The sequence below is a fragment of the Hydra viridissima genome, unplaced genomic scaffold (assembly GCF_058129835.1).
Source record: "Hydra viridissima isolate aposymbiotic clone 2 unplaced genomic scaffold, HvirCarnegie_v1 scaffold_10, whole genome shotgun sequence".
Taxonomy (NCBI): Eukaryota; Metazoa; Cnidaria; class Hydrozoa; order Anthoathecata; family Hydridae; genus Hydra; species Hydra viridissima.
The window spans coordinates 7,611,750-7,683,838 of NW_028324309.1; the positions used below are offsets into that span (position 1 = coordinate 7,611,750).

A 72,089-nucleotide genomic window follows, 5' to 3' on the forward strand; every position below is an offset into this window, starting at 1 on the left:
GCCTCTCTGTTGATTGTCTTTGTCATTTTCGTGCTCAGCCTGACAGGATACAAGAAAATAGGGCCTAGGGATCAGAGAGGAGTCGGTGAAAGCCTCGAATTTGGCCACATTTGGCCCAAGTTTCGACGTTTTGTATGGAAATTGAGCGAAAAACGGGGTTTTGTCGCCAAATCCGGTACTTGCCAGCCTCTCTGTTGATTGTCTTTGTCATTTTTGTGCTCAGCCTGATAGGTTACAACAGAATATGTCCAAAGGCTCCAGAAATCTCAGTGAAAGGCTCCAATTTGGCGAAATAATCACAGAATTGACATTACAAGCAAATTCTAAGCATTTCTGTGCATTTGTCACAAAAATCGGTACTTACCACTGAATTGCTTGATGCCCTTGGGCATTTTTTTCCTCAGCCTGACAGGATACAACAGAATATGGCCAAGGGATCCAATGGGAGTCGGTGAAAGCCTCGAATTTGGCCACATTTGGCCCAAATTTCGACGTTTTGTATGGAAATTGAGCCAAAAACGGGGTTTTGTCGCCAAATCCGGTACTTGCCAGCCTCTCTGTTGATTGTCTTTGTCATTTTCGTGCTCAGCCTGACAGGATACAAGAAATTAGGGCCAAGGAATCCAAGAGGAGTCGGTGAAAGCCTCGAATTTGGCCACATTTGGCCCAAATTTCGACGTTTTGAATGGAAATTGAGCCAAAAACGGGGTTTTGTCGCCATGTCCGGTACTTGCCAGCCTCTCTGTTGATTGTCTTTGTCATTTTTGTGCTCAGCCTGACAGGATACAACAGAATATGGCCAAAGGATCCAATGGGAGTCGGTGAAAGCCTCGAATTTGGCCACATTTGGTCCAAATTTCGACGTTTTGTATGGAAATTGAGCCAAAAACGGGGTTTTGTCGCCAAATCCGGTACTTGCCATTCTCTCTGTTGATTGTCTTTGTCATTTTCGTGCTCAGCCTGACAGGATACAAGAAAATAGGGCCAAGGGATCCAAGAGGAGTCGGTGAAAGCCTCGAATTTGGCCACATTTGGCCCAAATTTCGACGTTTTGTATGGAAATTGAGCCAAAAACGGGGTTTTGTCGCCAAATTCGGTACATGCCAGCCTCTCTGTTGATTGTCTTTGTCATTTCCGTGCTCAGCCTGATAGGTTACAACAGAATATGTTCAAAGGCTCCAAGAAATCTCGGTGAAAGGCTCCAATTTGACGAAATAATCACAGAATCGACATTACAAGCAAATTCTAAGCATTTCTGTGCATTTGTCGCAAAAATCGGTACTTACCACTGAATTGCTTGATGCCCTTGGACATTTTTTTGCTCAGTCTGACAGGATACAACAGAATATGGCCAAGGGATCCAATGGGAGTCGGTGAAAGCCTCGAATTTGGCCACATTTCGCCCAAATTTCGACGTTTTGTATGGAAATTGAGCCAAAAACGGGGTTTTGTCGCCAAATCCGGTACTTGCCAGCCTCTCTGTTGATTGTCTTTGTCATTTCCGTGCTCAGCCTGATAGGTTACACAGAATATGTCCAAAGGCTCCAAGAAATCTCGGTGAAAGGCTCCAATTTGACGAAATAATTTGAATTGACATTACAAGCAAATTCTAAGCATTTCTGTGCATTTGTCGCAAAAAACGGTACTTACCACTTAATTGCTTGATGCCCTTGGGCATTTTTTTGCTCAGCTTGACAGGATACAACAGAATTTGGCCAAGGGATCCAATGGGAGTCGGTGAAAGCCTCGAATTTGGCCACATTTGGCCCAAATTTCGACGTTTTGTATGGAAATTGAGCCAAAAACGGGGTTTTGTCGCCAAATCCGGTGCTTGCCAGCCTCTCTGTTGATTGTCTTTGTCATTTTCGTGCTCAGCCTGACAGGATACAAGAAAATAGGGCCAAGGGATCCAAGAGGAGTCGGTGAAAGCTTCGAATTTGGCCACATTTGGCCCAAATTTTGACGTTTTGTTTTGAATTTCTATTTTCGAATTATCGTTTCATTTGTTTTATCTTGAGGAATTAGTTTGTTTTGTTATTTCTATTCTTCGTATTTTGTTTTTGCGACCACATTTTTTTTTTTTGACAGATATATATGATAGACTGTATTTTTGCTTTAAAACTCTCTTTGTAGACCTTTAAAAGTTGAGACTGTTGTTCGGTTTTTTAAAGATGTCTTATGGAGGTCTGTTTTTTCTTCCTTTAAACTTCTCTGTCAATGCTTAAGTTAACCGATTTTCCTTAGGATCTTCTTTTATAACTATGACCAGCTCAATATTAGGGAAAGTAGTTTAATAAGATATTTATTTGTTAACTGTCCTTCAATACTATCAAGCTAATTATAGTACTGTCATTGGATTATATTATACTAACTGTTCGTTTTGATTTTTATAAGATTAAAATATGTAGCTATACTGTCATCTATTTGGGTGATAATAGTAAAACACACATTTATTCGTGTCAAATATATATATATATATATATATATATATATATATATATATATATATATATATAAATAGAAATAGTTTACACCCACAATACATATATTATTGAAAGAGAAATTTTCTATTCTAACTATTCATTATTGGTAGATAATAGGTTTGACACGGAACTGTTTTTACTCTTATATCAGTTAGATTATAGATTATAGAGTTTCATAAATAAAACTGTTAAATAGAAATGCAAAAGCACAAACATCAAACATAGATATTCAAAACATTAAAAAGAAATATTACTTCCATCCTACAAATAGAGTGGACGAAAAATATAAGTATGTATGGCTAAAGTGTTAGGAGTGTCTACTAATTCAAACCACATTCGTATTAAACTCCTCAACGTCATGCGTTCAAATACAGTTCATATTGACACATTCTTTTTGAAGTCGTGTATTCTTTAGCTGAACTGATGCTCGAAATGCAATAACAACTCTTTTGATCATGGAAATCTTTACAGCATCTGCAAAAATACATGAGCACTTTTAGCAAGTAAGAAAAATTCAAACCTATAATAAGAAAAACAAAAAAGCAACAACAACTGTTTAAAAATAATCAATGATTACAACATTGAATAACATAAAAGTATTCTAAAACGCAATAAAAACAACTAATAACAACAACTTTAATACAAAGACTTTATAAAGTGTAAGGAAAGTGTAACAATAAAATATGATAATCAATTACAAAAATGAAATGTGATCAAAGGAATTTAATGATACAACCACATTAACTGTAAAGTATAACAAAGATAATAAACAACAACAATAATTACAAATATTACAAAATATATTAGAAATCTTAACTAACATTAGCAACAACAACAAAAACCCTGCCTGAAAAACAGAATAGAAAGACAACATAGAAACATAGAAAACATAACAAAAAGAAAAAAGAAAAAAGACTTAAAAAAAAACTATTATGTCTAAATGCCGGGGAGGAAGATGGTGAAAGCTCTAGACTTGCAGAAGGCTTCCTTAATTATTACTTTTAAAAATTCTCTTTTATTAAATAGGCTGCACAGCATTACCGAATCATTTTCATAAAGTAAACACAAACACCGTGAGAAAATCGATAAGCCATAAACAACATAAACTTTGTAAAGAAATACTAGCACGTCTAAGGCAGATTTTGTACCCCGGTCATTCAAGCTAGCTAAAGCAACTCTGTAAAACAGCCAAACAAAAACTCAACGAATCAAAATCAAAACTTACTCAGTTTACTCCTGGTATTTGCAGATTTTGAAACTTGTATCACAGAAGCCCTTTTTATGTGTATTTTCAAAGCCTGCTAACGTAGGTGTATTTCCCATAAGTAGCTCATTAGGGCAGACCTATTGGTGGAGAATAGGCATTTGTGGCAGAGGCGAACTTCTAAGCTTATCGTTTGCCTTAACCAATAATACACTAGGAAACGGCCCACGTGAATGTACCAATTTCATTCTATAGACGCTGGATCCGCACAAACCTAGGAATTTTTGACATTCACGTGACCAAAGGGGAGGCGGGTTTTATCATGGAAATATTTAACCACCTCTCTCTACCCCTCTCGCTCCCTCTTACCCCTCTTACTATAGGCCTATTCGTCGTGCAACCGGAATTTTTTGTGCAGGCCTATTTTTTTACGGTTGTAGAGAATTATTTGTTTAGATTTGTTTTTAAAAGAAAATCCAATGTTGTCTATTATATATTGTGAATTATTCTTACATGATGTAATGAAAACAAACTTGCATAATTTAAACGTGGAGTTTTAGAATTCATTTAAAGCAAATAATATATATTTTTTAATTTTAGATTAAGTTTTTATACCGTGCCAAAAAAATGTTGTGTGTATGCTTGTCACAATATTTATCAAAATGAATGTATATATATATATATATATATATATATATATATATATATATATATATATATATATATATATATATATATATATATCGAGTAAAGCTAGTTAAGTATCAGTGCATCAATTTCCAAGTGATAATGTTGAGCGTGAATGATGGATAAAAGCCATTCCAATCTCTAATTTAGTTGTTACCAATAATACTGTTATCTGTGAGTTACACTGGCCTCCATGTTTTGAAACATTTACAGTATGTGAAGGAAAACGTCAATCAAAAAATTGCTCCATTTGTTTGGCTGGGAGTACCCTTGTCTCTAATTCCAACTGCTGTTCAAACTCAAAGAACTACCATAATATCTTTAAGTGGCATTAGAAATACATTATATGATGAGTATATAAAAATCTTAGCTTAGAAACATTTCATAATAGAATTAAGTGTAATGTTTCTATTTTAGCAATCAATCTATTGATAACTGTTGACACCTGGTCTAAGTTTGATAAGATACTTGACTTTTAAGTTAAAAATGGACAATAAAAAAGAAGCAATTTTGCAACATATTTCATTTATGGGACAAAAAAAATAATTGGAGATTAAATTTATACATCAAACATAGTTATATGCTTATTTTGCATATTTTTTATCATCAGGAGATAAAAGGCCAGAAGGATAACTTTAATTTCATTCTATGGACACAAGATCCACAACATTCTGACATTTTTTTAATATTGTCATTATTTTTATATCTTAAAGTTCATTTTAATTTTATTATTTATCACTTACTGTTGTTAATAGTTTTATCAAGCTCTAATTTTTGTTGTTGTTGTTTTTTTTACTTGTTCTTCTGTATTATTTTTTTCATCTGTTTCAGTTGTTAAAATTTGTTAAAGTTCTTTTTTTTTTCATATATACAGTTACTATGCTTTTTTTTGTTGATACAGGGCTTTTGTTGCTGTTGGTGTTAGTTAAGGTTTCTATTTTACTTCGTAATATTTTAAATTATTGTTGTTGTTTATTATCTTTGTTATACTTTTAAGCTAATGTGGTTATGTTATTAAATTCCTCTTATCACTTATCATTTTTGTAATTTATTATTACTTTTCTTGTTTATTGCTTTTGTAAACTTTTTAAATTCTTTGTATTAGTGTTACTGTTATTTGTTTTTTTTATTGCGTTTTAGAATCCTTTTTTGTTATTCAATGTTGTAATTATTAATTATCTTTAAATATAGTTGTTGTTGTTGTTTTGTTTTTTTTTTTGTTTGGATTGTGGTGGATTAAAAATTCCAACAGATATTTCTTGCCAATAGACATTTTAAAGTTATTTTGTGAACATTTTTAAATTGAGCTTGCATTTTTTTGTAAATTTTTTTATTCAAGTTTGAGTGTTTTTCATCATAATTATAACTATCATGATAAAATCTACTTTATTGCTATTGCTTAACATTCTAAAATAATAATATATTATTTTAATAATAGTATGCTATCATTTAACAGTTTAGTTTTATTTTTTAATTTATTGATAATTTATTATGAAAAATTTTTATAACTGTTATGAGTGAATGAGGTATCAGATGGTACGAATTATATGATGCATCATGTGGTCATTTTTTTTTTAAAAAAAAGAAAAGTTTAGCATGTAAATAATATTTATGTTATGACAAAGTTGCTTATAATTATTATCAAATAATATTTGTGTGCACTTTTTTCATCTTATCAAGCAATTCATGTGTATATGTTTGAAAAGGAAATAAGTAAGTGAATTATTTTTTAAAAAAAGGAAATTAAAGTAAACAACATTCTCTTATTAATTTTTAAATTCATTTTAAAAATAATTGCATTTAGCGTTTTGAGGTATCATGGGGCCCAAAAGAATATTTGTGTGTTTTGTGGTGCAGTAAAAAAATATCTAGCATCAAACTTTACATTGCCTTCACAAATATACATAGACTGTAGAAATGGACATATACTGTTTATATTCATTAGCAATGATGAATCACACAACTCAATAAGCTTTAGGGCTTCAAGATTTATAAAAGTCATATTAAACTTCTTGTTAGAGAATCAAAATATGGGCTTGCAATTTTTTAAGAGGTTCTAAACATTTTATTGACTTTTACAATGAGCCTTTCTTGTGTCAAATAACAGTATTGTCAGCAACACATTCATTTCAGTCAACCACAAATTCAAGAAACACTATTTCATCTTTGCCAGTTAACGCATCTCCTAAACATATAAGTGTTTTATCTTTATCTGATTCAAGACCACTATTCAGACTAAGAGCTGACCAGCTGTCTCCTAGAACAAGAGTCGTAAAATGACAGTTTAGTATTTTGGCAAATGATATTACTACCAAAATATGAAAGCATAGAGAGGATGTGAAGGTGTTAAGGGAAAATGTTAAACTAAGGGCAAGATTTAAACATCTCAATGAGGCTATTGCTCACAAAAACAAGATAATTAGAAGTTTGAGAAATAAATAAAAACATTTAAATTTATTCTAACATTTAAAGTTCGTTGTAAAAACACAGTATGCTGACAATTATTTTTCTTAGTTTTATTGTGGTAATGTTTTTGTATTTCCTTGTTATAATAACATTGTTATTTTTATAACTTTTGTTATAATTGTTACTCTTTTTTTATTATTATTGTTACTTTTTTATACATGATATATATTTTGTTTATTATTGTTTTTTGTTATTCTTATTATTATTATTATTATTTTTGTTCTTATTCTTATTTTTGTTAATGTTATTCTTATTCTTATTGTTATATCTATTCTTATTGTTATTATTATTCTGTTTTTCTATTTTTAAAATTTTTCTCATTATTCGTTGTTATTATTAATTTTCTTTTAATTTTATTTTATTACTTATATTTATATTTTCATTTAAACTATTCCTATTATTATAATTATTTTTCTTCTTATCATTTTTGTTAATATTCATGTTTTTACAGTTGTTATTTTTATTATTTTTGTTATTGTATTGTTATTTGTAATACTATTCCTTTTATTATTATTGTTATTTTTATTAATAGTGATTTTATATTGTCTTTATTCTTCATTTTTTTAAAATTGTAATTATAATTAAATTTTCTTTTTGATTTTGTTATTATTGTAATTATAATTATCACTTTTATTTTTGCTTTTTTTTTTCTTCATATTTTTTTTTTAACTAAATTTGCTCTTCATATTGTTATTCTTTTTTATTGTTCTTCTTATTATTATTCTCATTGTTGTTATTATATTTATTATTATTCTTCCTCATTTTTTTGGTCATATTTTGTAACTGTTATATTTTCTTTTTGTTGTTATTATGATTATTATTGTTATGATTATCTTTCTTTTTTGTTACAATTATTTTTAATTTTATTTTGTTTTTATTAAATATGTTCGTACTGTTATTCTTTTTATTTGTCCTTTTGTTTATATTCCTCTTACTGTTAATATACCTATTGTTATTTTTGTTCCTCTTTTTTTTGTTGTATATTTTTTAATTGTTAATTTTCTTTTTATGGTTTTTATAATAATTCTTGTTATAGTTGTTATTTTATATATCATCATTATTTGCGTTATCATTATTCCTGTTATTATTGTTTTTCCTATTTTCATTATTACAATTACTATTTAAATTTTCATCATTATTTTTGTTATTATTCATTTCATTATTTTCTATTTTTTAGTATCATTATTATTCTTATTGTTACTATCCTTGTTATCATTTTTTTTACTCTTTTTGTTATTAATTTTTAATTAATACTCTTTTTGTTATTACTCTTTTTGTTATTTTTTTTTTTTATATTTGTTTTTTATTGTATTATTATTATCATTATTTTTATAATTCTTCTTATCCTTACTACTCCTTTTTTGTTGTTGTTGTTTACATTTACATTTTGTATATTTTTATTGTTGTTTTTGGTAACAGCTAGTTTATCATCTGATCCCTAATTTCAGGTGATTTTTGATGACTTTTTTTTTTTTTTTTTTTTCATAGTCCATTACAATAAGTCTGTTTCATTATGATTTAGTATGCAAGTAGTTTACTCATAAAATATTTCTATTAGATAAAGTAGAAAGGATTTAAATTTTTATTAGAAAAAGTAGAAAGGATTTAAAGTAGAAAATAAGCCATTGCATGGCTTATTAAAATTCCTGTTCCAATATTGGATAATAGCACATGTAATGTAACTCGTAACTCTATACACGGGCATTTTTTAAGACAAGTTAGTTTGTTTTTGCTTGATGAAAAATCCATGAGACCTAAACATGCCTTAAATGCAATTGATAGGTTGTTAAAAGATATTTGCAACAACAACTTTCCGTTCAGAGGAAAAATCGTTCTTTTTGGTGGTGACTTTAGGCAAATTCTTCCTGTTGTGAAAAGAGGACAACCAGCTGAAATAGTAGAATCGTGTATAAAATGTTCTTGGCAATGGGTGCAGAAGTTTGCATTAACTAAAAATGTGGGGGTACAAGATGGGGAAGGTGAATTTTCCCAATGGCTACTAAAACTTGAGAATGAAACAATACCTGTCAAAGAGGAGGATCCTTTTAAAGGATGCATTGAAATAACAAATCAGTGCATTATTAGAGAAAATGAATCGATTGTTGAAAAGATTTTTGGAGATGCTGATCAAAATGATTAAACGCGTGATTTTAACACCAACTAATGTTGATTCATTATCAATCAATGAAGAAGTGCTTGAATGTCTGCCAGGTGAGGTCAAAATTTATTTAAGTGCTGATCAAGTTGATACTGATGACCTTAATGAAAGAAATAACTTTCCTGTTGAGTTCTTGAACAGCTTAACTCCTTCAGGTATGCCACCTCATTGTTTGAAATTGAAAATTGGTTGTGTATTTATGCTACTTAGAAATTTAGATCTCAAAGCTTGGTTATGCAATAGTACTCGAATGAAAGTTTGTGCTCTTCAAAGTAGTTATATTGATACAGAGGTTTTGACAGGTGTTTCTGGTGGTAAACAGGTTTTTGTTTCTCGAATTCAGATGGCTCCATCAGATTCTAATTTACCTTTTGTTCTGAAACGTTGTCAGTTTCCTGTCAATGATTGGCTTATTCAATGACAATTAATAAAAGTCAAGGTCAAGCATTTGATAGAGTTGGGGTATATCTTAAAAAACCGTGTTTCTCTCATGGTCAACTATATGTTGCATGTTCAAGAACTAGAGCAAATTTGATAAACATCTCATTCAAAATTGATAAACATCTCATTCAAGGTATGGTAGGTGAAAAGTGTTACTTAAATAATGTTATATTTTCTAATGTTCTTAATTTATAGTCTTTAGTTTTTCATTTCGAAAACTTACTGTTTGTAGGTTCTGAGCACATTTTGTATGTATAACTTTATTTATTAGTTTAATTTTTTTTTTTCATAGTTTTTGAAAAATATATCTGTCATTTAATATTGTTATAAAATGTGTTTATATATGTGTTTATATAAAACCATATTTTTTTATAGTTGTATATATGTTTAAATTATGTTGTTTCCATGTTTTCAAAGTGGTGTGACTTGGCATTATGTTGAGCAAGATTGATAACCTTGCCAGCCAAGCGATGTACTTGTAGCAGAGGTGTGACTTGGCAGCATTTAGTGCCAGGCAATGTTACTGCTTTAGAGCTAGGTTGTGTTGTCTAGCCTTTTTTAATTATTCTGGAAACACATAATAATGTCTGTTAATGTTTAGCTTAATGTGTATGAGAGTATGCAACCTTGATCTTTAAATCTAGGGTGTTTTAATGTTCTAAATTTGAAGTAATTGAATAACTAATATTGAACATAAAAACAAATATACTTTTATGTATTTATATGTTTAGTAAAAAGATAATCATAGTTAACTTTAAATTGATTTTCTAATTCATATTTTAATTTGGTTTGTTATTTTCGCTGGATTTTAGGATCAAGGGTGTAAATATTCTATTGTTATGTGTTATTGTTGTGATGTTTTGTGTTGATATTCATTTTTAACAATAGACACCTTCACATCGGTGAGTATTTTTAAAAATGAATAATAGGTAGTTTCATTATTAGAACTTACTGCTTTTTCTATTTACTAAAAGCCAAGATAGCATTATGCTAGAAATGCAATTTATATCTGAATTTGTTTTTTTTTGTTTTGTTTTTTTTTTCTTTTTTCTTTTTAGTATTGTTAATCCTTTTGTACTTCGAAATAGATTTTATAGTTACATTTTCGATAAATACTTATATTAACTGCCATGTCAAAATAGGTTACTATAAATAGGTAAATCAATTTTCAGTATTTATGTGGTGTTTTTTGTTGTTGTTGTTGTTGTAGTTATGGTATCATAATTCCGTTTTTTTTTTCTTTAAGAATTATGCATGACGCATTTATACGATTTATAAAATGAAACCTGATTACCTTTCATTGTAAATTTTTGTCAGTTCTTTTTAAATCTTTTTTAACGAGGGTGGTGATTATTGTAGTTTTGCGCATTTGTCAAATATCGAGTTACTTAAATTTTATAAGGTGTTTAACTAATTAATTAGCTTAGTTTGCATTTGCAACACTTTTCAGGAAAGAAAAAATTCTTATATATGTTAAATTCTTATACATATTAAAAAGAAAAAATTATTATACATGTAAATCATTGTTTTATATTTTATTATTCTGGTAAAAGGTCTTCATCAAAAACTTGATTACTCTTAATAAAAATAACTCTATTCTCCTGACCACCATTAAGGCAAAAATGGAGAAGGGAGGTCTTTTATTAGTGTAAAAATATTTAAGAAAATTAAATTTCAAGTAACAAAAGGAATTTTTAGTAAATCGTAGCAAATTACCGTTTACTAAAAACTATTGAAACAAAGAGGCCATATATAAATATGGTCAGATTAGTGCCAGATATAGTAATGGTCAAATGTTCAGTTATTTTTAAGAAATTTTTTTAGTTGTGTGCATTTAACGTTTTAAAGTCAATTTCCTTTTTTAAAGAAACATGTTTAAAAGGGATACCAAAAAATGAATAACTCATGTCCAACTTACGTTCGCTTTATATTAATCTTATTAGTTAAAGTTCATGTTATAAAAAATATAACAAGAATTTAGCTTAACTTTTTCGCCAATTTAAAGCATGATGAAGTGTTATTATTTTGTGTCAGTAACTAAAAACATTGTTTTGAACTTAGTAATGTCGAGGAAAATAGTTCTGCCTTTCACTGATATGACCTATGTCAGTTGTAAATTACTCAAATAATGTTAAATAATTAGTAAAATATTTTACCTCTGCATACTTTTTATTTTAATTTTACAGATGGTTAAATTTTTTCAATATGAAGGTGCTTTTTTAAAATGGTAATAGTTAAGGTTTTGCAACTTTAAATTGTGGAAAACTGCCACTATAAATTAAGTTACAGACTGACCATAACCAGTATTACGGGTTGCTTTTTGCTAGTTTTTATTGTTTTTGTTATTACTATTGTTATTATTACTATTATTATTATTATTATTATTATTATTATTATTATTATTATTATTATTATTATTATTATTATTATTATTATTACCATTATTATTATTACTATTTCTGTTATTATTACTGTTATTATTACTGTTACTTTTGTCATTGTTATTATTAGTAGTACTATTATCATTATTTTAATTTTTAAAACTATTTCTATTATTATAAATATTTACATTTTTCTAATTGTTATCATTATTACTTTTCTTATGATTTCTTTTAATATTAGTGTTATTATTGTTTTTATTGTTTTTATTATTATCGTTATTTTTGTTTTTGTTATTAATTCTTTTAGTATAATTATAATTTTTCTTTTAGATAGTTACTGTTATCATTAGTTCTATTATTATTACTTTTTTGTTTATTGTTATTAATGTTTTTATTAGTAATAATATTATTTATTATGTTAATGTTATCATCATCATTTTAATTACTATTATTATCATTACTATATTAAAATTCTTTTTATTATTATATTTATTGCTGTTATTATTTTTTCTATTATTTTTTTTGTTTCTTTTATTCATATTATCATCATCAATGTTATAAATATTGCTTATATCTCATTATTATTTTTTTAGAATTTTTATTATTATTATTTTAACTTTTATTATAATTATTATTGTTTTTTATTATTTTTTTTTTTGTTATTCCTTTTATTATTGTTAATTTTTTTTTTTTTGTTTTTTATTGTTACTATTATCATTTTTACTTTTTTTATTATTATTAATATTCATATTTTTGTTTTTATTATTTTTGTCATTATTTTTTTTTGTTATATTTAATAGTTATATTGTTTTTTTTTATTTATTTATTGTTCTTGCTAATATTATTATAATTGTGTTTTTCTTTTTTTTGTTGATATCATTTTCTTTACTTTGATTATTCTTATTGTTTTAATTTATGTTTTTGTGTTATTTGCTTTATTTTTGTTACATGTTTCTTCGTCTTTTTTTACTTTTTTTTTTATTTTTATATACTTGTTTTGTTTTAAAATTCTTTTTGTTTTTTTGGTTTGGTCATTATTTTTATAATAATTATCATTCTTTTTATAATAATTATCATTCTTTTTATTATTGTTATATTTGTTCTTGCTATCATTTTTTTTGTTACTAATTTTTTTATTACACTTTTTATTATTAGTTCTTTTCATTGTTTTTTTTTTTTTCGCATAAGATTTATTATTTTGGTTATTTTTATTTATATTGTTAATCTTTTTTTTGTTATTATGAATGTTATTATTTTCCTTTTTGTTTTATCAATATTATATGTTTTATTTAAGTTGAATTATCAAAATATATCTGAAATACATTTTATAAAATGAGTGAATTAAATTTACATTTTAGTTTTCAAATTTTTTCTATAAAGTTTCAAGTTTTAAATAGTTTTGTTGCTCTTGAATGCATTTTTAATATTCCAAGTCATTAAATGCTTAGATAAGTTTCAATAAAGCCACTAATGTGTTTTAGACAGTTTAAGTTAAGCTTTTTAAAATTGTCCCCCACCCTTCCTCTGAAATTGGTCCTGTTGACTTTGTTTAAAGTTTAAGCAAATGAAGGAGTGTATTATGAAAAAGCATATTGTTAATTTTTTTGTATTTCTATTCTCTCTAAAGAAATATATATTTGAGTTAACAATTGTAGAAATGAAATTGTAAAACATAACATTAAAATCTGTTAAGAAAATAATGTGGTAAGCAAATATGAAAGAAAAATATATTCAATAAGAATTTCATGTGGTTATCATTAGCAGCTCTATTGCAAATATTTTGATAGAAAAATTAAAAAGTGTTGCAATCCTTTTGAAATGCAAAAGGAAAAGTAAAAAGACTTCTGTAAAGTTTAATCTAACATTTATTATAGTTATAGCAGATCTCTTATGGGAATAAAATGGAAAATGTTTTGTGAAGATTTATAATAGTTGTTAAGATTTCAGTTGCTTTTAAAACTTATCTAAACTTGCTTTTTTTTTTTAGGGAACTTAAAGAATTCCCTTGACTTTTGCTTTTATAAGAAAAGAATTTAAATATAACCCCGGGTTTGAAAACATGCAGCAAACATTACAAAAGAGCAGTAGAAGCTGATGAAGATTTTACTTGACAGGAAGAGTGGGAGTCACAGTAAGAAATGTTAAAGTTTAATACTTTTATATGAATTACTTTGGATTTCACCAGCAAAACAAAATTGTGAGGATATTATCAGACAGAGTTGCTGAAAAGGTTTTGTTAGCATATAATATTGGAGATGTTTCTTTAACTTCACGAATAAACAGCACCATTTCAAACAGTAACATAAAGATAAAGATCTAAACAGTTTAATGTATGAATTCAAAAAAAATAATTAATTGATTGACTCCTAACACTATAAGGTGCAAATGTTAACACTTGCAACAAATTCTTGGACATATAAAAAGATATCAAATTACTTTGAACTGTCTGATTGTCTTTTTCTAAAGTTAAAAAAGATAAACATGAGCAGAGGATTTTATCATTACCAGGAAAAAATCTAAAAAACCATATTATACCAGAAACAGTCAAATTAGTGATAATTTTTTATCAAAGAAATAAGTTTCTAAGAAGGATGCCAGGGAAAAAAGACTTAGTATTAAAAAAACTCAACACATTCAAAAAATGTTATTACTACTCAATCTTAAAGAATTACATGTTGCACATTTACAAAACACATCTAAAAAAGACTATCCTAATGTCAATGTCAGTTTGTCAAACTTTGCAATCTGAAACCCAAAGTGGTGCATTTCAGCTAATGTCTCAGTTAGTCTCAATATAAGTGCATACAAAAAATCTTTAAAATGCAAAACTTCTCATGGATGCAATTATTTGGAATAAAAGTTAAAAGGATTCTATTTCTGTAATTGTTTGTTCTGTTAAAAATGCTGTATGCTGCACCAATTTGACCAATCCCCAGGTATTCAAGCAGGTGTTTAGTACAAGAGTTTATAGGCAATTAGCTAAGAAAAATTATTCAAAGTATTCAAGCAATGGCAGACCACTGACTATACAACACTAGTGTTGCAAATACTGCCACTCAATAGTTTTAATGTCTTCTTTTGCAGTATCATTGAAACCCTTATCACAAAATCATATATTACAAAAACACAAAGTAATTACTTAAAAAAAACTGCTAAGAAAATCTTCATCAAAAGAAATGAATAATTTTTGAAGATTTTGCTGAAAATTATCATTATATGTAGTCCAGGTTGAGGTTAAAAGTTATAAATGGAGCAAAAGTTATTTGTCACATTTTTTCACTTGCACTTTACTTTATAGAGAAAATAAAAATCTTTTTGTTACTTTTCAGAAAATGTTGATCACAACACAGGGTTTTTTTAAAAAATTTAAGAATATAAAATTAGATATGTAAAAGAAAATTTATCTGATGTATCTTGTGTGAAGTACTTTTCCCATGGCTGTTTGAAAGCAATAAGTTATAAATAACAAGCATTGATGCAATTTCTGAAGTATTCAATTTTATTCTAAAAAAGATAATGGTAAAGAGTTTTTTTTAAACATTAAAAAAGTTCTTAACAATATTGAATAATACACTGTTTTTGAAACTCAAACTTATAATCTTATCATTTAAAATGATTTTTCAATAAAGTTTTCATAATTTTTTTTCTTACAAATTATGAAGATAATCTAGAAAGCATGTTTGTTGTGTTAGCATCTTTTTAAAAAAGATGATCTGCTTTTTTTTAATTATTTTATTTTCTATATCAACATTCTATGTACATTTTGATAATAAAGCTGGAGCTGATCTAACCAAAGAATGATCCAAAACGGTAACCATACTGTAATTAATTATTGAAATTAAGCAAAATAGTTGTGAAGATCTTAACAGTTTTTTTATCTTTCTTATAAATTTTTACTTTAATTTGTTTTTAGGTTTAAGTAGTGAGTATTTGATAAATCTGCATTTAGTTAAATTGTTTAAACAGTTTCTATCAGCTTTAAAAATTTTTTATTTGCATATTAACTTTCTTTAATGCTTTAGCTTTTTTTTTCTTCTTCAGCATATGATATCTAGTAAGATATCTGGAAGACCCTATTTTGATGAGATTCTTCATTCATCTTTTCTTAGTTGTTTGACTTAAGTGAGGGAATAACTGCCAATATTACAGACCACGTACGGGTTCTTAAAAAAGTGACTAACTTGAGATCAATTTTTATTTGCCCAAAAATTCAAAAGCACCTGGAATAAATCATTTTTATTGATCGGTTTTTCGCCTTTCAATTGACGATCGAATTATTCTCAAAGATGCTCTGATGGATTTAAATCTGAGTTTTGAGAAGGCCAGTCCGAAATAAAAAATTTTTTCAAATGGAAAAATTTTTTATAGAATTTCCCAAGTAGCAACGCTTGTATGGGCCAGTGCCAGCTACGCTAGTTCTGGCGATCCATTTACGGGACATTAAAGTTCCATGAATGGCATGCCGGAGCCGATATGAACTATTGTTGTACCGTAAAAGATTCACCAGAGCTGGTTTACCAGATAGCAACTGTCATGTGGTCCTTTTGCGGCATCCCAGTCCTGGATATCCAATAATGGGCCGATTACAGATTGCACGCCAGAGCCAGTTAGCCACAACTGGACCACCGCTTAAAACATAACTGAATAGTATATAGGGCAGTTTTTTTGAAGCCTGTTTTGGACTCTCAAGATGGCGACGGAATAAACGAGCGCTTATATGAAAATTATAAAACTGATTGTAATGAAGTTTTATTTTGAGTTCAAATATTGTTAAATATATAAGTTTCAAATAAAAATCTGTTTTTTTGTTTAACATAACATTTTTTCGCAAAAATATTTACATAAATTTCAAATGTAAATATATATTTTTTGGTTGATAAAATATATTCTTACAATAATTTGTTGTGTTACCTTTTCTATTTTTCGTTTTTTAGAATAAATATGATAAAATAATGTACAAGTTCTCAGTAAGACTGTATAATTTTTATTTTTTTGGTTGGTTTAAATTTATTTTGTAAAATAGTGAAGAAAAAGTATTTAAGTTTTAAATTTAGACCAAAGAAACCTAGTTATTATATAGGTCTAAAATGATAATTGCTAACCAACTTACAACTGTTGGGAGCTGCCAACATAGTAATTTATTAATTGCTTGTGCAGAATTCTCAAATAATAGTAAAAATAACAGTAAGTATAACAGTATAAAATATTAATAAAAAAGTATAGTAGATGATTTAAATGTTTCTTTATTTAAAAATTTATTAAAATACATTATGAAAAAACTTAAGGTCTTCTTACATGCATTTATATCTTAAACTAGAAGGGATTATTCCTAAATTTTAAGGGAAAATTATTAACATTTAAAGATATAAACTTATATGTATTATACATTTTCGGATAACATGCAGAATGTATATTTTGTTCTTAATTTGTTTAGTAACAAGTAATGTGTTGTATTCAACTACGAAGGATGATGTATATTTACAGGAGCATCCGAAAGTGACATCCTAAAAGCAATTGTTCATTATTTGGCAGGAGCTGCTTAGCATAACGGTGGCAGAAAACAAAGAGCCATAAAAAAGTCTGCTGAGATAAATAGCTTTGAACATTTTTAAATACCAATCGTTGGTAGTATGGTTGCTATAATTGCAACCTGGCATAAATTATGTACACGGATTGACTTTACATTTTAGTTCTAAATGTTTCTTAAAGGGATTTTGATGATGACATAATTCATCAATAATAATAATAAAAATTGTAAAATAGGTAGCCCCTTATAAAACATTTCTGAAGAAATTTAAATGTATATAAATCACATCTTTTTGGTATTTTTATATAGTAATTTATATTATATATTATAAATGTGTCATAATTTATATCATATATATTACATTATTAATTAACGTTATATATAATATAATAATTAAGTCAAAATGGTTTGTTTTTATTAACGAATTCTTCTTTATAAGATTTATAAATAGCATTTGTTCGTTGAATGTGGTTTTATTTTGATGAAGGAATTTATATTTATTTTGTTTCAAACTTCCAAATCGAAAAGAGTGATTCAACTTAATGGTATTTTCTCTATTCCATTAATAAGGAACATTTAAATGGCAGGCTTTAATAATTTGATTAAAATAAATTAGAAATCTAAAACTTTGTTTTCATATTTGAGTGATATGTACATGCAGTATGTAAAACTGATGAAGAGGAACGTTATAATATATGGATATATAATGTATAAAAGATGAACGTTATAATATATATAATAACAGTTAATCGCCATTATTATAATATATAATATATTATAATAATGGCGATTAACTGTTATACAGTGGTTTGATGTGATAATTTATATATATATATATATATATATATATATATAATATTATCACATCTTTATAAGGTGTTATATAATGTAACATATATTATGTTACATTGTAAAGATGCTTTATTATGTGATATTAATAATATGAAAATTATCATCTTATATAAAATAAATATAATAATATAACATCTTAGTAAGATGCTATATCATTATGATGCAGTTATATTTTGTAAATATCTATGATTATTGTTAATCCTGACTATAACATATATAATTTACATATGTTAAGATTCCTAATAATACAGTGGTTTTCATAAATTTAGACGCACTCATATTTGAGAATAGAAATTTTTAGTTTTTCAACGATAAAACAATAACGAAAAAGATTTCGGTTTAGTTTTTTTTTTATTTATTAGATAAATACCTACAGAATACAAAATTTTAAAAAAATTTTCAAAAAAAATACAAATACTAAGTAATAATTAGGTACAACTAGATGGTATTAAAAAAATAAGACAAAAAAAATTGTTCATAAGTTTAGACACACGAAACATTAGGAGGCGTAATTTATGAACCAATCAATATTTTGTGTATCTGGCTTTTGCTTTAATACAACTAAGAACACTTCTTGGCATAGACTCAACAAGATTTTTGCACATCGTTTCTGGAACCCTTTACCAGGTCTCCTTAAGGACGTCCTTCAGCTGGTCAAGTGTGGAAATTTGAACCTTTGCCAATTCATGGTCAATCCAAGCCCAAATGTTTTTAATTAGGTTTAAATCAGGTGAGTATGCAGGCCACGGTATTGTCTTGATATTATTATCGTTGAACCACTCCTTAGTAAAGTATGCAGTATGTGCAGTTGCGCCATCTTGTTGAAGTTTCCATGGTTTATCATTGAGCATAAGCAGGTCAAAGGTATTAGATTTTTTTCCATTACTTTTACGTATATTTTGGAGTTGATTCTTCCGGTGTATTTTTGGCACATACCAACACCTTTGTAATTGAAGCATGACCAGATTCCTATTGAGCCTCCTCCACTTTGTACAGTCGGTCTAATGTACCTGGCGTAATATTTTTCGTGAATCATTCTTTTGACCGTTATGTTAGATTTGCGATTGATAAGCTCAAAGTTACTCTCATCACTCCACATAGTGTTTTTCCATTGTTCAATTGTCCAATACCTTCTTCCACGACAATATTTTAGTCTCCTTCGTTTATCATATGAACGCAGGACCGGTTTCTTCAAAGCAGAGTAGACTCCAATCTTGTATTTGATAAATATTCGGCGGACTATGCTTTGAGAAATAGATGTATTTCGCGTTGTATTGAATTCTGTGGTCAATTCTTTGGAACTAATTCTTGGATTAGCTCTGACAGCTCTAAAAAAGCACTATCGTGCTTTCTGGTGGTTGACAAGGGTCTACCTGGCCTCGTTTTCTCGCTGGCACCATCAGTGTGAAGAAAGTTTTGCTTTGTTGTCCGAACGCATTTCTCAGAAACTCCAATTGAACTGGCGATTTCTCTATTACTTTTGTTTCCTTCTTTGATGTAAGCAATAATTTTTCATCTTTCTCCTTGAGTGATACGCCTATTTTTCGCGTCTTTTTAGTGCAAAACTAACTTAACTATTGTTTATTTATTAAATAATGATTAACTAATTCCAGGTATGTCATATTAATATATGGTTCTTTGACAAAATCAATTAATTTAGGCCTATTAATGAGAAATATGGGAAAAAAACTGCTAATTAACTATCAATTAACAAGATAAAAGACTTTTTTGATTGTGCGTCTAAATTTATGAATAAAATAAAATCAAGCTTATCAATTAACTTTTTTGTGTTCATTGGTATAGAATGAGTAATAAACATCTTATAAAAAAAATTAAGGTTCTCTATAATAGAGTTTCACTTCCTCTATTGAATTAGGGGAGCATGGGGTAAGATGACGAATGGGGCAAGATGACGACCTACCATTATCTTCAAAACTCAACTAAATATGAAAGCTGTAGCTAAGACTGTAGCTAAGAGCGATGTAGATTATATCTACTTGATTTATTTATGTTTTCTTTATAAATATTATTTTCGGGATGAAAGATAAGTATAAAATAAGGTTTTTCCGATATTAAGAAAAAAAAAATTATCCACTTGCATTTGATTTTTTTCATCATTACATCACCAGCTTAAGGTAAGCGAGAATTTTTCGTTTAGCTTGTTCAATTTGGAAGCCATACGATTAGTGTTAAGCTATGATAACTTATTTGTGTACAATACTGAATCATTTTTGAAGATTGTGTTGTCTAGGGGCAAGATGAACGGGGTAAGATGACTCGTTCGTCGTTTTGCCGAAGTAAATGTTTTACTAAAAACTGTATAAACGCTGCCGCTTGTTTTGTTTAACTTATAACAATAAACACAATTATAATAAAATAACTTAGAGCAATAGTTAAAGTTACTTTAAAGTTAATTAAATAAAATTATGTTGTGAATATTATTATTTATGCATATTTCAATTTTAGTTATGCATATATCTGTTTGTAAAATAAACATAGCTAATATGATTAGGGTTAGTAACTATACTTTATGGTTATATTTAATCTGTTTTACACACACACACACACACACACACACACACACACACACACACACACACACACACACACACACACACACACACACACACACACACACACGCACACACACACACACACACACACACACACATGTATATATATGTGTATATATATATGTGTATATATATATATGTATATATATATACATATATATATATATATATATATATATATATATATATATATATATATATATATATATATATATATATATATATATATATATATATATATATATATATATATATATATACAGTGGCGTACCTAGGGTAAATAGCGCCTGGGGCAAACACCGATCTCGCGCCCCTCTTCCCCCACATAAAGTGCTTAATTACAATTTTTTAATAAATGATGACACAAACTTTATTTTATATAATATATTTATTTTATATGATATATTATTTCTTAATTTATTTTATATAATTCTCGCTTATTGTATCGCAACCAAGCCTCTTTTGCGCCCCTTTCAGGCTGGCGCCCATGGCACGTGCCCTGCCTGCCCTACCCTAGATACGCCACTGTATATATATATATATATATATATATGTAAAGTATATTTCAAATATGGTACATGTATTTGCATGTCATTTATTTAAATTGGCAGTTCCATTGTAAACTATTGTGTTATTTGCAGTTATTAAAATGGTTCGCAACTATATCAGAACTACGAGTAGAGGTGCCAATGGAAATTGGACAATGCAGAACATGACTCAAGCTATTCAAGCTTTCAATTCCAATGCTTGCAGCAGGAACCAAGCTGCTTTAAATTTTGGAGTTCCAGAAGCAACACTGAGGCGTTACCTTAAAAAATCTTCTGATCAATTTCCAATCAGCAATGGAAGCTTTCGTCCTATATTTTCAATGGAAATGGAAAAATTACTTGCAGAATATTTAATTGAGTTAAGCAAAAGATTTTTTTGTATGACCTCAGTACAGCTCAGAAAATTTGCATTTGAATTTGCAGAACTTAATAATGTTCAACATAATTTTAACAAGGAGTTAAAAATTGCTGGTCTTGACTGGTTAAGTGGATTTTTGAAACGCCACAACAATATTTCATTACGAACTCCTGAAATGACGTCTTTGGGTAGAATTCAAGGTTTTAACTCCCCACAGGTTGCAATATTTTTTGATTTACTTCGAGATCTCTTGAGAACGCATAAATTTTTACCTTCAAGAATCTTCAATGCTGATGAAAGTGGGTTACCCACTGTACCAACAAAAATCCCAAAAGTATTTTCTGTCAAAGGCATTAAAAGAGTGGGCAAAGTTGTTTCTGCTGAAAGAGGAAAAACTGCAACCATAGTTTGTAGCATGAATGCTGTTGGAATTTACATACCTCCAGCTTTTATTTTTCCACGAAAAAGCATGCGGCATGATTTTCTGGACAATTCTCCACCTGATTCAGTTGGCTTAGCCCATAAGTCTGGTTGGATGACGCAGGAAATTTTTGTAGATTATTTAAAGCACTTCGCTTATCACACAAAACCAACTATTTCTGATCCTGTTTTGTTAATTGTGGATAACCATAACTCACACATAAGTTTCTCAGCCATTGAATACAGCAGAAAACATTCAATTGTAATGCTAACATTGCCACCACATGCCATCCATATGATGCAACCTCTGGATGTTACCTTCTTTTCACCATTCAAAACTTACTACAGTCAAGCTTGTGATAACTGGATGGTAAATCACCCAGGTAGACCAATTACTGAAGCACAGATTCCTGCACTTGTAAGACATGCATATGACCGATCAGCAACAACTGGCATTGCAAGAAAAGGATTTGAAGAAACTGGAATCTAGCCCTTCAATCCGCAGATTTTTTCTTTAACTGACTTTGCACCATCATTGACCAGTAATAGCCCAATACCAAAAAATCAGATTATATCAAATAATCAGATTATATCAAATAATCAATCAGGAATAAGTATGTAAATTATATATTATCTAGACAGTTCAGTTTTTTATTTGTTTCTTAAAACTAAAAGTTAAAAAATGTTTGTCTTTTTTTTTTATCTACAAATCTTTACCTGACAATTTATAATTTAAATAAGCTAATAACTTCAGCTTATCTATAATATTGGACAATTATGCTAAATAATAGAATATGAAATAACATAAAATTAACCTAAATAGTTTTATGATGATTTTTATGACATTTCTTATATAATTTTTTTTGTAATATTTGTTCCGGTAGTTGAAGATCACCAGCTACAGTCAACATCAAAGGTGAAACTTAATGCAGTAACATCAGCATTGACCATATCATTTAACAACAACAACTCTTTATCATTGCCAACTGTTAACACTGAATCATAATGCATTCAATCGAATGCAGATGCAAGTGTTGATAGAACCCTAATAGAGTTAAACGATGTGCCTAAAACTGTATCCCTTGAGAACATTCGACCTTATCCTATTGCTTGTAGGGTTACAAATAGTGCTAGCCGTAAAAGAAAATTCAAGCGAGCAGAAGTGGCAACAAGTTCCCCTTTTAAAGCTGCAGTTCAATTAGCTGCACTCGAGAAACAAGAAAAATTGATGAAGCAAAAAATAAAGAAAGCTGTTAGAGAAAAGAAGGACCAGCTTAAAAAAACAGCAGCTGTAACTAATAATAGAAAGAAGAATGACAAATCCAAAAACAGAGCGAAAAAAAAATCCAGAATTCAAATTTCAAAAATAGTTGACAAAACTGAAGAAATTTCATGTTGGTGTTGTGAAATTATCTATGGTGATCCTAATGATCCATTGCTTGATGATGACTGGGATATGTGTAAATCCTGTGAACACTGGTGTCATTTAACTTGTGAGCAATATGTTGAACACAAATTTACTTGTATTGTATGTTACACTTGTGTAGCTTAGCAATTATTAAATTGTTTTATTGCGCATTAAAATATTTTGTTTGACATTTGCTTTATTTTGTTGTGTTGGAATTTAATATGAACTGATTAACAGGTTTTTTTGCATAGCCCTATATAAATATATAACTTAATTTTTTTAAAAAATTACACCACTATTTATATTACTTATTTTATAAACTAGAATTTATGATAGCGTGATATTTAAGGCAGTAATGGTATCATGGAATTAACTTATTTTAAAATCGTCATCTTGCCCCGCATACGGGGCGAGATGACGATTTGAGGTAACATTGGTTAATGAGTTTTTTCCAGACTTTTTTCAATTTTTATAAGGTTTTTTTGATACATCAGTAGCGCATGATTATTTTTAATCACTTCTTGATAAAGTTTTACATATTGGAACACTTATTGACTAAGATATAAGTGCTTTTCAAAACGTTCGTCATCTTGCCCCATATTCCCCTATATATCAAACAAAGCGGTGACACTTATTTTTATTTTAAGTAATTTTTTACATATATGTAAAAAAAAAATAAGTGCGTCTAAATTTATGAAAACATCTATTATTAGGAATCTTAACATATGTAAATTATATATGTTATAGTCAGGATTAACAATAATCATAGATATTTACAAAATATAACTGCATAATAATGATATAGCATCTTATTAAGATGTTATATTATTATATTTATTTTATATAAGATGATAATTTTCATATTATTTATATCACATAATAAAGCATCTTTACAATGTAACATAATATATGTTACATTATAACACCTTATAAAGATGTGATAATATTATATATATATATACATATATATATACATATATATATATATATATATATATATATATATATATATATATATATATATATATATATATATATATATATATAAATATATAATCACATCAAACCACTGTATAACAGTTAATCGCCATTGTTATAATATATTACATATTGTAATAATGGCAATTAACTGTTATTATATATATTATAACGTTCATCTTTTATATATTATATATCCATATATTATAACGTTCCTCTTAATCAGTTTTACATACTGCATGAACATATCACTCAAATATAAAAACAATAATAATAAAAAAAGAGTAACAATTATAACAAAAGTTATAAAAATAACAATGTTATTATAACAAGGAAATACAAAAACATTACCACAATAAAACTAAGAAAAATAATTGTCAGCATACTGTGTTTTTACAACGAACTTTAAATGTTAGAATAAATTTAAATGTTTTTATTTATTTCTCAAACTTCTAATTATCTTGTTTTTGTGAGCAATAGCCTCATTGAGATGTTTAAATCTTGCCCTTAGTTTAACATTTTCCCTTAACACCTTCACATCCTCTCTATGCTTTCATATTTTGGTAGTAATATCATTTGCCAAAATACTAAACTGTCATTTTACGACTCTTGTTCTAGGAGACAGCTGGTCAGCTCTTAGTCTGAATAGTGGTCTTGAATCAGATAAAGATAAAACACTTATATGTTTAGGAGATGCGTTAACTGGCAAAGATGAAATAGTGTTTCTTGAATTTGTGGTTGACTGAAATGAATGTGTTGCTGACAATACTGTTATTTGACACAAGAAAGGCTCATTGTAAAAGTCAATAAAATGTTTAGAACCTCTTAAAAAATTGCAAGCCCATATTTTGATTCTCTAACAAGAAGTTTAATATGACTTTTATAAATCTTGAAGCCCTAAAGCTTATTGAGTTGTGTGATTCATCATTGCTAATGAATATAAACAGTATATGTCCATTTCTACAGTCTATGTATATTTGTGAAGGCAATGTAAAGTTTGATGCTAGATATTTTTTTACTGCACCACAAAACACACAAATATTCTTTTGGGCCCCATGATACCTCAAAACGCTAAATGCAATTATTTTTAAAATGAATTTAAAAATTAATAAGAGAATGTTGTTTACTTTAATTTCCTTTTTTTAAAAAATAATTCACTTACTTATTTCCTTTTCAAACATATACACATGAATTGCTTGATAAGATGAAAAAAGTGCACACAAATATTATTTGATAATAATTATAAGCAACTTTGTCATAACATAAATATTATTTACATGCTAAACTTTTCTTTTTTTTAAAAAAAAAATGACCACATGATGCATCATATAATTCGTACCATCTGATACCTCATTCACTCATAACAGTTATAAAAATTTTTCATAATAAATTATCAATAAATTAAAAAATAAAACTAAACTGTTAAATGATAGCATACTATTATTAAAATAATATATTATTATTTTAGAATGTTAAGCAATAGCAATAAAGTAGATTTTATCATGATAGTTATAATTATGATGAAAAACACTCAAACTTGAATAAAAAAATTTACAAAAAAATGCAAGCTCAATTTAAAAATGTTCACAAAATAACTTTAAAATGTCTATTGGCAAGAAATATCTGTTGGAATTTTTAATCCACCACAATCCAAACAAAAAAAAAAACAAAACAACAACAACAACTATATTTAAAGATAATTAATAATTACAACATTGAATAACAAAAAAGGATTCTAAAACGCAATAAAAAAAACAAATAACAGTAACACTAATACAAAGAATTTAAAAAGTTTACAAAAGCAATAAACAAGAAAAGTAATAATAAATTACAAAAATGATAAGTGATAAGAGGAATTTAATAACATAACCACATTAGCTTAAAAGTATAACAAAGATAATAAACAACAACAATAATTTAAAATATTACGAAGTAAAATAGAAACCTTAACTAACACCAACAGCAACAAAAGCCCTGTATCAACAAAAAAAAGCATAGTAACTGTATATATGAAAAAAAAAAGAACTTTAACAAATTTTAACAACTGAAACAGATGAAAAAAATAATACAGAAGAACAAGTAAAAAAAACAACAACAACAAAAATTAGAGCTTGATAAAACTATTAACAACAGTAAGTGATAAATAATAAAATTAAAATGAACTTTAAGATATAAAAATAATGACAATATTAAAAAAATGTCAGAATGTTGTGGATCTTGTGTCCATAGAATGAAATTAAAGTTATCCTTCTGGCCTTTTATCTCCTGATGATAAAAAATATGCAAAATAAGCATATAACTATGTTTGATGTATAAATTTAATCTCCAATTATTTTTTTTGTCCCATAAATGAAATATGTTGCAAAATTGCTTCTTTTTTATTGTCCATTTTTAACTTAAAAGTCAAGTATCTTATCAAACTTAGACCAGGTGTCAACAGTTATCAATAGATTGATTGCTAAAATAGAAACATTACACTTAATTCTATTATGAAATGTTTCTAAGCTAAGATTTTTATATACTCATCATATAATGTATTTCTAATGCCACTTAAAGATATTATGGTAGTTCTTTGAGTTTGAACAGCAGTTGGAATTAGAGACAAGGGTACTCCCAGCCAAACAAATGGAGCAATTTTTTGATTGACGTTTTCCTTCACATACTGTAAATGTTTCAAAACATGGAGGCCAGTGTAACTCACAGATAACAGTATTATTGGTAACAACTAAATTAGAGATTGGAATGGCTTTTATCCATCATTCACGCTCAACATTATCACTTGGAAATTGATGCACTGATACTTAACTAGCTTTACTCGATATATATATATATATATATATATATATATATATATATATATATATATATATATATATATATATATATACATTCATTTTGATAAATATTGTGACAAGCATACACACAACATTTTTTTGGCACGGTATAAAAACTTAATCTAAAATTAAAAAATATATATTATTTGCTTTAAATGAATTCTAAAACTCCACGTTTAAATTATGCAAGTTTGTTTTCATTACATCATGTAAGAATAATTCACAATATATAATAGACAACATTGGATTTTCTTTTAAAAACAAATCTAAACAAATAATTCTCTACAACCGTAAAAAAATAGGCCTGCACAAAAAATTCCGGTTGCACGACGAATAGGCCTATAGTAAGAGGGGTAAGAGGGAGCGAGAGGGGTAGAGAGAGGTGGTTAAATATTTCCATGATAAAACCCGCCTCCCCTTTGGTCACGTGAATGTCAAAAATTCCTAGGTTTGTGCGGATCCAGCGTCTATAGAATGAAATTGGTACATTCACGTGGGCCGTTTCCTAGTGTATTATTGGTTAAGGCAAACGATAAGCTTAGAAGTTCGCCTCTGCCACAAATGCCTATTCTCCACCAATAGGTCTGCCCTAATGAGCTACTTATGGGAAATACACCTACGTTAGCAGGCTTTGAAAATACACATAAAAAGGGCTTCTGTGATACAAGTTTCAAAATCTGCAAATACCAGGAGTAAACTGAGTAAGTTTTGATTTTGATTCGTTGAGTTTTTGTTTGGCTGTTTTACAGAGTTGCTTTAGCTAGCTTGAATGACCGGGGTACAAAATCTGCCTTAGACGTGCTAGTATTTCTTTACAAAGTTTATGTTGTTTATGGCTTATCGATTTTCTCACGGTGTTTGTGTTTACTTTATGAAAATGATTCGGTAATGCTGTGCAGCCTATTTAATAAAAGAGAATTTTTAAAAGTAATAATTAAGGAAGCCTTCTGCAAGTCTAGAGCTTTCACCATCTTCCTCCCCGGCATTTAGACATAATAGTTTTTTTTTAAGTCTTTTTTCTTTTTTCTTTTTGTTATGTTTTCTATGTTTCTATGTTGTCTTTCTATTCTGTTTTTCAGGCAGGGTTTTTGTTGTTGTTGCTAATGTTAGTTAAGATTTCTAATATATTTTGTAATATTTGTAATTATTGTTGTTGTTTATTATCTTTGTTATACTTTACAGTTAATGTGGTTGTATCATTAAATTCCTTTGATCACATTTCATTTTTGTAATTGATTATCATATTTTATTGTTACACTTTCCTTACACTTTATAAAGTCTTTGTATTAAAGTTGTTGTTATTAGTTGTTTTTATTGCGTTTTAGAATACTTTTATGTTATTCAATGTTGTAATCATTGATTATTTTTAAACAGTTGTTGTTGCTTTTTTGTTTTTCTTATTATAGGTTTGAATTTTTCTTACTTGCTAAAAGTGCTCATGTATTTTTGCAGATGCTGTAAAGATTTCCATGATCAAAAGAGTTGTTATTGCATTTCGAGCATCAGTTCAGCTAAAGAATACACGACTTCAAAAAGAATGTGTCAATATGAACTGTATTTGAACGCATGACGTTGAGGAGTTTAATACGAATGTGGTTTGAATTAGTAGACACTCCTAACACTTTAGCCATACATACTTATATTTTTCGTCCACTCTATTTGTAGGATGGAAGTAATATTTCTTTTTAATGTTTTGAATATCTATGTTTGATGTTTGTGCTTTTGCATTTCTATTTAACAGTTTTATTTATGAAACTCTATAATCTATAATCTAACTGATATAAGAGTAAAAACAGTTCCGTGTCAAACCTATTATCTACCAATAATGAATAGTTAGAATAGAAAATTTCTCTTTCAATAATATATGTATTGTGGGTGTAAACTATTTCTATTTTATATATATATATATATATATATATATATATATATATATATATATATATATATTTGACACGAATAAATGTGTGTTTTACTATTATCACCCAAATAGATGACAGTATAGCTACATATTTTAATCTTATAAAAATCAAAACGAACAGTTAGTATAATATAATCCAATGACAGTACTATAATTAGCTTGATAGTATTGAAGGACAGTTAACAAATAAATATCTTATTAAACTACTTTCCCTAATATTGAGCTGGTCATAGTTATAAAAGAAGATCCTAAGGAAAATCGGTTAACTTAAGCATTGACAGAGAAGTTTAAAGGAAGAAAAAACAGACCTCCATAAGACATCTTTAAAAAACCGAACAACAGTCTCAACTTTTAAAGGTCTACAAAGAGAGTTTTAAAGCAAAAATACAGTCTATCATATATATCTGTCAAAAAAAAAAAATGTGGTCGCAAAAACAAAATACGAAGAATAGAAATAACAAAACAAACTAATTCCTCAAGATAAAACAAATGAAACGATAATTCGAAAATAGAAATTCAAAACAAAACGTCAAAATTTGGGCCAAATGTGGCCAAATTCGAAGCTTTCACCGACTCCTCTTGGATCCCTTGGCCCTATTTTCTTGTATCCTGTCAGGCTGAGCACGAAAATGACAAAGACAATCAACAGAGAGGCTGGCAAGCACCGGATTTGGCGACAAAACCCCGTTTTTGGCTCAATTTCCATACAAAACGTCGAAATTTGGGCCAAATGTGGCCAAATTCGAGGCTTTCACCGACTCCCATTGGATCCCTTGGCCAAATTCTGTTGTATCCTGTCAAGCTGAGCAAAAAAATGCCCAAGGGCATCAAGCAATTAAGTGGTAAGTACCGTTTTTTGCGACAAATGCACAGAAATGCTTAGAATTTGCTTGTAATGTCAATTCAAATTATTTCGTCAAATTGGAGCCTTTCACCGAGATTTCTTGGAGCCTTTGGACATATTCTGTGTAACCTATCAGGCTGAGCACGGAAATGACAAAGACAATCAACAGAGAGGCTGGCAAGTACCGGATTTGGCGACAAAACCCCGTTTTTGGCTCAATTTCCATACAAAACGTCGAAATTTGGGCGAAATGTGGCCAAATTCGAGGCTTTCACCGACTCCCATTGGATCCCTTGGCCATATTCTGTTGTATCCTGTCAGGCTGAGCAAAAAAATGTCCAAGGGCATCAAGCAATTCAGTGGTAAGTACCGATTTTTGCGACAAATGCACAGAAATGCTTAGAATTTGCTTGTAATGTCGATTCTGTGATTATTTCGTCAAATTGGAGCCTTTCACCGAGATTTCTTGGAGCCTTTGAACATATTCTGTTGTAACCTATCAGGCTGAGCACGAAAATGACAAAGACAATCAACAGAGAGACTGGAAAGTACCGGATTTGGCGACAAGACCCCGTTTTTGGCTCAATTTCCATACAAAACGTCGAAACTTGGGCCAAATGTGGCCAAATTCGAGGCTTTCACCGACTCCTCTTGGATCCCTTGACCCTATTTTCTTGTATCCTGTCAGACTGAGCACGAAAAAGACAAAGACAATCAACAGAGAGGCTGGCAAGTACCGGATTTGGCGACAAAACCCCGTTTTTGGCTCAATTTCCATACAAAATGTCGAATTTTGGGCCAAATGTGGCCAAATTCGAGGCTTTCACCGACTCCCATTGGATCCCTTGGCCATATTCTAGTGTATCCTGTCAGGTTGAGCAAAAAAATGATCAAGGGCATCAAGCAATTCAGTGGTAAGTACCGATTTTTGCGACAAATGCACAGAAACGCTTAGAATTTGCTTGTAATGTCAATTCTGTGATTATTTCGTCAAATTGGATCCTTTCACCGAGATGTCTTGGAGCCTTTGGACATATTCTGTTGTAACCTATCAGGCTGAGCACGAAAATGACAAAGACAATCAACAGAGAGGCTGGCAAGTACCGGATTTGGCGACAAAACGCCGTTTTTGGCTCAATTTCCATTCAAAACGTCGAAATTTGGGACAAATGTGGCCAAATTCGAGAATATCACCGACTCCTCTTGGATCTCTTGGCCCTATTTTTTTGTATCCTGTCAGGCTGAGCACGAAAATGACAAAGACAGTCAACAGAGAGGCTGGCAAGTACCGGATTTGGCGACAAAACCCCGTTTTTGGCTCAATTTCCATACAAAACGTCGAAATTTGGGCCAAATGTGGCCAAATTCGACGCTTTCACCGACTCCCATTGGATCCCTTGGCCATATTCTGTTGTATCCTGTCAGGCTGAGCAAAAAAATGATCAAGGGCATCAAGCAATTCAGTGGTAAGTACCGATTTTTGCGACAAATGCACAGAAATGCTTAGAATTTGCTTGTAATGTCAATTCTGTGATTATTTCGTCAAATTGGAGCCTTTCACCGAGATTTCTTGGAGCCTTTGGACATATTCTGTTGTAACCTATCACGCAGAGCACGAAAATGACAAAGACAATCAACAGAGAGGCTGGCAAGTACCGGATTTGGCGACAAAACCCCGTTTTTGGCTCAATTTCCATACAAAACGTCGAAACTTGGGCCAAATGTGGCCAAATTCGACGCTTTCACAGACTCCCATTGGATCCCTTGGCCATATTCTGTTGTATTGCGTCAGGCTGAGCAAAAAAATGCCCAAGGGCATCAAGCAATTCAGTGGTAAGTACCGATTTTTGCGACAAATGCACAGAAATGCTTAGAATTTGCTTGTAATGTCAATTCTGTGATGATTTCGTCAAATTGGAGCCTTTCACCGAGATTTCTTGGAGCCTTTGGACATATTCTGTTGTAACTTATCAGGCTGAGCACGAAAATGACAAAAACAATCAACAGAGAGGCTGGCAAGTACCGGATTTGGCGACAAAACGCCGTTTTTGGCTCAATTTCCATACAAAACGTCGAATTTTGGGCGAAATGTGGCCAAATTCGAGGTTTTCACCGACTCCCATTGGATCCCTTGGCCATATTCTGTTGTATCCTGTCAGGCTGAGCAAAAAAATGCCCAAGGGCATCAAGCAATTCAGTGGTAAGTACCGATTTTTGCGACAAATGCACAGAAATGCTTAGAATTTGCTTGTAATGTCGATTCTGTGATTATTTCGTCAAATTGGAGCCTTTCACCAAGATTTCTTGGAGCCTTTGAACATATTCTGTTGTAACCTATCAGGCTGAGCACGGAAATGACAAAGACAATCAACAGAGAGGCTGGCATGTACCGAATTTGGCGACAAAACCCCGTTTTTGGCTCAATTTCCATACAAAACGTCGAAATTTGGGCCAAATGTGGCCAAATTCGAGGCTTTCACCGACTCCTCTTGGATCCCTTGGCCCTATTTTCTTGTATCCTGTCAGGCTGAGCACGAAAATGACAAAGACAATCAACAGAGAGGCTGGCAAGTACCGGATTTGGCGACAAAACCCCGTTTTTGGCTCAATTTCCATACAAAACATCGAAATTTGGACCAAATGTGGCCAAATTCGAGGCTTTCACCGATTCCCATTGAATCCTTTGGCCATATTCTGTTGTATCCTGTCAGGCTGAGCAAAAAAATGCCCAAGGGAATCAAGCAATTCAGTGGTAAGTACCGATTTTTGCGACAAATGCACAGAAATGCTTAGAATTTGCTTGTAATGTCGATTCTGTGATTATTTCGTCAAATTGGAGCCTTTCACCAAGATTTCTTGGAGCCTTTGAACATATTCTGTTGTAACCTATCAGGCTGAGCACGGAAATGACAAAGACAATCAACAGAGAGGCTGGCATGTACCGAATTTGGCGACAAAACCCCGTTTTTGGCTCAATTTCCATACAAAACGTCGAAATTTGGGCCAAATGTGGCCAAATTCGAGGCTTTCACCGACTCCTCTTGGATCCCTTGGCCCTATTTTCTTGTATCCTGTCAGGCTGAGCACGAAAATGACAAAGACAATCAACAGAGAGGCTGGCAAGTACCGGATTTGGCGACAAAACCCCGTTTTTGGCTCAATTTCCATACAAAACATCGAAATTTGGACCAAATGTGGCCAAATTCGAGGCTTTCACCGACTCCCATTGAATCCTTTGGCCATATTCTGTTGTATCCTGTCAGGCTGAGCAAAAAAATGCCCAAGGGAATCAAGCAATTCAGTGGTAAGTACCGATTTTTGCGACAAATGCACAGAAATGCTTAGAATTTGCTTGTAATGTCAATTCTGTGATTATTTCGTCAAATTGGAGCCTTTCACCGAGATTTCTTGGAGCCTTTGGACATATTCTGTGTAACCTATCAGGCTGAGCACGGAAATGACAAAGACAATCAACAGAGAGGCTGGCAAGTACCGGATTTGGCGACAAAACCCCGTTTTTGGCTCAATTTCCATACAAAACGTCGAAACTTGGGCCAAATGTGGCCAAATTCGTGGCTTTCACCGACTCCTCTTGGATCCCTTGGCCCTATTTTCTTGTATCCTGTCAGGCTCAGCACGAAAATGACAAAGACAATCAACAGAGAGGCTGGCAGGTACCGGATTTGGCGACAAAACCCCGTTTTTAGCTCAATTTCCATACAAAACGTCAAAATATGGGCCAAATGTGGCCAAATTCGAGGCTTTCACCGACTCCTCTTGGATCCCATGGCCCTATTTTCTTGTATCTTGTCAAGCTGAGCACGAAAATGACAAAGACATTCAACAGAGAGGCTGGCAAGTACCGGATTTGGCGACAAAACCCCGTTTTTGGCTCAATTTCCATACAAAACGTCGAAATTCGGGCCAAATGTGGCCAAATTCGTGGCTTTCACCGACTCCTCTTGGATCCCTTGGCCCTATTTTCTTGTATCCTGTCAGGCTGAGCACGAAAATGACAAAGACAGTCAACAGAGAGGCTGGCAAGTACCGGATTTGGCGACAAATACCCGTTTTTGGCTCAATTTCCATACAAAACGTCGAAATTCGGGCCAAATGTGGCCAAAATCAAGGCTTTCACCGACTCCCATTGGATCCCTTGGCCATATTCTGTTGTATCCTGTCAGGCTGAGCAAAAAAATGCCCAAGGGCATCAAGCAATTTAGTGGTAAGTACCGATTTTTGCGACAAATGCACAGAAATGCTTAGAATTTGCTTGTAATGTCACTTCTGTGATTATTTCGTCAAATTGGAGCCTTTCACCGAGATTTCTTGAAGCCTTTGGACATATTCTGTGTAACCTATCAGGCTGAGCACGAAAATGACAAAGACAATTAACAGAGAAGCTGGCAAGTACCGGATTTGGCGACAAAACCCCGTTTTTGGCTCAATTTCCATACAAAACCTCGAAACCTGGGCCAAATGTGGCCAAATTCGTGGCTTTCACCAACTCCTCTTCGATCCCTTGGCCCTATTTTCTTGTATCCTGTCAGGCTGAGCACGAAAATGACAAAGACAGTCAACAGAGAGGCTGGCAAGTACCGGATTTTGCGACAAAACCCCGTTTTTGGCTCAATTTCCTTACAAAACGTCGAAACTTGGGCCAAATGTGGCCAAATTCGACGCTTTCACCAACTCCCATTGGATCCCTTGGCCATATTCTGTTGTATCCTGTCAGGCTGAGCAAAAAAATGCCCATGGGCATCAAGCAATTCAGTGGTAAGTACCGATTTTTGCGACAAATGCACAGAAATGCTTAGAATTTGCTTGTAATGTCAATTCTGTGATTATTTCGTCAAATTGGAGCCTTTCACCGAGATTTCATGGAGCTTTTGGACATATTCTGTTGTAACCTATCAGGCTGAGCACGAAAATGACAAAGACAATCAACAGAGAGGCTGGCAAGTACCGGATTTGGCGACAAAACGCCGTTTTTGGCTCAATTTCCATACAAAACGTCGAATTTTGGGCGAAATGTGGCCAAATTCGAGGCTTTCACCAACTCCCATTGGATCCCTTGGCCATATTCTGTTGTATCCTGTCAGGCTGAGCAAAAAAATGCCCAAGGGCATCAAGCAATTCAGTGGTAAGTACCGATTTTTGCGACAAATGCACAGAAATGCTTAGAATTTGCTTGTAATGTCGATTCTGTGATTATTTCGTCAAATTGGAGCCTTTCACCAAGATTTCTTGGAGCCTTTGAACATATTCTGTTGTAACCTATCAGGCTGAGAACGGAAATGACAAAGACAATCAACAGAGAGGCTGGCATGTACCGAATTTGGCGACAAAACCCCGTTTTTGGCTCAATTTCCATACAAAACGTCGAAATTTGGGCCAAATGTGGCCAAATTCGAGACTTTCACCGACTCCTCTTGGATCCCTTGGCCCTATTTTCTTGTATCCTGTCAGGCTGAGCACGAAAATGACAAAGACAATCAACAGAGAGGCTGGCAAGTACGGGATTTGGCGACAAAACCCCGTTTTTGGCTCAATTTCCATACAAAACGTCGAAATTTGGACCAAATGTGGCCAAATTCGAGGCTTTCACCGACTCCCATTGGATCCTTTGGCCATATTCTGTTGTATCCTGTCAGGCTGAGCAAAAAAATGCCCAAGGGAATCAAGCAATTCAGTGGTAAGTACCGATTTTTGCGACAAATGCACAGAAATGCTTAGAATTTGCTTGTAAAGTCAATTCTGTGATTATTTCGTCAAATTGGAGCCTTTCACCGAGATTTCTTGGAGCCTTTGGACATATTCTGTTGTAACCTATCAAGCTGAGCACGAAAATGACAAAGACAATCAACAGAGAGGCTGGAAATTACCGGATTTGGTGACAAGACCCCGTTTTTGGCTCAATTTCCATACAAAACGTCGAAACTTGGGCCAAATGTGGCCAAATTCGAGGCTTTCACCGACTCTTCTTGGATCCCTTGACCCTATTTTCTTGTATCCTGTCAGGCTGAGCACGAAAATGACAAAGACAATCAACAGAGAGGCTGGCAAGTACCGGATTTGGCGACAAAACCCCGTTTTTGGCTCAATTTCCATACAAAACGTCGAAATTTGGGCCAAATGTGGCCAAATTCGAGGCTTTCACCGACTCCCATTGGATCCCTTGGCCATATTCTGTTGTATCCTGTCAGGTTGAGCAAAAAAATGATCAAGGGCATCAAGCAATTCAGTGGTAAGTACCGATTTTTGCGACAAATGCACAGAAATGCTTAGAATTTGCTTGTAATGTCACTTCTGTGATTATTTCGTCAAATTGGAGCCTTTCACCGAGATTTCTTGGAGCCTTTGGACATATTCTGTGTAACCTATCAGGCTGAGCACGAAAATGACAAAGACAATTAACAGAGAAGCTGGCAAGTACCGGATTTGGCGACAAGACCCCAATTTTGGCTCAATTTCCATACAAAACGTCGAAACTTGGGCCAAATGTGGCCAAATTCGAGGCTTTCACCGACTCCTCTTGGATCCCTTGGCCCTATTTTCTTGTATCCTGTCAGGCTGAGCACGAAAATGACAAAGACAATCAACAGAGAGGATGGCAAGTACCGGATTTGGCGACAAAACCCCGTTTTTGGCTCAATTTCCATACAAAACCTCGAAACCTGGGCCAAATGTGGCCAAATTCGTGGCTTTCACCGACTCCTCTTCGATCCCTTGGCCCTATTTTCTTGTATCCTGTCAGGCTGAGCACGAAAATGACAAAGACAATCAACAGAGAGGCTGGTAAGTACCGGATTTGGCGACAAAACCCCGTTTTTGGCTCAATTTCCATAGAAAACGTCGAAATTCATGCCAAATGTGGCCAAATTCGAGAATTTCACCGACTCCTCTTGGATCACTTGGCCCTATTTTTTTGTATCCTGTCAGACTGAGCACGAAAATGACAAAGACAGTCAACAGAGAGGCTGGCAAGTACCGGATTTCGCGACAAAACCCCGTTTTTGGCTCAATTTCCATACAAAACGTCGAAACTTGGGCCAAATGTGGCCAAATTCGACGCTTTCACCAACTCCCATTGGATCCCTTGGCCATATTCTGTTGTATCCTGTCAGGCTGAGCAAAAAAATGCCCATGAGCATCAAGCAATTCAGTGGAAAGTACCGATTTTTGCGACAAATGCACAGAAATGCTTAGAATTTGCTTGTAATGTCAATTCTGTGATTATTTCGTCAAAGTGGAGCCTTTCACCGAGATTTCATGGAGCCTTTGGACATATTCTGTTGTAACCTATCAGGCTGAGCACGAAAATGACAAAGACAATCAACAGAGAGGCTGGCAAGTACCGGATTTGGCGACAAAACGTCGTTTTTGGCTCAATTTCCATACAAAACGTCGAAATTTGGGCCAAATGTGGCCAAATTTGAGGCTTTCACCGACTCCCATTGGATCCCTCGGCCTTATTCTGTTGTATCCTGTCAAGCTGAGCAAAAAATTGTCCAAGGGCATCAAGCAATTCAGTGGTAAGTACCGATTTTTGCGACAAATGCACAGAAATGCTTAGAATTAGCTTGTAATGTCGATTCTGTGATTATTTCCTAAAATTGGAGCCTTTCACCAAGATTTCTTGGAGCCTTTGAACATATTCTGTTGTAACCTATCAGGCTGAGCACGGAAATGACAAAGACAATCAACAGAGAGGCTGGCATGTACCGAATTTGGCGACAAAACCCCGTTTTTGGCTCAATTTCCATACAAAACGTCGAAATTTGGGCCAAATGTGGCCAAATTCGAGGCTTTCACCGACTCCTCTTGAATCCCTTGGCCCTATTTTCTTGTATCCTGTCAGGCTGAGCACGAAAATGACAAAGACAATCAACAGAGAGGCTGGAAAGTACCGGATTTGGCGACAAAACCCCGTTTTTGGCTCAATTTCCATACAAAACGTCGAAATTTGGACCAAATGTGGCCAAATTCGAGGCTTTCACCGACTCCCATTGGATCCTTTGACCATATTCTGTTGTATCCTGTTAGGCTGAGCAAAAAAATGCCCAAGGGAATCAAGCAATTCAGTGGTAAGTACCGATTTTTGCTACAAATGCACAGAAATGCTTAGAATTTGCTTGTAATGTCAATTCTGTGATTATTTCGTCAAATTGGAGCCTTTCACCGAGATTTCTTGGAGCCTTTGGACATATTCTGTGTAACCTATCAGGCTGAGCACGGAAATGACAAAGACAATCAACAGAGAGGCTGGCAAGTACCGGATTTGGCGACAAAACCCCGTTTTTGGCTCAATTTCCATACAAAACGTCGAAACTTGGGCCAAATGTGGCCAAATTCGTGGCTTTCACCGACTCCTCTTGGATCCCTTGGCCCTATTTTCTTGTATCCTGTCAGGCTGAGCACGAAAATGACAAAGACTATCAACAGAGAGGCTGGCAGGTACCGGATTTGGCGAAAAAACCCCGTTTTTAGCTCAATTTCCATACAAAACGTCAAAATATGGGCCAAATGTGGCCAAATTCGAGGCTTTCACCGACTCCTCTTGGATCCCATGGCCCTATTTTCTTGTATCCTGTCAGGCTGAGCACGAAAATGACAAAGACATTCAAAAGAGAGGCTGGCAAGTACCGGATTTGGCGACAAAACCCCGTTTTTGGCTCAATTTCCATACAAAACGTCGAAATTTGGGCCAAATGTGGCCAAATTCGTGGCTTTCACCGACTCCTCTTGGATCCCTTGGCCCTATTTTCTTGTATCCTGTCAGGCTGAGCACGAAAATGACAAAGACAGTCAACAGAGAGGCTGGCAAGTACCGGATTTGGCGACAAAACCCCGTTTTTGGCTCAATTTCCAAACAAAACGTCGAAATTCGGGCCAAATGTGGCCAAAATCAAGGCTTTCACCGACTCCCATTGGATCCCTTGGCCATATTCTGTTGTATCCTGTCAGGCTGAGCAAAAAAATGCCCAAGGGCATCAAGCAATTTAGTGGTAAGTACCGATTTTTGCGACAAATGCACAGAAATGCTTAGAATTTGCTTGTAATGTCACTTCTGTGATTATTTCGTCAAATTGGAGCCTTTCACCGAGATTTCTTGGAGCCTTTGGACATATTCTATGTAACCTATCAGGCTGAGCACGAAAATGACAAAGACAATTAACAGAGAAGCTGGCAAGTACCGGATTTGGCGACAAGACCCCAATTTTGGCTCAATTTCCATACAAAACGTCGAAACTTGGGCCAAATGTGGCCAAATTCGAAATTTTCACACACTCCTCTTGGATCCCTTGGCCCTATTTTCTTGTATCCTGTCAGGCTGAGCACGAAAATGACAAAGACAATCAACAGAGAGGCTGGCAAGTACCGGATTTGGCGACAAAACCCCGTTTTTGGCTCAATTTCCATTCAAAACCTCGAAACCTGGGCCAAATGTGGCCAAATTCGTGGCTTTCACCGACTCCTCTTCGATCCCTTGGCCCTATTTTCTTGTATCCTGTCAGGCTGAGCACGAAAATGACAAAGACAATCAACAGAGAGGCTGGTAAGTACCGGATTTGGCGACAAAACCCCGTTTTTGGCTCAATTTCCATACAAAACGTCGAAATTCATGCCAAATGTGGCCAAATTCGAGAATTTCACCGACTCCTCTTGGATCCCTTGGCCCTATTTTTTTGTATCCTGTCAGGCTGAGCACGAAAATGACAAAGACAGTCAACAGAGAGGCTGGCAAGTACCGGATTTCGCGACAAAACCCCGTTTTTGGCTCAATTTCCATACAAAACGTCGAAACTTGGGCCAAATGTGGCCAAATTCGACGCTTTCACCAACTCCCATTGGATCCCTTGGCCATATTCTGTTGTATCCTGTCAGGCTGAGCAAAAAAATGCCCATGGGCATCAAGCAATTCAGTGGTAAGTACCGATTTTTGCGACAAATGCACAGAAATGCTTAGAATTTGCTTGTAATGTTAATTCTGTGATTATTTCGTCAAATTGGAGCCTTTCACCGAGATTTCATGGAGCCTTTGGACATATTCTGTTGTAACCTATCAGGCTGAGCACGAAAATGACAAAGACAATCAACAGAGAGGCTGGCAAGTACCGGATTTGGCGACAAAACCCCGTTTTTGGCTCAATTTCCATACAAAACGTCGAAATTCATGCTAAATGTGGCCAAATTCGAGAATTTCACCGACTCCTCTTGGATCCCTTGGCCCTATTTTTTTGTATCCTGTCAGGCTGAGCACGAAAATGACAAAGACAGTCAACAGAGAGGCTGGCAAGTACCGGATTTGGCGACAAAACCCCGTTTTTGGCTCAATTTCCATACAAAACGTCGAATTTTGGGCCAAATGTGGCCAAATTCGAGGCTTTCACCGACTCCCATTGGATCCCTTGGCCATATTCTGTTGTATCCTGTCAGGCTGAGCAAAAAAATGCCCAAGGGCATCAAGCAATTCAGTGGTAAGTACCGATTTTTGCGACAAATGCACAGAAATGCTTAGAATTTGCTTGTTATGTCAATTCTGTGATTATTTCGTCAAATTGGAGCCTTTCACCAAGATTTCTTGGAGCCTTTGGACATATTCTGTTGTAACCTATCACGCAGGGCACGAAAATGACAAAGACAATCAACAGAGAGGCTGGCAAGTACCGGATTTGGCGACAAAACCCCGTTTTTGGCTCAATTTCCATACAAAACGTCGAAACTTGGGCCAAATGTGGCCAAATTCGACGCTTTCACAGACTCCCATTGGATCCCTTGGCCATATTCTGTTGTATTGCGTCAGGCTGAGCAAAAAAATGCCCAAGGGCATCAAGCAATTCAGTGGTAAGTACCGATTTTTTCGACAAATGCACAGAAATGCTTAGAATTTGCTTGTAATGTCAATTCTGTGATTATTTCGTCAAATTGGAGCCTTTCACCGAGATTTCTTGGAGCCTTTGGACATATTCTTTTGTAAATTATCAGGCTGAGCACGAAAATGACAAAGACAATCAACAGAGAGGCTGGCAAGTACCGGATTTGGCGACAAAACGCCGTTTTTGGCTCAATTTCCATACAAAACGTCGAATTTTGGGCGAAATGTGGCCAAATTCGAAGTTTTCACCAACTCCCATTGGATCCCTTGGCCATATTCTGTTGTATCCTGTCAGGCTGAGCAAAAAAATGCCCAAGGGCATCAAGCAATTCAGTGGTAAGTACCGATTTTTGCGACAAATGCACAGAAATGCTTAGAATTTGCTTTTCATGTCGATTCTGTGATTATTTCGTCAAATTGGAGCCTTTCACCAAGATTTCTTGGAGCCTTTGAACATATTCTGTTGTAACCTATCAGGCTGAGCACGGAAATGACAAAGACAATCAACAGAGAGGCTGGCATGTACCGAATTTGGCGACAAAACCCCGTTTTTGGCTCAATTTCCATACAAAACGTTGAAATTCGGGCCAAATGTGGCCAAATTCGAGGCTTTCACCGACTCCTCTTGGATCCCTTGTCCCTATTTTGTTGTATCCTATCAGGCTGAGCACGAAAATGACAAAGACAATCAACAGAGAGGCTGGCAAGTACCGGATTTGGCGACAAAACCCCGTTTTTGGCTCAATTTCCATACAAAACGTCGAAATTTGGACCAAATGTGGCCAAATTCGAGGCTTTCACCGACTCCCATTGGATCCTTTGGCCATATTCTGTTGTATCCTGTCAGGCTGAGCAAAAAAATGCCCAAGGGAATCAAGCAATTCAGTGGTAAGTACCGATTTTTGCGACAAATGCACAGAAATGCTTAGAATTTGCTTGTAATGTCAATTCTGTGATTATTTCGTCAAATTGGAGCCTTTCACCGAGATTTCTTGGAGCCTTTGAACATATTCTGTGTAACCTATCAGGCTGAGCACGGAAATGACAAAGACAATCAACAGAGAGGCTGGCAAGTACCGGATTTGGCGACAAAACCCCGTTTTTGGCTCAATTTCCATACAAAACGTCGAAACTTGGGCCAAATGTGGCCAAATTCGTGGCTTTCACCGACTCCTCTTGGATCCCTTGGCCCTATTTTCTTGTATCCTGTCAGGCTGAGCACGAAAATGACAAAGACAATCAACAGAGAGGCTGGCAGGTACCGGATTTGGCGACAAAACCCCGTTTTTAGCTCAATTTCCATACAAAACGTCAAAATATGGGCCAAATGTGGCCAAATTCGAGGCTTTCACCAACTCCTCTTGGATCCCATGGCCCTATTTTTTTGTATCCTGTCAGGCTGAGCACGAAAATGACAAAGACATTCAACAGAGAGGCTGGCAAGTACCGGATTTTGCGACAAAACCCCGTTTTTGGCTCAATTTCCATACAAAACGTCGAAATTCGGGCCAAATGTGGCCAAATTCGTGGCTTTCACCGACTCCTCTTGGATCCCTTGGCCCTATTTTCTTGTATCCTGTCAGGCTGAGCACGAAAATGACAAAGACAGTCAACAGAGAGGCTGGCAAGTACCGGATTTGGCGACAAAACCCCGTTTTTGGCTCAATTTCCATACAAAACGTCGAAATTCGGGCCTAATGTGGCCAAAATCAAGGCTTTCACCGACTCCCATTGGATCCCTTGGCCATATTCTGTTGTATCCTGTCAGGCTGAGCAAAAAAATGCCCAAGGGCATCAAGCAATTAAGTGGTAAGTACCGATTTTTGCGACAAATGCACAGAAATGCTTAGAATTTGCTTGTAATGTCACTTCTGTGATTATTTCGTCAAATTGGAGCCTTTCACCGAGATTTCTTGGAGCCTTTGGACATATTCTGTGTAACCTATCAGGCTGAGCACGAAAATGACAAAGACAATTAACAGAGAGGCTGGCAAGTACCGGATTTGGCGACAAAACCCCGTTTTTGGCTCAATTTCCATACAAAACCTCAAAACCTGGGCCAAATGTGGCCAAATTCGTGGCTTTCACCGACTCCTCTTCGGTCCCTTGGCCCTGTTTTCTTGTATCCTGTCAGGCTGAGCACGAAAATGACAAAGACAATCAACAGAGAGGCTGGTAAGTACCGGATTTGGCGACAAAACCCCGTTTTTGGCTCAATTTCCATACAAAACGTCGAAATTCATGTCAAATGTGGCCAAATTCGAGAATTTCACCGACTCCTCTTGGATCACTTGGCCCTATTTTTTTGTATCCTGTCAGGCTGAGCACGAAAATGACAAAGACAGTCAACAGAGAGGCTGGCAAGTACCGGATTTCGCGACAAAACCCCGTTTTTGGCTCAATTTCCATACAAAACGTCGAAACTTGGGCCAAATGTGGCCAAATTCGACGCTTTCACCAACTCCCATTGGATCCCTTGGCCATATTCTGTTGTATCCTGTCAGGCTGAGCAAAAAAATGCCCATGGGCATCAAGCAATTCAGTGGAAAGTACCGATTTTTGCGACAAATGCACAGAAATGCTTAGAATTTGCTTGTAATGTCAATTCTGTGATTATTTCGTCAAAGTGGAGCCTTTCACCGAGATTTCATAGAGCCTTTGGACATATTCTGTTGTAACCTATAACGCTGAGCACGAAAATGACAAAGACAATCAACAGAGAGGCTGGCAAGTACCGGATTTGGCGACAAAACGCCGTTTTTGGCTCAATTTCCATACAAAACGTCGAAATTTGGGCCAAATGTGGCCAAATTTGAGGCTTTCACCGACTCCCATTGGATCCCTCGGCCTTATTCTGTTGTATCCTGTCAGGCTGAGCAAAAAAATGCCCAAGGGCATCAAGCAATTTAGTGGTAAGTACCGATTTTTGCGACAAATGCACAGAAATGCTTAGAATTTGCTTGTAATGTCAATTCTGTGATTATTTCGTCAAATTGGAGCCTTTCACCGAGATTTCTTGGAGCCTTTGGACATATTCTGTGTAACCTATCAGGCTGAGCACGAAAATGACAAAGACAATCAACAGAGAAGCTGGCAAGTACCGGATTTGGCGACAAGACCCCAATTTTGGCTCAATTTCCATACAAAACGTCGAACCTTGGGCTAAATGTGGACAAATTCGACGCTTTCACCAACTCCTCTTGGATCCCTTGGCCCTATTTTCTTGTATCATGTCAGGCTGAGCACGAAAATGACAAAGACAATCAACAGAGAGGCTGGCAAGTACCGGATTTGGCGACAAAACCCCGTTTTTGGCTCAATTTCCATACAAAACGTCGAAATTTGGGCCAAATGTGGCCAAATTCGAGGCTTTCACCGACTCCCATTGGATCCCTTGGCCATATTCTGTTGTATCCTGTCAGGCTGAGCAAAAAAATGATCAAGGGCATCAAGCAATTCAGTGGTAAGTACCGATTTTTGCGACAAATGCACAGAAATGCTTAGAATTTGCTTGTAATGTCGATTCTGTTATTATTTCGTCAAATTGGAGCCTTTCACCGAGTCCTCTTGGATCCCTTGGCCCTATATTCTTGTATCCTGTCAGGCTGAGCACGAAAATGACAAAGACAATCAACAGAGAGGCTGGCAAGTACCGGATTTGGCGACAAAACCCCGTTTTTGGCTCAATTTCCATACAAAACGTCGAAATTTGGGCCAAATGTGGCCAAATTTGAGGTTTTCACCGACTCCCATTGGATCCATCGGCCATATTCTGTTGTATCCTGTCAGGCTGAGCAAAAAAATGATCAAGGGCATCAAGCAATTCAGTGGTAAGTACCGATTTTTGCGACAAATGCACAGAAATGCTTAGAATTTGCTTGTAATGTCAATTCTGTGATTATTTCGTCAAATTGGTGCCTTTCACCGAGATTTCTTGGAGCCTTTGGACATATTCTGTTGTAACCTATCAGGCTGAGCACGAAAATGACAAAGACAATCAACAGAGAGGCTGGCAAGTACCGGATTTGGCGACAAAACCCCGTTTTTGGCTCAATTTCCATACAAAACGTCAAAATTTGGGCCAAAAGTGGCCAAATTCGAGGCTTTCACCAAATCCTCTTGGATCCATTGGCCCTATTTTCTTGTATCCTGTCAGGCTGAGCACGAAAATGACAAAGACAATAAACAGAGAGGCTGGCAAGTACCGGATTTGGCGACAAAACCCCGTTTTTGGCTCAATTTCCACACAAAACGTCGAATTTTGGGACAAATGTTGCCAAATTCGAGGCTTTCACCGACTCCCATTGGATCCCTTGGCCATATTCTGTTGTATCCTGTCAGGCTGAGCAAAAAAATGCCCAAGGGCATCAAGCAATTTAGTGGTAAGTACCGATTTTTGCGACAAATGCACAGAAATGCTTAGAATTTGCTTGTAATGTCAATTCTGTGATTATTTCGTCAAATTGGAGCCTTTCACCAAGATTTCTTGGAGCCTTTGGACATATTCTGTTGTAACCTATCACGCTGAGCACGAAAATGACTAAGACAATCAACAGAGAGGCTGGCAAGTACCGGATTTGGCGACAAAACCCCGTTTTTGGCTCAATTTCCATACAAAACGTCGAAATTCGGGCCAAATGTGGTCAAATTCGATGCTTTCACCAACTCCTCTTGGATCACTTGGCCCTATTTTCTTGTATCCTGTCAAGCTGAGCACGAAAATGACAAAGACAATCAACAGAGAGGCTGGCAAGTACCGGATTTGGCGACAAAACCCCGTTTTTGGCTCAATTTCCATACAAAACGTCGAAACTTGGGCCAATATGGCCAAATTCGAGGCTTTCACCGACTCCTCTTGGATCCCTTGACCCTATTTTATTGTATCCTGTCAGACTGAGCACGAAAATGACAAAGACAATCAACAGAGAGGTTGGCAGGTACCGGATTTGGCGACAAAACCCCGTTTTTGGCTCAATTTCCATACAAAACGTCGAAATTCGGGCCAAATGTGGCCAAATTCGAGGCTTTCACAGACTTCCATTGGATCCCTTGGCCATATTCTATTGTATTGCGTCAGGCTGAGCAAAAAAATGCCCAAGGGCATCAAGCAATTTAGTGGTAAGAACCGATTTTTGCGACAAATGCACAGAAATGCTTAGAATTTGCTTGTAATGTCAATTCTGTGATTATTTCGTCAAATTGGAGCCTTTCACCGAGATTTCTTAGAGCCTTTGGACATATTCTGTTGTAAACTATCAGGCTAGGCACGAAAATGACAAAGACAATTAACAGAGAAGCTGACAAGTACCGGATTTGGCGACATGACCCCGTTTTTGGCTCAATTTCCATACAAAACATCGAAACTTGGGCCAAATGTGGCCAAATTCGAGGCTTTCACCGACTCCCATTGGATCCCTTGGCCATATTCTGTTGTATCCTGTCAGGCTGAGCAAAAAAATGATCAAGGGCATCAAGCAAATCAGTGGTAAGTACCGATTTTTGCGACAAATGCACAGAAATGCTTAGAATTTGCTTGTAATGTCAATTCTGTGATTATTTCGTTAAATTGGAGCTTTTCACCAAGATTTCTTTGAGCCTTTGGACATATTCTGTTGTAACCTATCAGGCTGAGGACGAAAATGACAAAGACAATCAACAGAGAGGCTGGCAAGTACCGGATTTGGCGACAAGACCCCGTTTTTGGCTCAATTTCCATACAAAACGTCGAAACATGAGCCAAATGTGGCCAAATTCGACGCTTTCACCGACTCCCATTGGATCCCTTGGCCATATTCTGTTGTATCTTGTCAGGTTGAGCAAAAAAATGCCCAAGGGCATCAAGCAATTCAGTGGTAAGTACCGATTTTTGTGACAAATGCATAGAAATGCTTAGAATTTGCTTGTAATGTCAATTCTGTGATTATTTCGTCAAATTGGAGCCTTTCACCGAGATTTCTTGGAACCTTTGGACATATTCTGTTGTAACCTATCAGGCTGAGCACGAAAATGACAAAGACAATCAACAGAGAGGCTGGCAAGTACCGGATTTGGCGACAAAACCCCGTTTTAGGCTCAATTTCCATGCAAAACGTCGAAATTCATGCCAAATGTGGCAAAATTCGAGAATTTCACCGACTCCTCTTGGATCCCTTGGCCCTATTTTTTTGTATCCTGTCAGGCTGAGCACGAAAATGACAAAGACAGTCAACAGAGAGGCTGGCAAGTACCGGATTTGGCGACAAAACCCCGTTTTTGGCTCAATTTCCATACAAAACGTCGAATTTTGGGCCAAATGTGGCCAAATTCGAGGCTTTCACCGACTCCCATTGGATCCCTTGGCCATATTCTGTTGTATCCTGTCAGGCTGAGCAAAAAAATGATCAAGGGCATCAAGCAATTCAGTGGTAAGTACCGATTTTTGCGACAAATGCACAGAAATGCTTAGAATTTGCTTTTAATGTCAATTCTGTGATTATTTCGTCAAATTGGAGCCTTTCACCGAGATTTCTTGGAGCCTTTGGACATATTCTGTTGTAACCTATCAGGTTGAGCACGAAAATGACAAAGGAAATCAACAGAGAGGCTGGCATGTACCGGATTTGGCGACAAAACCCCGTTTTTGGCTCAATTTCCATACAAAACGTCGAAACCTGGGCCAAATGTGGCCAAATTCGTGGCTTTCACGGACTCCTCTTCGATCCCTTGGCCCTATTTTCTTGTATCCTGTCAGGCTGAGCACGAAAATGACAAAGACAATCAACAGAGAGGCTGGCAAGTACCGGATTTGGCGACAAAACCCCGTTTTAGGCTCAATTTCCATACAAAACGTCGAAATTCATGCCAAATGTGGCCAAATTCGAGAATTTCACCGACTCCTCTTGGATCCCTAGGCCCTATTTTTTTGTATCCTGTCAGGCTGAGCACGAAAATGACAAAGACAGTCAACAGAGAGGCTGGCAAGTACCGGATTTGGCGACAAAACCCCGTTTTTGGCTCAATTTCCATACAAAACGTCGAATTTTGGGCCAAATGTGGCCAAATTCGAGGCTTTCACCGACTCCCATTGGATCCCTTGGCCATATTCTGTTGTATCCTGTCAGGCTGAGCAAAAAAATGATCAAGGGCATCAAGCAATTCAGTGGTAAGTACCGATTTTTGCGACAAATGCACAGAAATGCTTAGAATTTGCTTTTAATGTCAATTCTGTGATTATTTCGTCAAATTGGAGCCTTTCACCGAGATTTCTTGGAGCCTTTGGACATATTCTGTTGTAACCTATCAGGTTGAGCACGAAAATGACAAAGGAAATCAACAGAGAGGCTGGCATGTACCGGATTTGGCGACAAAACCCCGTTTTTGGCTCAATTTCCATACAAAACGTCGAAACCTGGGCCAAATGTGGCCAAATTCGTGGCTTTCACGGACTCCTCTTCGATCCCTTGGCCCTATTTTCTTGTATCCTGTCAGGCTGAGCACGAAAATGACAAAGACAATCAACAGAGAGGCTGGCAAGTACCGGATTTGGCGACAAAACCCCGTTTTAGGCTCAATTTCCATACAAAACGTCGAAATTCATGCCAAATGTGGCCAAATTCGAGGCTTTCACCGACTCCCATTGGATCCGTTGGCCATATTCTCTTGTATCCTGTCAGGCTGAGCAAAAAAATGCCCAAGGGCATCAAGCAATTCAGTGGTAAGAACCGATTTTTGCGACAAATGCACAGAAATGCTTAGAATTTGCTTGTAATGTCAATTCTGTGATTATTTCGTCAAATTGGAGCCTTTCATCGAGATTTCTTGGAGCCTTTGGACATATTCTGTTGTAACCTATCAGGCTGAGCACGAAAATGACAAAGACAATCAACAGAGAGGCTGGCAAGTACCGGATTTGGCGACAAAAACCCGTTTTTGGCTCAATTTCCATACAAAACGTCGAAACTTGGACCAAATGTGGCCAAATTCGAGGCTTTCACCGACTCCTCTTGGATCCCTTGGCCCTATTTTCTTGTATCCTGTCAGGCTGAGCTTGAAAATGACAAAGACAATTAACAGAGAGGCTGGCAAGTACCGGATTTGGCGACAAAACCCCGTTTTTGGCTCAATTTCCACACAAAACGTCGAGTTTTGGGACAAATGTGGCCAAATTCGAGGCTTTCACCGACTCCCATTGGATCCCTTGGCCATATTTTGTTGTATCCTGTCAGGCTGAGCAAAAAAATGATCAAGGGCATCAAGCAATTCAGTGGTAAGTACCGATGTTTGCGACAAATGCACAGAAATGCTTAGAATTTGCTTGTCATGTCAATTCTGTGATTATTTCGTCAAATTGGATCCTTTCACCGAGATTTCTTGGAGCCTTTGGACATATTCTGTTGTATCCTGTCAGGCTGAGCACGAAAATGACAAAGACAATCAACAGAGAGGCTGGCAAGTACCGGATTTGGCGACAAAACCCCGTTTTTGGCTCAATTTCCATACAAAACGTCAAAATATGGGCCAAATGTGGCCAAATTCGAGGCTTTCACCGACTCCTCTTGGATCCCTTGGCCCTATTTTCTTGTATCCTGTCAGGCTGAGCACGAAAATGACAAAGACATTCATTAGTGAGGCTGGCAAGTACCGGATTTCGCGACAAAACCCCGTTTTTGGCTCAATTTCCATACAAAACGTCGAAATTCGGGCCAAATGTGGCCAAAATCAAGGCTTTCACCGACTCCCATTGGATCCCTTGGCCATATTCTGTTGTATCCTGTCAGGCTGAGCAAAAAAATGCTCAAGGGCATCAAGCAATTTAGTGGTAAGTACCGATTTTTGCGACAAATGCACAGAAATGCTTAGAATTTGCTTGTAATGTCAATTCTGTGATTATTTCGTCAAATTGGAGCCTTTCACCGAGATTTCTTGGAGCCTTTGGACATATTCTGTGTAACCTATCAGGCTGAGCACGAAAATGACAAAGACAATTAACAGAGAAGCTGGCAAGTACCGGATTTGGCGACAAGACCCCAATTTTGGCTCAATTTCCATACAAAACGTCGAAACTTGGGCCAAATGTGGACAAATTCGAGGCTTTGACCAACTCCTCTTGGATCCCTTGGCCCTATTTTCTTGTATCATGTCAGGCTGAGCACGAAAATGACAAAGACAATCAACAGAGAGGCTGGCAAGTACCGGATTTGGCGACAAAAACCCGTTTTTGGCTCAATTTCCATACAAAACGTCGAAACTTGGACCAAATGTGGCCAAATTCGAGGCTTTCACCGACTCCTCTTGGATCCCTTGGCCCTATTTTCTTGTATCCTGTCAGGCTGAGCTTGAAAATGACAAAGACAATTAACAGAGAGGCTGGCAAGTACCGGATTTGGCGACAAAACCCCGTTTTTGGCTCAATTTCCACACAAAACGTCGAGTTTTGGGACAAATGTGGCCAAATTCGAGGCTTTCACCGACTCCCATTGGATCCCTTGGCCATATTTTGTTGTATCCTGTCAGGCTGAGCAAAAAAATGATCAAGGGCATCAAGCAATTCAGTGGTAAGTACCGATGTTTGCGACAAATGCACAGAAATGCTTAGAATTTGCTTGTCATGTCAATTCTGTGATTATTTCGTCAAATTGGATCCTTTCACCGAGATTTCTTGGAGCCTTTGGACATATTCTGTTGTATCCTGTCAGGCTGAGCACGAAAATGACAAAGACAATCAACAGAGAGGCTGGCAAGTACCGGATTTGGCGACAAAACCCCGTTTTTGGCTCAATTTCCATACAAAACGTCAAAATATGGGCCAAATGTGGCCAAATTCGAGGCTTTCACCGACTCCTCTTGGATCCCTTGGCCCTATTTTCTTGTATCCTGTCAGGCTGAGCACGAAAATGACAAAGACATTCATTAGTGAGGCTGGCAAGTACCGGATTTCGCGACAAAACCCCGTTTTTGGCTCAATTTCCATACAAAACGTCGAAATTCGGGCCAAATGTGGCCAAAATCAAGGCTTTCACCGACTCCCATTGGATCCCTTGGCCATATTCTGTTGTATCCTGTCAGGCTGAGCAAAAAAATGCTCAAGGGCATCAAGCAATTTAGTGGTAAGTACCGATTTTTGCGACAAATGCACAGAAATGCTTAGAATTTGCTTGTAATGTCAATTCTGTGATTATTTCGTCAAATTGGAGCCTTTCACCGAGATTTCTTGGAGCCTTTGGACATATTCTGTGTAACCTATCAGGCTGAGCACGAAAATGACAAAGACAATTAACAGAGAAGCTGGCAAGTACCGGATTTGGCGACAAGACCCCAATTTTGGCTCAATTTCCATACAAAACGTCGAAACTTGGGCCAAATGTGGACAAATTCGAGGCTTTGACCAACTCCTCTTGGATCCCTTGGCCCTATTTTCTTGTATCATGTCAGGCTGAGCACGAAAATGACAAAGACAATCAACAGTGAGGCTGGCAAGTACCGGATTTGGCGACAAAACCCCGTTAATGGCTCAATTTCCATACAAAACGTCGAAATTCGGGCCAAATGTGGCCGAATTCGACGCTTTCACCGACTCCCATTGGATCCCTTGGCCATATTCTGTTGTATCTTGTCAGGTTGAGCAAAAAAATGCCCAAGGGCATCATGCAATTCAGTGGTAAGAACCGATTTTTGCGACAAATGCACAGAAATGCTTAGAATTAGCTTGTAATGTCAATTCTGTGATTATTTCGTCAAATTGGAGCCTTTCACCGAGATTTCTTGGAGCCTTTGGACATATTCTGTTGTAACCTATCACGCAGAGCACGAAAATGACAAAGACAATCAACAGAGAGGCTGGCAAGTACCGGATTTGGCGACAAGACCCCGTTTTTGGCTCAATTTCCATACAAAACGTCGAAATTCGGGCAAAATGTGGCCAAATTCGAGGCTTTCACAGACTTCCATTGGATCCCTTGGCCATATTCTGTTGTATCCTGTCAGGCTGAGCAAAAAAATGCCGAAGGGCATCAAGCAATTCAGTGGTAAGAACCGATTTTTGCGACAAATGCACAGAAATGCTTAGAATTTGCTTGTAATGTCAATTCTGTGATTATTTCGTCAAATTGGAGCCTTTCACCGAGATTTCTTGGAGCCTTTGGACATATTCTGTGTAACCTATCAGCCTGAGCACGAAAATGACAAAGACAATTAACAGAGAAGCTGGCAAGTACCGGATTTGGCGACAAGACCCCGTTTTTGGCTCAATTTCCATACAAAACATCGAAATTCGGGCAAAATGTGGCCAAATTCGATGCTTTCACCGACTCCTCTTGGATCACTTGGCCCTATTTTCTTGTATCCTGTCAGGCTGAGCAAAAAAATGACAAAGACAATCAACAGAGAGGCTGGCAAGTACCGGATTTGGCGACAAAACCCCGTTTTTGGCTCAATTTCCATACAAAACGTCAAAATATGGGCCAAATGTGGCCAAATTCGAGGCTTTCACCGACTCTTCTTCGATCCCTTGGCCCTATTTTCTTGTATCCTGTCAGGCTGAGCACGAAAATGACAAAGACAATCAACAGAGAGGCTGGCAAGTACCGGATTTGGCGACAAAACCCCGTTTTTGGCTCAATTTCCATACAAAACGTCAAAATATGGGCCAAATGTGGCCAAATTCGAGGCTTTCACCGACTCCTCTTGGATGCCTTGGCCCTATTTTCTTGTATCCTTTCAGGCTGAGCACGAAAATGACAAAGACAATCAACAGAGAGGCTGGCAAGTACCGGATTTGGCGACAAAACCCCGTTTTTGGCTCAATTTCCATACAAAACGTCGAAATTCGGGCTAAATGTGGCCAAAATCAAGGCTTTCACCGACTCCCATTGGATCCCTTGGCCATATTCTGTTGTATCCTGTCAGGCTGAGCAAAAAAATGCCCAAGGGCATCAAGCAATTTAGTGGTAAGTACCGATTTTTGCGACAAATGCACAGAAATGCTTAGAATTTGCTTGTAATGTCAATTCTTTGATTATTTCGTCATATTGGAGCCTTTCACCGAGATTTCATGGAGCCTTTGGACATATTCTGTTGTAACCTATCAGGCTGAGCACGAAAATGACAAAGACAATCAACAGAGAGGCTAACAAGTACCGGATTTGGCGACAAAACCCCGTTTTTGTCTCAATTTCCAAACAAAACGTCGAAATTCGGGCCAAATGTGGCCAAATTCGATGCTTTCACCGACTCCTCTTGGATCACTCGGCCCTATTTTCTTGTATCCTGTCAGGCTGAGCACGAAAATGACATAGACAATCAACAGAGAGGCTGGCAGATACCGGATTTGGCGACAAAACCCCGTTTTTGGCTCAATTTCCATACAAAACGTCAAAATTTGGGCCAAATGTGGCCAAATTCGAGGCTTTCACCAACTCCTCTTGGATCCATTGGCCCTATTTTCTTGTATCCTGTCAGGCTGAGCACGAAAATGACAAAGACAATCAACAGTGAGGCTGGCAAGTACCGGATTTGGCGACAAAACCCCGTTTTTGGCTCAATTTCCATACAAAACGTCGAAATTCGGGCCAAATGTGGCAAAATTCGAGGCTTTCACAGACTTCCATTGGATCCCTTGGCCATATTCAGTTGTATCCTGTCAGGCTGAGCAAAAAAATGCCCAAGGGCATCAAGCAATTCAGTGGTAAGAACCGATTTTTGCGACAAATGCACAGAAATGCTTAGAATTTGCTTGTAATGTCAATTCTGTGATTATTTCGTCAATTTGGATCCTTTCACCGAGATTTCTTGGAGCCTTTGGACATATTCTGTTGTAACCTATCAGGCTGAGCACGAAAATGACAAAGACAATCAACAGAGAGGCTGACAAGTACCGGATTTGGCGACAAAACCCCGTTTTTGGCTCAATTTACACACAAAACGTCGAATTTTGGGACAAATGTGGCCACATTCGAGGCTTTCACCGACTCCCATTGGATCCCTTGGCCATATTCTGTTGTATCCTGTCAGGCTGAGCAAAAAAATGCCCAAGGGCATCAAGTAATTTAGTGGTAAGTACCGATTTTTGCGACAAATGCACAGAAATGCTTAGAATTTGCTTGTAATGTCAATTCTGTGATTATTTCGTCAAATTGGAGCCTTTCACCGAGATTTCTTGGAGCCTTTGGACATATTCTGTGTAACCTATCAGGCTGAGCACGAAAATGACAAAGACAATTAACAGAGAAGCTGGCAAGTACCGGATTTGGCGACAAGACCCCAATTTTGGCTCAATTTCCATACAAAACGTCGAAACTTGGGCCAAATGTGGACAAATTCGAGGCTTTCACAAACTCCTCTTGGATCCCTTGGCCCTATTTTCTTGTATCATGTCAGGCTGAGCACGAAAATGACATAGACAATCAACAGAGAGGCTGGCAGATACCGGATTTGGCGACAAAACCCCGTTTTTGGCTCAATTTCCATACAAAACGTCAAAATTTGGGCCAAATGTGGCCAAATTCGAGGCTTTCACCAACTCCTCTTGGATCCATTGGCCCTATTTTCTTGTATCCTGTCAGGCTGAGCACGAAAATGACAAAGACAATCAACAGTGAGGCTGGCAAGTACCGGATTTGGCGACAAAACCCCGTTTTTGGCTCAATTTCCATACAAAACGTCGAAATTCGGGCCAAATGTGGCAAAATTCGAGGCTTTCACAGACTTCCATTGGATCCCTTGGCCATATTCAGTTGTATCCTGTCAGGCTGAGCAAAAAAATGCCCAAGGGCATCAAGCAATTCAGTGGTAAGAACCGATTTTTGCGACAAATGCACAGAAATGCTTAGAATTTGCTTGTAATGTCAATTCTGTGATTATTTCGTCAAATTGGAGCCTTTCACCGAGATTTCTTGGAGCCTTTGGACATATTCTGTGTAACCTATCAGGCTGAGCACGAAAATGACAAAGACAATTAACAGAGAAGCTGGCAAGTACCGGATTTGGCGACAAGACCCCAATTTTGGCTCAATTTCCATACAAAACGTCGAAACTTGGGCCAAATGTGGACAAATTCGAGGCTTTCACAAACTCCTCTTGGATCCATTGGCCCTATTTTCTTGTATCCTGTCAGGCTGAGCACGAAAATGACAAAGACAATCAACAGAGAGGCTGGCAAGTACCGGATTTGGCCACAAAACCCCGTTTTTGGCTCAATTTCCATACAAAACGTCGAAATTTGGGCCAAATGTGGCCAAAATCGAGGCTCTCACCGACTCCCATATGATCCCTTGGCCATATTCTGTTGTATCCTGTCAGGCTGAGCAAAAAAATGCCCAAGGGCATCAAGCAATTCAGTGGTAAGTACCGATTTTTGCGACAAATGCACAGAAATGCTTAGAATTTGCTTGTAAAGTCAATTCTGTGATTATTTCGTTAAATTGGAGCCTTTCACCGAGATTTCTTGGAGCCTTTGGACATATTCTGTTGTAACCTATCAGGCTGAGCACGAAAATGACAAAGACATTCTTCAGAGAGGCTGGCAAGTACCGGATTTGGCGACAAGACCCCGTTTTTGGCTCAATTTCCATACAAAACATCGAAACTTAGGCCAAATGTGGCCAAATTCGAGGCTTTCACCGACTCTTCTTGGATCCCTTGACTCTATTTTCTTGTATCCTGTCAGGCTGAGCACGAAAATGACAAAGACAATCAACAGAGAGGCTGGCAAGTACCGGATTTGGCGACAAAACCCCGTTTTTGGCTCAATTTCCATACAAAACGTCAAAATATGGGCCAAATGTGGCCAAATTCGAGGCTTTCACAGACTCCTCTTGGATCCCTTGGCCCTATTTTCTTGTATCCTGTCAGGCTGAGCACGAAAATGACAAAGACATTCATTAGTGAGGCTGGCAAGTACCGGATTTGGCGACAAAACCCCGTTTTTGGCTCAATTTCCATACAAAACGTCGAAATTTGGGCCAAATGTGGCCAAAATCAAGGCTTTCACCGACTCCCATTGGATCCCTTGGCCATATTCTATTGTATCCTGTCAGGCTGAGCAAAAAAATGCCCAAGGGCATCAAGCAATTTAGTGGTAAGTACCGATTTTTGCGACAAATGCACAGAAATGCTTAGAATTTGCTTGTAATGTCAATTCTGTGATTATTTCGTCAAATTGGAGCCTTTCACCGAGATTTCTTGGAGCCTTTGGACATATTCTGTGTAACCTATCAGGCTGAGCACGAAAATGACAAAGACAATTAACAGAGAAGCTGGCAAGTACCGGATTTGGCGACAAGACCCCAATTTTGGCTCAATTTCCATACAAAACGTCGAAACTTGGGCCAAATGTGGACAAATTCGAGGCTTTGACCAACTCCTCTTGGATCCCTTGGCCCTATTTTCTTGTATCATGTCAGGCTGAGCACGAAAATGACAAAGACAATCAACAGAGAGGCTGGCAAGTACCGGATTTGGCGACAAAACCCCGTTTTTGGCTTAATTTCCATACAAAACGTCGAAATTTGGGCCAAATGTGGCCAAATTCGAGGCTTTCACCAACTCCTCTTGGATCCCTTGACCCTATTTTCTTGTATCCTGTCAGGCTGAGCACGAAAATGACAAAGACAATCAACAGTGAGGCTGGCAAGTACCGGATTTGGCGACAAAACCCCGTTTATGGCTCAATTTCCATACAAAACGTCGAAATTCGGGCCAAATGTGGCCGAATTCGAGGCTTTCACCGACTCCCATTGGATCCCTTGGCCATATTCTGTTGTATCCTGTCAGGTTGAGCAAAAAAATGCCCAAGGGCATCAAGCAATTCAGTGGTAAGTACCGATTTTTGCGACAAATGCACAGAAATGCTTAGAATTTGCTTGTAAAGTCAATTCTGTGATTATTTCGTCAAATTGGAGCCTTTCACCGAGATTTCTTGGAGCCTTTGGACATATTCTGTTGTAACCTATCAGGCTGAGCACGAAAATGACAAAGACATTCTTCAGAGAGGCTGGCAAGTACCGGATTTGGCGACAAGACCCCGTTTTTGGCTCAATTTCCATACAAAACGTCGAAACTTGGGCCAAATGTGGCCAAATTCGAGGCTTTCACCGACTCCTCTTGGATCCCTTGACCCTATTTTCTTGTATCCTGTCAGGTTGAGAACGAAAATGACAAAGACAATTAACAGAGAAGCTGGCAAGTACCGGATTTGGCGACAAGACCCCGTTTTTGGCTCAATTTCCATAAAAAACATCGAAACTTGGGCTAAATGTGGCCAAATTCGAGGCTTTCACCGACTCTTCTTGGATCCCTTGGCCCTATTTTATTGTATCCTGTCAGGCTGAGCACGAAAATGACAAAGACAATCAACAGGGAGGCTGGCAAGTACAGGATTTGGCCACAAAACCCCGTTTTTGGCTCAATTTCCATACAAAACGTCGAAATTTGGGCCAAATGTGGCCAAATTCGAGACTTTCACCAACTCCCATTGGATCTTTTGGCCATATTCTGTTGTATCCTGTCAGGCTGAGCAAAAAAATGTCCAATGGCATCAAGCAATTCAGTGGTAAGTACCGATTTTTGCGACAAATGCACAGAAATGCTTAGAATTTGCTTGTAAAGTCAATTCTGTGATTATTTCGTTAAATTGGAGCCTTTCACCGAGATTTCTTGGAGCCTTTGGACATATTCTGTTGTAACCTATCAGGCTGAGCACGAAAATGACAAAGACAATCAACAGAGAGGCTGGCAAGTACCGGATTTGGCGACAAGACCCCGTTTTTGGCTCAATTTCCATACAAAACGTCGAAACTTGGGCCAAATGTGGCCAAATTCGAGGCTTTCACCGACTCTTCTTGGATCCCTTGACTCTATTTTCTTGCATCCTGTCAGGCTGAGCACGAAAATGACAAAGACAATCAACAGAGAGGCTGGCAAGTACCGGATTTGGCCACAAAACCCCGTTTTTGGCTCAATTTCCATACAAAACGTCAAAATATGGGCCAAATGTGGCCAAATTCGAGGCTTTCACCGACTCCTCTTGCATCCCTTGGCCCTATTTTCTTGTATCCTATCAGGCTGAGCACGAAAATGACAAAGACATTCAACAGAGAGGCTGGCAAGTACCGGATTTGGCGACAAAACCCCGTTTTTGGCTCAATTTCCATACAAAACGTCGAAATTCGGGGCAAATGTGGCCAAAATCAAGGCTTTCACCGACTCCCAATGGATCCCTTGGCCATATTCTGTTGTATCCTGTCAGGCTGAGCAAAAAATTGATGAAGGGCATCAAGCAATTTAGTGGTAAGTACCGATTTTTGCGACAAATGCACAGAAATGCTTAGAATTTGCTTGTAATGTCAATTCTGTGATTATTTCGTCAAATTGGAGCCTTTCACCGAGATTTCTTGGAGCCTTTGGACATATTCTGTGTAACCTATCAGGCTGAGCACGAAAATGACAAAGACAATTAACAGAGAGGCTGGCAAGTACAGGATTTGGCGACAAGACCCCGTTTTTGGCTCAATTTCCATACAAAACGTCGAAATTCGGGCCAAATGAGGCCAAAGTCGAGGCTTTCACCGACTCCCATTGGATCCCTTGGCCATATTCTGTTGTATCCTGTCAGGCTGAGCAAAAAAATGCCCAAGGGCATCAAGCAATTCAGTGGTAAGAACCGATTTTTGCGACAAATGCACAGAAATGCTTAGAATTTGCTTGTAATGTCAATTCTGTGATTATTTCGTCAAATTGGAGCCTTTCATCGAGATTTCTTGGAGCCTTTGGACATATTCTGTTGTAACCTATCAGGCTGAGCACGAAAATGACAAAGACAATCAACAGAGAGGCTGGCAAGTACCGGATTTGGCGACAAGACCCCGTTTTTGGCTCAATTTCCATACAAAACGTCGAAACTTGGGCCAAATGTGGCCAAATTCGAGGCTTTCACCGACTCTTCTTGGATCCCTTGGCCCTATTTTCTTGTATCCTGTCAGGCTGAGCACGAAAATGACAAAGACAATCAACAGAGAGGCTGGCAGGTACCGGATTTGGTGACAAAACCCCGTTTTTGGCTCAATTTCCATACAAAACCTCGAAACCTGGGCCAAATGTGGCCAAATTCGTGGCTTTCACCGACTCCTCTTCGATCCCTTGGCCCTATTTTTATGTATCCTGTCAGGCTGAGCACGAAAATGACAAAGACAATCAACAGTGAGGCTGGCAAGTACCGGATTTGGCGACAAAACCCCGTTTTTGGCTCAATTTCCATACAAAACGTCGAAATTCGGGCCAAATGTGGCAAAATTCGAGGCTTTCACAGACTTCCATTGGATCCCTTGGCCATATTCAGTTGTATCCTGTCAGGCTGAGCAAAAAAATGCCCAAGGGCATCAAGCAATTCAGTGGTAAGAACCGATTTTTGCGACAAATGCACAGAAATGCTTAGAATTTGCTTGTAATGTCAATTCTGTGATTATTTCGTCAATTTGGATCCTTTCACCGAGATTTCTTGGAGCCTTTGGACATATTCTGTTGTAACCTATCAGGCTGAGCACGAAAATGACAAAGACAATCAACAGAGAGGCTGACAAGTACCGGATTTGGCGACAAAACCCCGTTTTTGGCTCAATTTACACACAAAACGTCGAATTTTGGGACAAATGTGGCCACATTCGAGGCTTTCACCGACTCCCATTGGATCCCTTGGCCATATTCTGTTGTATCCTGTCAGGCTGAGCAAAAAAATGCCCAAGGGCATCAAGTAATTTAGTGGTAAGTACCGATTTTTGCGACAAATGCACAGAAATGCTTAGAATTTGCTTGTAATGTCAATTCTGTGATTATTTCGTCAAATTGGAGCCTTTCACCGAGATTTCTTGGAGCCTTTGGACATATTCTGTGTAACCTATCAGGCTGAGCACGAAAATGACAAAGACAATTAACAGAGAAGCTGGCAAGTACCGGATTTGGCGACAAGACCCCAATTTTGGCTCAATTTCCATACAAAACGTCGAAACTTGGGCCAAATGTGGACAAATTCGAGGCTTTCACAAACTCCTCTTGGATCCCTTGGCCCTATTTTCTTGTATCATGTCAGGCTGAGCACGAAAATGACATAGACAATCAACAGAGAGGCTGGCAGATACCGGATTTGGCGACAAAACCCCGTTTTTGGCTCAATTTCCATACAAAACGTCAAAATTTGGGCCAAATGTGGCCAAATTCGAGGCTTTCACCAACTCCTCTTGGATCCATTGGCCCTATTTTCTTGTATCCTGTCAGGCTGAGCACGAAAATGACAAAGACAATCAACAGTGAGGCTGGCAAGTACCGGATTTGGCGACAAAACCCCGTTTTTGGCTCAATTTCCATACAAAACGTCGAAATTCGGGCCAAATGTGGCAAAATTCGAGGCTTTCACAGACTTCCATTGGATCCCTTGGCCATATTCAGTTGTATCCTGTCAGGCTGAGCAAAAAAATGCCCAAGGGCATCAAGCAATTCAGTGGTAAGAACCGATTTTTGCGACAAATGCACAGAAATGCTTAGAATTTGCTTGTAATGTCAATTCTGTGATTATTTCGTCAAATTGGAGCCTTTCACCGAGATTTCTTGGAGCCTTTGGACATATTCTGTGTAACCTATCAGGCTGAGCACGAAAATGACAAAGACAATTAACAGAGAAGCTGGCAAGTACCGGATTTGGCGACAAGACCCCAATTTTGGCTCAATTTCCATACAAAACGTCGAAACTTGGGCCAAATGTGGACAAATTCGAGGCTTTCACAAACTCCTCTTGGATCCATTGGCCCTATTTTCTTGTATCCTGTCAGGCTGAGCACGAAAATGACAAAGACAATCAACAGAGAGGCTGGCAAGTACCGGATTTGGCCACAAAACCCCGTTTTTGGCTCAATTTCCATACAAAACGTCGAAATTTGGGCCAAATGTGGCCAAAATCGAGGCTCTCACCGACTCCCATATGATCCCTTGGCCATATTCTGTTGTATCCTGTCAGGCTGAGCAAAAAAATGCCCAAGGGCATCAAGCAATTCAGTGGTAAGTACCGATTTTTGCGACAAATGCACAGAAATGCTTAGAATTTGCTTGTAAAGTCAATTCTGTGATTATTTCGTTAAATTGGAGCCTTTCACCGAGATTTCTTGGAGCCTTTGGACATATTCTGTTGTAACCTATCAGGCTGAGCACGAAAATGACAAAGACATTCTTCAGAGAGGCTGGCAAGTACCGGATTTGGCGACAAGACCCCGTTTTTGGCTCAATTTCCATACAAAACATCGAAACTTAGGCCAAATGTGGCCAAATTCGAGGCTTTCACCGACTCTTCTTGGATCCCTTGACTCTATTTTCTTGTATCCTGTCAGGCTGAGCACGAAAATGACAAAGACAATCAACAGAGAGGCTGGCAAGTACCGGATTTGGCGACAAAACCCCGTTTTTGGCTCAATTTCCATACAAAACGTCAAAATATGGGCCAAATGTGGCCAAATTCGAGGCTTTCACAGACTCCTCTTGGATCCCTTGGCCCTATTTTCTTGTATCCTGTCAGGCTGAGCACGAAAATGACAAAGACATTCATTAGTGAGGCTGGCAAGTACCGGATTTGGCGACAAAACCCCGTTTTTGGCTCAATTTCCATACAAAACGTCGAAATTTGGGCCAAATGTGGCCAAAATCAAGGCTTTCACCGACTCCCATTGGATCCCTTGGCCATATTCTATTGTATCCTGTCAGGCTGAGCAAAAAAATGCCCAAGGGCATCAAGCAATTTAGTGGTAAGTACCGATTTTTGCGACAAATGCACAGAAATGCTTAGAATTTGCTTGTAATGTCAATTCTGTGATTATTTCGTCAAATTGGAGCCTTTCACCGAGATTTCTTGGAGCCTTTGGACATATTCTGTGTAACCTATCAGGCTGAGCACGAAAATGACAAAGACAATTAACAGAGAAGCTGGCAAGTACCGGATTTGGCGACAAGACCCCAATTTTGGCTCAATTTCCATACAAAACGTCGAAACTTGGGCCAAATGTGGACAAATTCGAGGCTTTGACCAACTCCTCTTGGATCCCTTGGCCCTATTTTCTTGTATCATGTCAGGCTGAGCACGAAAATGACAAAGACAATCAACAGAGAGGCTGGCAAGTACCGGATTTGGCGACAAAACCCCGTTTTTGGCTTAATTTCCATACAAAACGTCGAAATTTGGGCCAAATGTGGCCAAATTCGAGGCTTTCACCAACTCCTCTTGGATCCCTTGACCCTATTTTCTTGTATCCTGTCAGGCTGAGCACGAAAATGACAAAGACAATCAACAGTGAGGCTGGCAAGTACCGGATTTGGCGACAAAACCCCGTTTATGGCTCAATTTCCATACAAAACGTCGAAATTCGGGCCAAATGTGGCCGAATTCGAGGCTTTCACCGACTCCCATTGGATCCCTTGGCCATATTCTGTTGTATCCTGTCAGGTTGAGCAAAAAAATGCCCAAGGGCATCAAGCAATTCAGTGGTAAGTACCGATTTTTGCGACAAATGCACAGAAATGCTTAGAATTTGCTTGTAAAGTCAATTCTGTGATTATTTCGTCAAATTGGAGCCTTTCACCGAGATTTCTTGGAGCCTTTGGACATATTCTGTTGTAACCTATCAGGCTGAGCACGAAAATGACAAAGACATTCTTCAGAGAGGCTGGCAAGTACCGGATTTGGCGACAAGACCCCGTTTTTGGCTCAATTTCCATACAAAACGTCGAAACTTGGGCCAAATGTGGCCAAATTCGAGGCTTTCACCGACTCCTCTTGGATCCCTTGACCCTATTTTCTTGTATCCTGTCAGGTTGAGAACGAAAATGACAAAGACAATTAACAGAGAAGCTGGCAAGTACCGGATTTGGCGACAAGACCCCGTTTTTGGCTCAATTTCCATAAAAAACATCGAAACTTGGGCTAAATGTGGCCAAATTCGAGGCTTTCACCGACTCTTCTTGGATCCCTTGGCCCTATTTTATTGTATCCTGTCAGGCTGAGCACGAAAATGACAAAGACAATCAACAGGGAGGCTGGCAAGTACAGGATTTGGCCACAAAACCCCGTTTTTGGCTCAATTTCCATACAAAACGTCGAAATTTGGGCCAAATGTGGCCAAATTCGAGACTTTCACCAACTCCCATTGGATCTTTTGGCCATATTCTGTTGTATCCTGTCAGGCTGAGCAAAAAAATGTCCAATGGCATCAAGCAATTCAGTGGTAAGTACCGATTTTTGCGACAAATGCACAGAAATGCTTAGAATTTGCTTGTAAAGTCAATTCTGTGATTATTTCGTTAAATTGGAGCCTTTCACCGAGATTTCTTGGAGCCTTTGGACATATTCTGTTGTAACCTATCAGGCTGAGCACGAAAATGACAAAGACAATCAACAGAGAGGCTGGCAAGTACCGGATTTGGCGACAAGACCCCGTTTTTGGCTCAATTTCCATACAAAACGTCGAAACTTGGGCCAAATGTGGCCAAATTCGAGGCTTTCACCGACTCTTCTTGGATCCCTTGACTCTATTTTCTTGCATCCTGTCAGGCTGAGCACGAAAATGACAAAGACAATCAACAGAGAGGCTGGCAAGTACCGGATTTGGCCACAAAACCCCGTTTTTGGCTCAATTTCCATACAAAACGTCAAAATATGGGCCAAATGTGGCCAAATTCGAGGCTTTCACCGACTCCTCTTGCATCCCTTGGCCCTATTTTCTTGTATCCTATCAGGCTGAGCACGAAAATGACAAAGACATTCAACAGAGAGGCTGGCAAGTACCGGATTTGGCGACAAAACCCCGTTTTTGGCTCAATTTCCATACAAAACGTCGAAATTCGGGCCAAATGTGGCCAAAATCAAGGCTTTCACCGACTCCCAATGGATCCCTTGGCCATATTCTGTTGTATCCTGTCAGGCTGAGCAAAAAATTGATGAAGGGCATCAAGCAATTTAGTGGTAAGTACCGATTTTTGCGACAAATGCACAGAAATGCTTAGAATTTGCTTGTAATGTCAATTCTGTGATTATTTCGTCAAATTGGAGCCTTTCACCGAGATTTCTTGGAGCCTTTGGACATATTCTGTGTAACCTATCAGGCTGAGCACGAAAATGACAAAGACAATTAACAGAGAGGCTGGCAAGTACAGGATTTGGCGACAAGACCCCGTTTTTGGCTCAATTTCCATACAAAACGTCGAAATTCGGGCCAAATGAGGCCAAAGTCGAGGCTTTCACCGACTCCCATTGGATCCCTTGGCCATATTCTGTTGTATCCTGTCAGGCTGAGCAAAAAAATGCCCAAGGGCATCAAGCAATTCAGTGGTAAGAACCGATTTTTGCGACAAATGCACAGAAATGCTTAGAATTTGCTTGTAATGTCAATTCTGTGATTATTTCGTCAAATTGGAGCCTTTCATCGAGATTTCTTGGAGCCTTTGGACATATTCTGTTGTAACCTATCAGGCTGAGCACGAAAATGACAAAGACAATCAACAGAGAGGCTGGCAAGTACCGGATTTGGCGACAAGACCCCGTTTTTGGCTCAATTTCCATACAAAACGTCGAAACTTGGGCCAAATGTGGCCAAATTCGAGGCTTTCACCGACTCTTCTTGGATCCCTTGGCCCTATTTTCTTGTATCCTGTCAGGCTGAGCACGAAAATGACAAAGACAATCAACAGAGAGGCTGGCAGGTACCGGATTTGGTGACAAAACCCCGTTTTTGGCTCAATTTCCATACAAAACCTCGAAACCTGGGCCAAATGTGGCCAAATTCGTGGCTTTCACCGACTCCTCTTCGATCCCTTGGCCCTATTTTTATGTATCCTGTCAGGCTGAGCACGAAAATGACAAAGACAATCAACAGAGAGGCTGGTAAGTACCGGATTTGGCGACAAAACCCCGTTTTTGGCTCAATTTCCATACAAAACGTCGAAATTCATGCCAAATGTGGCCAAATTCGTGAATTTCACCGACTTCTCTTGGATCCCTTGGCCCTATTTTTTTGTATCATGTCAGGCTGAGAACGAAAATGACAAAGACAGTCAACAGAGAGGCTGGCAAGTACCGGATTTCGCGACAAAACCCCGTTTTTGGCTCAATTTCCATACAAAACGTCGAAACTTGGGCCAAATGTGGCCAAATTCGACGCTTTCACCAACTCCCATTGGATCCCTTGGCCATATTCTGTTGTATCCTGTCAGGCTGAGCAAAATAATGCCCATGGGCATCAAGCAATTCAGTGGTAAGTACCGATTTTTGCGACAAATGCACAGAAATGCTTAGAATTTGCTTGTAATGTCAATTCTGTGATTATTTCGTCAAATTGGAGCCTTTCACCGAGATTTCATGGAGCCTTTGGACATATTCTGTTGTAACCTATCAGGCTGAGCACGAAAATGACAAAGACAATCAACAGAGAGGCTGGCAAGTACCGGATTTGGCGACAAAACGCCGTTTTTGGCTCAATTTCCATACAAAACATCGAATTTTGGGCGAAATGTGGCCAAATTCGAGGCTTTCACCGACTCCCATTGGATCCCTTGGCCATATTCTGTTGTATCTTGTCAGGCTGAGCAAAAAAATGCCCAAGGGCATCAAGCAATTCAGTGGTAAGTACCGATTTTTGCGACAAATGCACAGAAATGCTTAGAATTTGCTTGTAATGTCGATTCTGTGATTATTTCGTCAAATTGGAGCCTTTCACCAAGATTTCTTGGAGCCTTTGAACATATTCTGTTGTAACCTATCAGGCTGAGCACGGAAATGACAAAGACAATCAACAGAGAGGCTGGCATGTACCGAATTTGGCGACAAAACCCCGTTTTTGGCTCAATTTCCATACAAAACGTCGAAATTTGGGCCAAATGTGGCCAAATTCGAGGCTTTCACCAACTCCTCTAGGATCTCTTGGCCCTATTTTCTTGTATCCTGTCAGGCTGATCACGAAAATGACAAAGACAATCAACAGAGAGGCTGGCAAGTACCGGATTTGGCGACAAAACCCCGTTTTTGGCTCAATTTCCATACAAAACGTCGAAATTTGGACCAAATGTGGCCAAATTCGAGGCTTTCACCGACTCCCATTGGATCCTTTGGCCATATTCTGTTGTATCCTGTCAGGCTGAGCAAAAAAATGCCCAAGGGAATCAAGCAATTCAGTGGTAAGTACCGATTTTTGCGACAAATGCACAGAAATGCTTAGAATTTGCTTGTAATGTCAATTCTGTGATTATTTCGTCAAATTGGAGCCTTTCACCGAGATTTCTTGGAGCCTTTGGACATATTCTGTGTAACCTATCAGGCTGAGCACGGAAATGACAAAGACAATCAACAGAGAGGCTGGCAAGTACCGGATTTTGCGACAAAACCCCGTTTTTGGCTCAATTTCCATACAAAACGTCGAAACTTGGGCCAAATGTGGCCAAATTCGACGCTTTCACCGACTCCCATTGGATCCTTTGGCCATATTCTGTTGTATCCTGTCAGGCTGAGCAAAAAAATGCCCAAGGGCATCAAGCAATTCAGTGGTAAGTACCGATTTTTGCGACAAATGCACAGAAATGCTTAGAATTTGCTTGTAATGTCAATTCTGTGATTATTTCGTCGAATTGGAGCCTTTCACCAAGATTTCTTGGAGCCTTTGGACATATTCTGTTGTAACCTATCACGCTGAGCACGAAAATGACAAAGACAATCAACAGAGAGGCTGGCAAGTACCGGATTTGGCGACAAAACCCCGTTTTTGGCTCAATTTCCATACAAAACGTCGAAATTCGGGCCAAATGTGGCCAAATTCGATGCTTTCACCGACTCCTCTTGGATCACTTGGCCCTATTTTCTTGTATCCTGTCAAGCTGAGCACGAAAATGACAAAGACAATCAACAGAGAGGCTGGCAAGTACCGGATTTGGCGACAAAACCCCGTTTTTGGCTCAATTTCCATACAAAACGTCGAAACTTGGGCCAATATGGCCAAATTCGAGGCTTTCACCGACTCCTCCTGGATCCCTTGACCCTATTTTTTTGTATCCTGTCAGACTGAGCACGAAAATGACAAAGACAATCAACAGAGAGGTTGGCAGGTACCGGATTTGGCGACAAAACCCCGTTTTTGGCTCAATTTCCATACAAAACGTCGAAATTCGGGCCAAATGTGGCCAAATTCGAGGCTTTCACAGACTTCCATTGGATCCCTTGGCCATATTCTGTTGTATTGCGTAAGGCTGAGCAAAAAAATGCCCAAGGGCATCAAGCAATTCAGTGGTAAGAACCGATTTTTGCGACAAATGCACAGAAATGCTTAGAATTTGCTTGTAATGTCAATTCTGTGATTATTTCGTCAAATTGGAGCCTTTCACCGAGATTTCTTGGAGCCTTTGGACATATTCTGTTGTAAACTATCAGGCTGAGCACGAAAATGACAAAGACAATTAACAGAGAAGCTGGCAAGTACCGGATTTGGCGACAAAACCCCGTTTTTGGCTCAATTTCCATTCAAAACATCGAAACTTGGGCCAAATGTGGCCAAATTCGAGGCTTTCACCGACTCCCATTGGATCCCTTGGCCATATTCTGTTGTATCCTGTCAGGCTGAGCAAAAAAATGATCAAGGGCATCAAGAAATTCAGCGGTAAGTACCGATTTTTGCGACAAATGCACAGAAATGCTTAGAATTTGCTTGTAATGTCAATTCTGTGATTATTTCGTCAAATTGGAGCTTTTCACCAAGATTTCTTGGAGCCTTTGGACATATTCTGTTGTAACCTATCAGGCTGAGGACGAAAATGACAAAGACAATCAACAGAGAGGCTGGCAAGTACCGGATTTGGCGACAAGACCCCGTTTTTGGCTCAATTTCCATACAAAACGTCGAAACATGAGCCAAATGTGGCCAAATTCGAGGCTTTCACCGACTCCCATTGGATCCCTTGGCCATATTCTGTTGTATCCTGTCAGGTTGAGCAAAAAAATGCCCAAGGGCATCAAGCAATTCAGTGGTAAGTACCGATTTTTGTGACAAATGCATAGAAATGCTTAGAATTTGCTTGTAATGTCAATTCTGTGATTATTTCGTCAAATTGGAGCCTTTCACCGAGATTTCTTGGAGCCTTTGGACATATTCTGTTGTAACCTATCAGGCTGAGCACGAAAATGACAAAGACAATCAACAGAGAGGCTGGCAAGTACCGGATTTGGCGACAAAACCCCGTTTTAGGCTCAATTTCCATACAAAACGTCGAAATTCATGCCAAATGTGGCAAAATTCGAGAATTTCACCGACTCCTCTTGGATCCCTTGGCCCTATTTTCTTGTATCCTGTCAGGCTGAGCACGAAAATGATAAAGACAGTCAACAGAGAGGCTGGCAAGTACCGGATTTGGCGACAAAACCCCGTTTTTGGCTCAATTTACATACAAAACGTCGAATTTTGGGCCAAATGTGGCCAAATTCGAGGCTTTCACCGACTCCCATTGGATCCCTTGGCCATATTCTGTTGTATCCTGTCAGGCTGAGCAAAAAAATGATCAAGGGCATCAAGCAATTCAGTGGTAAGTACCGATTTTTGCGACAAATGCACAGAAATGCTTAGAATTTGCTTGTAATGTCAATTCTGTCATTATTTCGTCAAATTGGAGCCTTTCACCAAGATTTCTCGGAGCCTTTGGACATATTCTGTTTTAACCTATCACGCTGAGCACGAAAATGACAAAGACAATCAACAGAGAGGCTGGCAAGTACCGGATTTGGCGACAAAACCCCGTTTTTGGCTCAATTTCCATACAAAACGTCGAAACTTGGGCCAAATGTGGCCAAATTCGAGGCTTTCACCGACTCTTCTTGGATACCTTGACCCTATTTTCTTGTATTTTGTCAGGCTGAGCACGAAAATGACAAAGACAATCAACAGAGAGGCTGGCAAGTACCGGATTTGGCGACAAAACCCCGTTTTTGGCTCAATTTCCATACAAAATCATGAATTTAGGGCCAAATGTGGCCAATTTCGAGGCTTTCACCGACTCCCATTGGATCCCTTGGCCATATTCTGTTGTATCCTGTCAGGTTGAGCAAAAAAATGCCCAAGGGCATCAAGCAATTCAGTGGTAAGTACCGATTTTTGTGACAAATGCATAGAAATGCTTAGAATTTGCTTGTAATGTCAATTCTGTGATTATTTCGTCAAATTGGAGCCTTTCACCGAGATTTCTTGGAGCCTTTGGACATATTCTGTTGTAACCTATCAGGCTGAGCACGAAAATGACAAAGACAATCAACAGAGAGGCTGGCAAGTACCGGATTTGGCGACAAAACCCCGTTTTAGGCTCAATTTCCATACAAAACGTCGAAATTCATGCCAAATGTGGCAAAATTCGAGAATTTCACCGACTCCTCTTGGATCCCTTGGCCCTATTTTCTTGTATCCTGTCAGGCTGAGCACGAAAATGATAAAGACAGTCAACAGAGAGGCTGGCAAGTACCGGATTTGGCGACAAAACCCCGTTTTTGGCTCAATTTACATACAAAACGTCGAATTTTGGGCCAAATGTGGCCAAATTCGAGGCTTTCACCGACTCCCATTGGATCCCTTGGCCATATTCTGTTGTATCCTGTCAGGCTGAGCAAAAAAATGATCAAGGGCATCAAGCAATTCAGTGGTAAGTACCGATTTTTGCGACAAATGCACAGAAATGCTTAGAATTTGCTTGTAATGTCAATTCTGTCATTATTTCGTCAAATTGGAGCCTTTCACCAAGATTTCTCGGAGCCTTTGGACATATTCTGTTGTAACCTATCACGCTGAGCACGAAAATGACAAAGACAATCAACAGAGAGGCTGGCAAGTACCGGATTTGGCGACAAAACCCCGTTTTTGGCTCAATTTCCATACAAAACGTCGAAACTTGGGCCAAATGTGGCCAAATTCGAGGCTTTCACCGACTCTTCTTGGATACCTTGACCCTATTTTCTTGTATTTTGTCAGGCTGAGCACGAAAATGACAAAGACAATCAACAGAGAGGCTGGCAAGTACCGGATTTGGCGACAAAACCCCGTTTTTGGCTCAATTTCCATACAAAATCATGAATTTAGGGCCAAATGTGGCCAATTTCGAGGCTTTCACCGACTCCCATTGGATCCCTTGGCCATATTCTGTTGTATCCTGTCAGGCTGAGCAAAAAAATGATCAAGGGCATCAAGCAATTCAGTGGTAAGTACCGATTTTTGCGACAAATGCACAGAAATGCTTAGAATTTGCTTGTAATGTCAATTCTGTGATTATTTCGTCAAATTGGAGCCTTTCACCGAAATTTCTTGGAGCCTTTGGACATATTCTGTTGTAACCTATCAGGCTGAGCACGAAAATGACAAAGACAATCAACAGAGAGGCTTGTAAGTACCGGATTTGGCGACAAGACCCCGTTTTTGGCTCAATTTCCATACAAAACGTCGAAACATGGGCCAAATGTGGCCAAATTCGAGGCTTTCACCGACTATTCTTGGATCCCTTGACCCTATGTTCTTGTATCCTGTCAGGCTGAGCACGAAAATGACAAAGACAATCAACAGAGAGGCTGGCAAGTACCGGATTTGGCGACAAAACCCCGTTTTTGGCTCAATTTCCATACAAAACGTCGAAATTCGGGCCAAATGTGGCCAAATTCGAGGCTTTCACCGACTCCCATTGGATCCCTTGGCCATATTCTGTTGTATCCTGTCAGGCTGAGCAAAAAAATGCCCAAGGGCATCAAGCAATTCAGTGGTAAGAACCGATTTTTGCGACAAATGCACAGAAATGCTTAGAATTTGCTTGTAATGTCAATTCTGTGATTATTTCGTCAAATTGGAGCCTTTCATCGAGATTTCTTGGAGCCTTTGGACATATTCTGTTGTAACCTATCAGGCTGAGCACGAAAATGACAAAGACAATCAACAGAGAGGCTTGCAAGTACCGGATTTGGCGACAAGACCCCGTTTTTGGCTCAATTTCCATACAAAACATCGAAACTTGGGCGAAGTGTGGCCAAACTCGAGGCTTTCACCGACTCTTCTTGGATCCCTTGGCCCTATTTTCTTGTATCCTGTCAGGCTGAGCACGAAAATGACAAAGACAATCAACAGAGAGGCTGGCAAGTACCGGATTTGGCGACAAGACCCCGTTTTTGGCTCAATTTCCATACAAAACGTCGAAACTTGGGCCAAATGTGGCCAAATTCGAGGCTTTCACCGACTCCTCTTGGATCCCTTGACCCTATTTTCTTGTATCCTGTCAGGCTGAGAACGAAAATGACAAAGACAATTAACAGAGAAGCTGGCAAGTACCGGATTTGGCGACAAAACCCCGTTTTTGGCTCAATTTCCATACAAAACGTCGAAATTTGGGCCAAATGTGGCCAAATTCGAGGCTTTCACCAACTCTTCTTGGATCCCTTGGCCCTATTTTCTTGTATCCTGTCAGGCTGAGCACGAAAATGACAAAGACAATCAACAGAGAGGCTGGCAAGTACCGGATTTGGCGACAAGACCCCGTTTTTGGCTCAATTTCCATACAAAACGTCGAAACTTGGGCCAAATGTGGCCAAATTCGAGGCTTTCACCGACTCCTCTTGGATCCCTTGACCCTATTTTCTTGTATCCTGTCAGGCTGAGAACGAAAATGACAAAGACAATTAACAGAGAAGCTGGCAAGTACCGGATTTGGCGACAAAACCCCGTTTTTGGCTCAATTTCCATACAAAACGTCGAAATTTGGGCCAAATGTGGCCAAATTCGAGGCTTTCACCGACTCCTCTTGGAACCCTTGGCCCTATTTTCTTGTATCCTGTCAGGCTGAGCACGAAAATGACAAAGGCAATCAACAGAGAGGCTGGCAAGTACCGGATTTGGCGACAAAACCCCGTTTTTGGCTCAATTTCCATACAAAACGTCGAAATTTTGGACAAATGTGGCCAAATTCGAGAATTTCACCGACTCCTTTTGGATCCCTTGGCCCTATTTTCTTGTATCCTGTCAGGCTGAGCACAAAAATGACAAAGACAATCAACAGAGAGGCTGGCAAGTACCGGATTTGGCGACAAAACCCCGTTTTTGGCTCAATTTCCATACAAAACGTCGAAATTTTGG

The 72,089-nt window shown here is 37.2% G+C and overlaps 1 protein-coding gene and 1 pseudogene across 4 annotated transcripts; both read left to right on the forward strand.

Moving 5' to 3' along the window:
- Positions 1–4,425: 4,425 nt before the first annotated feature.
- On the forward strand, positions 4,426–17,740 carry LOC149882954 (uncharacterized). Of its 3 annotated transcripts, none has more exons than XR_016456503.1 (3): positions 4,426–4,727; positions 13,808–15,630; positions 15,862–16,616. XR_016456503.1 is itself a non-coding variant. In XM_090100785.1 (3 exons), exon 1 carries the CDS (start codon positions 8,931–8,933, stop codon positions 9,417–9,419), a length of 489 nt encoding a protein of 162 aa, XP_089956911.1. In that variant the 5' UTR covers positions 7,303–8,930; the 3' UTR covers positions 9,420–9,572; positions 13,808–15,630; positions 15,862–16,616. The 3 variants fall into 3 exon arrangements, 2 of the variants coding, with proteins under 2 accessions (XP_089956911.1, XP_089956910.1); XM_090100785.1 differs by lacking the exon at positions 4,426–4,727 and adding an exon at positions 7,303–9,572; XM_090100784.1 differs by lacking the exons at positions 4,426–4,727; positions 15,862–16,616 and adding exons at positions 7,317–9,572; positions 17,255–17,740 and having other exon boundaries at positions 13,808–13,951.
- A 2,452-nt stretch (positions 17,741–20,192) lies between these two features.
- On the forward strand, positions 20,193–23,746 carry LOC145182983 (uncharacterized; annotated as a pseudogene). The gene is made up of 3 exons (XR_016456540.1): positions 20,193–20,466; positions 21,414–22,712; positions 22,983–23,746. The product of XR_016456540.1 is annotated as an uncharacterized LOC145182983 (transcript).
- Positions 23,747–72,089: the final 48,343 nt, after the last annotated feature.

What these genes read in the sequence shown, in the direction of transcription:
- LOC149882954 (XM_090100785.1), top strand. Translation starts at nt 8,931, where the DNA reads ATGAATCGATTGTTGAAAAGATTTTTGGAGATGCTGATCAAAATGATT.